The 60833-nt window shown below is 33.4% G+C and overlaps 7 protein-coding genes across 11 annotated transcripts; 3 read left to right on the top strand and 4 right to left on the bottom strand.

Moving 5' to 3' along the window:
* Window positions 1-7568: 7568 nt before the first annotated feature.
* LOC116120608 lies at window positions 7569-11228 on the top strand. 2 transcript variants are annotated; one of them, XM_031406574.1, is made up of 11 exons: window positions 7569-7617; window positions 7766-7962; window positions 8365-8706; window positions 8962-9045; window positions 9126-9410; window positions 9509-9644; window positions 9752-9914; window positions 10053-10181; window positions 10371-10565; window positions 10800-10922; window positions 11007-11228. In XM_031406574.1, the coding sequence occupies exons 3-11, from the start codon at window positions 8430-8432 to the stop codon at window positions 11112-11114; spliced, it is 1500 nt and encodes a 499-aa protein (XP_031262434.1). In that variant the 5' UTR covers window positions 7569-7617; window positions 7766-7962; window positions 8365-8429; the 3' UTR covers window positions 11115-11228. The 2 variants fall into 2 exon arrangements, with proteins under 2 accessions (XP_031262434.1, XP_031262435.1); XM_031406575.1 differs by lacking the exons at window positions 7569-7617; window positions 7766-7962 and having other exon boundaries at window positions 8216-8706; window positions 9141-9410.
* A 191-nt stretch (window positions 11229-11419) lies between these two features.
* Window positions 11420-16601, bottom strand: LOC116120573 (probable WRKY transcription factor 4). The gene is made up of 4 exons (XM_031406519.1): window positions 15919-16601; window positions 13531-14213; window positions 13201-13359; window positions 11420-12224 (listed from the first exon to the last, which is right to left on the bottom strand). The coding sequence occupies exons 1-4, from the start codon at window positions 16393-16395 to the stop codon at window positions 11969-11971; spliced, it is 1575 nt and encodes a 524-aa protein (XP_031262379.1). The 5' UTR covers window positions 16396-16601; the 3' UTR covers window positions 11420-11968.
* Window positions 16602-27635: 11034 nt separating this feature from the next.
* On the top strand, window positions 27636-31844 carry LOC116120596 (isopentenyl phosphate kinase-like). 2 transcript variants are annotated; one of them, XM_031406562.1, is made up of 12 exons: window positions 27636-27878; window positions 27980-28201; window positions 28313-28410; window positions 28573-28615; window positions 28932-28993; window positions 29128-29184; window positions 29749-29784; window positions 29867-29944; window positions 30325-30391; window positions 30481-30543; window positions 31283-31386; window positions 31485-31844. In XM_031406562.1, the coding sequence occupies exons 1-12, from the start codon at window positions 27809-27811 to the stop codon at window positions 31578-31580; spliced, it is 996 nt and encodes a 331-aa protein (XP_031262422.1). In that variant the 5' UTR covers window positions 27636-27808; the 3' UTR covers window positions 31581-31844. The 2 variants fall into 2 exon arrangements, with proteins under 2 accessions (XP_031262422.1, XP_031262421.1); XM_031406561.1 differs by having other exon boundaries at window positions 28929-28993.
* Window positions 31845-33614: 1770 nt separating this feature from the next.
* Window positions 33615-35560, bottom strand: LOC116120594 (eukaryotic translation initiation factor 5A-like). Its single transcript, XM_031406559.1, has 5 exons — window positions 35338-35560; window positions 34773-34895; window positions 34623-34679; window positions 34461-34535; window positions 33615-34096 (listed from the first exon to the last, which is right to left on the bottom strand). Exons 1-5 carry the CDS (start codon window positions 35458-35460, stop codon window positions 33992-33994), a joined length of 483 nt encoding a protein of 160 aa, XP_031262419.1. The 5' UTR covers window positions 35461-35560; the 3' UTR covers window positions 33615-33991.
* A 2285-nt stretch (window positions 35561-37845) lies between these two features.
* LOC116120595 (mitotic checkpoint protein BUB3.3-like) lies at window positions 37846-42624 on the bottom strand. Its single transcript, XM_031406560.1, has 9 exons — window positions 42520-42624; window positions 42292-42422; window positions 41537-41619; window positions 40523-40771; window positions 40080-40152; window positions 39463-39543; window positions 39306-39387; window positions 38599-38699; window positions 37846-37980 (listed from the first exon to the last, which is right to left on the bottom strand). The coding sequence occupies exons 1-9, from the start codon at window positions 42622-42624 to the stop codon at window positions 37875-37877; spliced, it is 1011 nt and encodes a 336-aa protein (XP_031262420.1). The 3' UTR covers window positions 37846-37874.
* A 913-nt stretch (window positions 42625-43537) lies between these two features.
* Window positions 43538-45846, bottom strand: LOC116120604 (cell division topological specificity factor homolog, chloroplastic). Its single transcript, XM_031406569.1, has 2 exons — window positions 45713-45846; window positions 43538-44277 (listed from the first exon to the last, which is right to left on the bottom strand). Exons 1-2 carry the CDS (start codon window positions 45797-45799, stop codon window positions 43684-43686), a joined length of 681 nt encoding a protein of 226 aa, XP_031262429.1. The 5' UTR covers window positions 45800-45846; the 3' UTR covers window positions 43538-43683.
* Window positions 45847-48717: 2871 nt separating this feature from the next.
* LOC116120508 lies at window positions 48718-53128 on the top strand. Of its 3 annotated transcripts, XM_031406452.1 has the most exons (8): window positions 49038-49174; window positions 49609-49689; window positions 49862-49990; window positions 50487-50646; window positions 50915-51063; window positions 51354-51505; window positions 52212-52326; window positions 52822-53128. In XM_031406452.1, the coding sequence occupies exons 2-8, from the start codon at window positions 49633-49635 to the stop codon at window positions 52960-52962; spliced, it is 903 nt and encodes a 300-aa protein (XP_031262312.1). In that variant the 5' UTR covers window positions 49038-49174; window positions 49609-49632; the 3' UTR covers window positions 52963-53128. The 3 variants fall into 3 exon arrangements, with proteins under 3 accessions (XP_031262311.1, XP_031262312.1, XP_031262313.1); XM_031406451.1 differs by lacking the exon at window positions 49609-49689 and having other exon boundaries at window positions 48718-49174; window positions 49879-49990; window positions 52822-53127; XM_031406453.1 differs by lacking the exon at window positions 49609-49689 and having other exon boundaries at window positions 49056-49174; window positions 52822-53126.
* The last annotated feature ends 7705 nt before the right edge of the window (window positions 53129-60833 follow it).

The following is a 60833-nucleotide window of genomic DNA, read 5'->3' as shown; positions in this document are numbered from 1 at the left end:
GAAATGAAATCAAAATCCCCCACCTTGATACTACTATTGGACAAATACCTACTGATATTAAATGTTTTTTGTTTTCAAGTAAAAGAGGAGTAGTTGATGGCTAGTAGAAATTGAAATTGGAGCTAGAAACCAAGCCATGTGATGAGGATCTATATATGCCTAACTGCCCTTTAACATTCCGCTGTCTATATCAGTTTTATTTCAAATAAATGTTAGAATCATTAGGAATTGTTTATTGATAAAGATTGAATATTTTGCATGAGAAGTTGGCAGAAAGCCATTGTTTTGGTGGTGAAAGTGAATGTTAGCTCTAACTAATTGGACTTTACTGCACTTGAAAATGTATAAAACTACAAGGGAGTTTCAAAATCATGGTGAGTACAAGTCAAAAAGGCTATATATATAATGACAGAATAAAGAAAAAAGTAATGCAAATTTATGTCAGTCTGAACCACTTGGTCCAAAATAAAACCAGCAAGGTGAGAAATAAAAATAGAGATGGTCAAACAATGCATGCTTTTATAAATTGAAATTAGTTAGTGGGGTGTATAAAACTAAGTTGATAGTGTAAATGAAGGGGAATGGCAAAGGGGAAGGAAGGTGACACTACATTACAGAGAAGAGTGAAGGGTATATATCAAATCAAATGGAGGAGGGATGGTTTTGCTTGGGGAAGAGGTATTGGCATTTTGTTGTCAGATATTCGTCCAGACGACTGACGAGATGACCTATCAGAAGTAGTACAAAGCAAACACCTCTTTAAAAGAGAGATAATTGTCATTTTATGTAGGCGTAGAGCTAGCTTTTGTTTTTACAATTGCCGATGCATGCACATGCACCTATATAAGTTACAACCACATACAGTATTTTACTGCTCCACTGTTTACATTTTCACACTTAAATTAAACATGATTATTAAATTGAAAAATCCATATTTTTTTTTTTTTATAATCGAATATTCGAATTAAGTTATATACATCTTAACTAATTTTTAAAATCTATTAAACATTTCAATAAATTCAAAATAACAAATAAGTCTCAATATTATTATGATAATGATCTTAAAGTTTTAAACCCAATAACTTAAAGGAATGAACAAATATTTTAACCGTCAAACTAACCCTTTGAGATTTTAATATTGATATATAAAAGTGTTTAAATCAGTTTGTATTTTAATTATTCTCTCAAAACTATAATTTAATAATTAGAATAAATCTTTAGTAACTACTCCTTACTAATAATGAATTAAATTGAGAAACTCTTAAATAACACGTAAAAAATCTTAAACAAACGCTGCACACTATCCCGGTTAGTTGAAACCCCGTATGTTTTTGTTATCTCAAAATTAAAACAAAATAAGGGGGGCGTGTAGGGTAAAGCGAAGAAATGAGAGTGAGAGAGTTAGTTAGAATATAATAAATTAAAAAAAAAAAAAAAAAACTGACAAACATGACTGCACTGCATTAATTCCTTGCATCTGTTTCTCTCTTTTATTAAAACCCTCCTTCTCTCTTCACGTTTTCAAATACCCCACCACCTCTCACGTTCCCCGCCGGCCCCCACCTATATTTACTGCTTCTCCTCCTACAATTACAAACCCTTTCTCTCCCTCTTGTTAACGCCCCCTCACTGTCTCACCTCCAAATTTACTGCATTTCCCATTTCACTTTCTTCTTTACAAAAAACTCTGACATATAGCTTTTGTTAATTATCTTCATATCATATTCATGACATGTCTATTTCTTCTAAGTTATTGATTAATAAAGCAAGATAGTTTTTTCACTTTCTCTGCTAAAAGGGACCATCCCACTTCTGCATTTGGAACATTTGGACAATTTTTTTTTTTTTTTATGCAAAGCAAATAATACAACTCATAAGTTGCTGACGAGTAAACAGGAAGCATTTTTATTCTTTGAATTAGATTTTTGTCTAAATAAATTTATTATTGATGGACCGACTTTGTGTTCTTGTTCATATTCAATATTGATATGCAAATTATCAACTGTTCTTTGAGTATGTTTTAAGTTGCCAGTGTTAGTGGTTAGTGGAGTTAGGTTTCATAAATTTTTGTTTTAAATGAATTGAATTCGAAAAATACGTCAATATAAAATCACGAAAATTTTATTATTATTATAACATTTAAGTAATAAATAAATAAGCAACAGAATCTGAAGTTATCACAGCTTAAAAAATAATGTTTACTCTTCTCAAGAGATAAAAGAGAATATGTTTGATGCCGATATGGAAACAAACAGAAGAAACGAACAAACAATAAATAATTATGCAAGTATTGCATTGATTACTGAGTTCATTGCCTGCTTCACTAATCCTTAAATATTTTTTTTTTATTTTTTTTTTAATGACAGAGGTGTTTGGATCATCAAGTTGGTATCTTAATTTATTTTTAGAGTCTATTAAATATTCTACAAGTCCAATATTTCCATGTAAATCACAAATATGAAAGGTTACTCTAAAGTGGTTTAAACTTAAGAAGTCAACGAAAGAAACAAATCTTTTAACTGTAACTTCAAGGGATTAGTCTGACGGTCAAGAAGATTTGCTTCTTTTCTTAAATTTCTGGGTTCAAACTTTAGGGTCATCTATCACAATAATATTATGGTTTACTTAATTTTTTGGGCTTATACGGTGTTTAATAGATCCTAGATATTAGTTTAGGTGCACGCAAATTGACCTGAACACCTTAATCACAAAAAAAAAATAAAAAAATTCTTGACCGTCGGGCAACCCTTAGGGTTCTAATCCTTAAATTTTATCAACTCTCTACTACTTAAAAAATCAATCTGTTTAAACAACCACATTATGCTCCAATTTAACGTTGTGCCTACCATCAATTCTATTTCAAAATTAATTCCTTGCTGTGGATTTGACCCCGTGAATATCATCATCTCTTTTTTCTTCTGATTTCTGCTTCTTTTCGAGCATGTGATTGATGGTTGTTACCTGTTTCTTTTATCTTTCCAATTTACACGTCGACCTTAAGAAAAATGGAAGAAAAAATGTTCTGGTAATTGACACTTCAATTTACAAGAGTGGACCCAAAAATTGTACAATTAAAGGGGGAGGCATTAAGGCAAAAGTGATGGGATAAAAAGTATCATATAATTAACCAAAGCTACTTTGCTTCATTTGACAGCAAAGGAATTTAAATTAAATACACCAAGAACTTCTGGCTGACAAATATATTTTTCTGCTTTTGATTTGTTGTTTTCCACAACATATATACTTCCAAACTTATCTTCAAAAATGGGCAAAAAATATTTCCAATTTCTCCATTACTTTGATGTGAAATTAAAAGTAAGATACCAACTTTTATGTTAATTTCCCTTAATTTTCCTATTTTATTAGATGGATTGGCCAAAAGAAGAAGACAGGATGAAGTCAGAAAAGAAGTCTTTTTTTTTCTTCTTGTTGCCCAACCATTAATTGATAAGAGAAATCGACAAAACCTACACTGTAACTTTAAAGTCTAATTAACAACTGTATGACAAAGAAGTGAGATGATTTCATTAAGAAAATGTAGTGGGCTAATCATTCAGTGTGTGGCCAATGGCAAGACTGTAGGGTAAGTTATTCAGAATCTTGTGTTCGAATTCTATAAAGTGATCACCTATCATATTTGTGACTTATTTGACCCATTGAGTTTGGAAGGTGTTCAATAGACCACTTAGCTCATTAGGCTTGTAACAAGCTAGTTCGGACACTTCGATTGTTAAAAAAAAAGCTTACGTTGTATTGGTTTTTGTTGTTATTGTACATGTAAAATACGTGAGTAGTGTTGTTTAAAAATTGATGATTAAATTCAACACTTGATGTTGATGAAAAGTGGGCGTGTTGTTGATGATGGGTGTTGTTAATAATGTAACTTTGGACAAAAATGTTTTGCATTTTAATTATGTTGAGTCTCCAAGTGCTTTGCTTCATCATCATGTTCATGCCCACCTCTTTTTACTCTTAAAATTATTCTCTTCATTTCGGAAATGTATAGTCTCTTAACAGAAAGAGTAATGCTAGCTTTACTCACTTCTCTTACTCACCTTTGTTAAACACGATGGAGAAGTGAATAAGGTTACCACCGTATTTAATAAAAGTGAGTAAGAGAAGTGAGTAGGAGGAGTGAGTAAGGCTAGCATTACTCTAACATAAATCTCATGATTCAATACACTGTTATCTTATGCCCATTCTAACTTGCCATTACCTTCTTGGTACCAACACTTTTGGGTATTCCCCATATCCAATAGTTCATTGTCTCTGCATGGGCTAGATTGGGCTTGTCTTCAAGATGACTTGTTTTGGAATTGAGATAGTTGGGTTTCATCCAACTATCCTAGTAATTCACAGTCCACAGTCAAGGGAAGACCTCTGAAATTCAGGTACAGATCCCAATAAATCTCACCATAAATTTTAAGAACATGGGGATTTAAATGCATGCCATCGATGAGGGTGTCAATGCCTCTTTAAAAAATTTAGTCTTTTCAACTAGTTTCCCTCCAACCATTCGCCAATGGTTGACCATACACATCCTCCAACTCAGTGTACTCTCCGGGTTATTAATCATCTGGGATCTTGTGTTGTGGTTTCGGATTTCCATTATTGACTTAACTTGTTAATTATTCATCTTTATCCGATTCCGATTCCGATGTTGCTAATGGCATTTAATGCTCAAATTCATTAACTCTCTGTATCATAAATAAAAATCCACTTGGGTTGTAGAAGGAGTTGAGTTTTGGAGAGCTTGGAAAAAGGTCAAGGAGTTGAAGTGTCGATGTTGATGAATTAATTCAAACCACAATGATTTGGGTTTTTTTTTTATTTTATTTCTGGGGGGTCATAATTTGGTTGGTGATTGTGAATATTATATGTCATTAAAGAATTAATGGGCTCTTAAATATGCTTCCACTTGCCCCAAACAACACTTACAAAGAATTGGTCTCTACCTCTAAGCTTTTGCATGATAAAGCATATATTGCTATTTTTAATTTGTTTGGATGATTTTTGTTGTAGTAGTTTGATATTCTTTGTTCCCTTTGAGCTATAACCTGGACAAAAATTATCAAATTTTAATCACCGAAAGTGTCTGAATCATTTTTCTCTTATCTCAATTAATCCTTCTTATCACTGTAATTATCTATTGGATAGTCTTTTTGTCCACTTCTATTAGTATCTGAAGGGACTCGAACTCAAGAAATTATGAAACTTTCTTTTACTCTTTTACTATAGTGCACCTGATGGTAGTTCCATTTTTCTCATAGCCTTGACCTATCTATTTAACCACTAATTATGAATTCTCAAAATCTAAAGTGAAAATTTGAACTTGAATTAATTAGTTTTAAAGGAAAGTCGTTACCTCATTTTCTAAACCTTCAAGTCTTTGAATCCAATTAAGTCTTTGATTTGAAAATTTCCAAAATAAGTTGGTGGGCCTTTTGAGATAACATGCGACCATTGACTAATATTTTAGTTAATTAATTATCTTTACGGCCAATTAGGCAACTACTTCAACACGGTGAAGGTGAAGGTGAAGGTGGAGGCTCCGCCACCCCACTTGGGGTCCAAAGTCCAATCCATTAGTTTAATAATTTTATGCTTAATCAACAATCATGGACAAAATCTCGTAATCATTGTGTTTTAATATGATTGCCTCCTTCATCATCCCAATTATCTCTCTTCTCCATTTCTTATTTATAAGAGTAAACGACTTTTTCCCACCAAGCTTTGCTTTAATAACACTTTTTCATCTAAAAAATCTTAAAATACCATTTTTTTTATCTCACATTTATATTTCGTTAATACCTAAAATATATTTTACTTTTTCAGTTGACATTCGGTGAATTATTGAGAGCCAGATAAGAGGATTTTTATAGATTATAGGACTGTGAATCGAATGATGATAACCGATAGAATATTTGCCATCAGAATCAATCAAAAAAATCAGTTAGGAATATGAAACTCTAGCTTTATAGTGGTTAGCAGTCGGCAAAAAATCAAGTGTCGGAATAAGATGTGTTTAGTAGAGAGGAAACCGGAGGTTCAAATGGTGGTGATGAATATAACTTTTGTTGTCGTAATAGATCGGAATCGGCTTTAGACAGTAATGAAATATTAACTTCGGGCGAGAAAGTAGTATTTTAGAATTTTTTGGGTGAGAAAGTGTGATTAAGGCAAACCTTGGCTGGGAAAAAGTCGTTTACTCTTATTTATAAATAATAAACCATGCTTATCTAGCTTTCTTTCTTTTTTTATTAAGCATTAAATGTGGTATTTAATGGCGCCCAGTATATTGTAAGAAGCTAATTAATCCCTGTCTTCTATAGCTTGAATTTTTAATTTAAAAAAAAAAAAAAAGTGGAATTCATATAATTCTTATGGAGAATCAACAACCAAATACTGTATAATTAAACCAAACCAAACATGAATGTCTGAGTTCGAGGAGCATCCATCAGAACCAAATATATTTATGTTCTTAATAATAATTTCAAATTGATTTGAGAAACAGGAAGCACAAATTCAATGTCTCAATCATGTTAGACTGGCAAGTATATACAAAATTTCAGTAGCTACAGGCGTCCCCGCCCGTGCGTAGCTGGTGTATCACATTAACTCCAGGGGAGACGAGACATAATGAGACTGACTGGATATTAAATAATGTCATTAAGTTTAATCCATCATTATTGTTATTGTTAATATGGTATTTTTTGGGTACACGTGGGAGGGAGGGACGACAAAGCGAAGTAGGCGGAGGAGGGTCTGTGATAAAGTGATGCCCGCGAAATATAGGGCGATAAAACATGAAAAACAAGGCAACGAAATCAAATATTGATGGTTGTATTTGTATACTATAAACCAAAACTGTTGAGATTCTCTTGCTGATTTCTCTTCCTTTATATCTTTTCTCTACTGTTTTTTTAGTTTTCGTTTCGAAATAAAAAAAAATCCGACTCACAGAGCCACTACTCCCGTCAGAGGAATCAGAGTTCCTTTATAGGAACAAAGATTCCTCTTTCATGTTCAAGTTCTTTTCTTTTCACCTTAAGGTTCGTTTCCATTGCATTTAATCTTCTCTTTCTCTTGTATGCATTTCATTATTGTTTTGGATTACAAGGTGGGACAACTGTAAAAGTTTGGATACAGGACTTATATAAGTCAAAGTAAAGTTTTTGTTTTGTTTTTTCTTGTATACAAAGTTTTACTTCTTTTCCATTTTATGTAATATTCCAATATAATGTTGCTCTAGTTGATGGATAGTTATGTATATTTTGTCTCTCACATGTCTTGCGTGTAGTCTTTTTTTAATGTATATTATTTACATTGCTGCAACTACTTTCTGTGTGCTTTCAGCTGATAGAGACAATTTTCTGCATATTTCGTTAATGTCCACAATGTTTTCAAATTCGTGGATCTGTTTGTCTTTATCATCTTATATGATAAGGACTTATGCTATTCTTTTCTTTTATTTGACAATGAGGTATTTGTTAATCTCTTTTCTCTCTTTCTGTAACATTACTTTATTTGCTCTTAATTGGCTAATAACGTTATTCAGAGAAAAGGGGATCTTTTCTTTAAGCATAAGTACTTCATTTTCTTCCTGATTTTGGTTAGGTGGGTAGTTTGATTAAGGCTTTCATGGCAATTTTCTGAAATAGTCGTGTTGTCCAAGTCTTCTGTTTTCTATGATTAAAACTTGTGGAATTCTTCAAGTACCTAATAATTGATGTTTGATCTTTTTATTTTTATTTTTTTATTTCAGATTTCTTCAGAGATAGAGTTTGATTGTATAACTGCGGGTGACATCTCAATGTAATATACCATCTTAGAGACTTTGGATTTTGTATTTAGACAGAGCCTTTATTTGCATCCAGAAGCAAGGAGCAATCACACAAAAGCATTGATGATATGGAGGCCGCTAAAGGCAAGTATTCTGTTTTAGTATTCAATGATATATCAGTGAGTTATTCAACATAACTTTTTTATCTTATTCCATATATGTAAATTTCCCATTACTTAAAGTGACTTTGGGCTTTGTTATTGATTTGGGCATCATTCTCCTTTGCTTCGTGATTAATCAAATATACCCTTTTAAAGACTAATATCTTTATAACTATATTTTTGTTAGCTTTACATGCATATTTCTATAATTGATTTTGGTTCTATTCTGCTCCTGCTTCCAGTTTTTACTACATTATTTTCTTTTGTCAAAACAATTATCTGTTAAAAGTATTTGGCATGAAGAAATTTACTTGAATTGGAATGTGGAAATCCCTTCGTTTCTTTTATTTAATTTAACAGAAAATGTATGTGATACATGGCAGGCTCTTTCTCTTCCTTTCTGTTTGTATACTCTTTCAGTGAGGTTGGTATTTTATGAAGTTGCCCATTACACTGAGGGGGCTTTGTAAAAGTTTGCTGTCATAATGGGCGGTTGTGTATCAAGACATGGCGGCAAACATAGAGTAAACAGGAAATACTTTCGCAAATATGGGAAACGCCTTGGAAAGATTTCCGCTTCGATTCACAGTATGCCCGTTAAACGGATTAGTGATGCTGGAATAAAAGGTTTTTCTATTAGCAAATTTGTTCACCTCAACTTTGAGAAGAGTGGTGCAAACAGCCACAAGATAGCTGAGATGACTAATAAGTCATTTCATGTCACCCAGATGCAATGGAACCACAGCCAAATTGATGCAACTGGTACATTAATTCTTTCTCCTGTTATTGCTACAGAAATCTTTAGTAAATCACCTGAAACTTGAAAGAGAGAAAAAGAAATGTAAACTATACTTAGATTCTGTCCATCTAAAGAAGTTCTTATGGTGTCAAACTTGTTAGATATGTCATTTATCTTTATGGTGTCAAACTTGTTAGATATGTCATTTATCTTCCTGCTGGGGTGGAATGAGGACATTTGAAACAATTTTCTCAGCATGAAAATTCAATAATTTGCAGGAATATGCCAAGAAGAAGCATGGTTTGACTCTGTTAGTATTATAGACTCTGATTCAGATGATGACTTCAGTAGTGTTCTTGGAGGTAATTACTTGCATCTCATCATAGAAAAGTGTGAATTTTTGCTTGGTAGCCTATGCAAATACTTCTTTTCTCCCTGCCAGATACATTTCCTTCAGTGGGTAACACAATTGGGCATATTTCAAATGCTCAACTGCTTCAATATGAAACTGCATCGCGTTTTGTAGATTCGGGATCTAAGTTTGAGGAGTTTTATGAAAGTTACCTTAAAACAGATGGAAGTAAACCAGATAAATGCTTAAACAAAGATGAAAGCAAAGGCATGCATGACTCTGGAGAGAAAAATCATGAAAATATAATGAAATCAACTGTTATCATGCTTTCTGTAAAGAGGAAATCCTATGATAGAGAAGAACCAACTCAATTTTGTAAGTAGAAATTGTGGTTGCCTTTGTTTAGTTCTTATCTGTATATAATTTTGAAATATGTTCACTTGTTTTCACTGAAAGTACAAGCATATGATCAGGTCAAGCTGAAAGATATCTATATCGTCCCAGAGCAGGATTTCTGATTCCATGTACAACAGTAGAGAAGTCAGATTCAGGATGCTGGTCTGAGGTTTCACCTTGTGTTTTTAAACTCCGTGGTGAGAATTATTTGAGGTATGAATTTGATTTCTCTTTTCCACCACATACCATATTGTGAATGCGTAACTTTAATTCTTTTCTTTCATTTTGGCTAACTTAACATAAAAAAAATCATTATACAGAGATAAACAGAAGCATCCTGCTCCAAACTACAATGCATACATACCAATTGGTGTTGATTTGTTTTCCTGCCCACGGAAGATTGATCACATTGCGCAACACCTCGAACTTCCTCTTGTAAAAACACATGAGAAAGTACCCTCACTCCTTATTGTTAACATACAGGTTTGATCTCTTACTGTTCTCATGGTTTTGATTCTCGGATACTGTTGGAGGTTGAACAATTAGGACATGGTTCAAGTCACTGTTTTACCCTCCATTCATATAATGCTTGGAATTAATTTGCCGTTGTTCTTGTGGCAGCTTCCTACTTATCCTGTCACTATGTTCCTTGGTGAAAGTGATGGGGAAGGCATGAGCCTTGTGTTATACTTCAAACTATCAGAGAATTTTGACCGAGAGATATCTGTTTATTTTCAGGACTCCATCAAGGTATTTTGTTGATAATTCTTTCTTCTCTCGGAATCAAAGTTTTAAGCATGAAAACTGTTTTAAGTTAAGAGTGAAAAATTCTGTAGTGCCCGGTAAGTGGGATTAGCTTGCTCATTTCAGGGGAAAAGGTTTTATGAGACATTCTTAAGGGAAGACATTAATTTTTTCCTATGTTGGTTTCTTGAGTAGAGATTGGTTGAGGATGAGATGGAAAAGGTTAAAGGATTCGCAAAGGAGTCCATAGTTCCATACAGAGAAAGGTTAAAAATTTTGGTCGGTCTGGTCAATCCAGAGGACCTTCCGTTGTCTTCCACAGAAAAAAAGCTTATACAAGCTTACAATAATAAGCCGGTACTTGCACGCCCTCAACACAATTTCTTTAAGGTAAAAAGAAGATCTTGATTCAAGTTTTCATGTATTATTAAAGATAAATAGATTTTGATTCTTAGAGATTGAACAAGTTTGGCCATTTATAAGCGTTCAACCATGTTCATGAAGAAGGGTGGTGCTATCACCAGTGACTATAGTGTCTCAAGCAGGACTAATTATTACCAGTCTAAAAGTATACTATAATTTTAGCACCAATGGAGTAACATCAGAATTCTTTTTGTTTTCCAGGGAACCAATTACTTTGAGATTGACCTGGATATACACCGATTCAGCTACATATCTAGGAAAGGTTTTGAATCATTCCGAGATCGTTTGAATCAAGGGAAACTTGATTTGGGTTTAACTATTCAGGTGTGGATACTTTGTTTACACTACAGAATTTCCTGAAAGTTGACTGCTAAAGTAACTTTGGTTTTTGTTGGATGTTGTTTACAGGCACAAAAGCCAGAGGAACTGCCAGAACAAGTGTTGTGCTGTGTGCAATTAAACAACATTGATTTTATAAATCATGGCCAAATACCAACGCTTGTAACTCAAGGTTGATTGATTTAACGATGCACAGCTGGAGAGATGTAATTTAGAGACAAAAATCACCATGTTCATCAGATGTATACAATTGAAATATCAATGAAAAGGAAATTCTTTTTTTTCTTTTAATCCCAGCTTGAATTGTTCCAAACTCTTGTTCCTTTTAATCTTATACACATCATTAATCATTTTTCATTAGAAGCAAGATTTGAAGATTAGTTATGAGAACAATGACTGGTTCAGCCCAGAGATTCTAGAGATAGATCAATTTTGGTTCAATGTCAGATTGCATTCTCTGTATGAGGAGCTAAACCATCCAATTTCAGTTTGCAAATATTTGAATTTCATCAACTCAGTTTGAGGGGCACAACACAGGAGTAAAGTATAATTTAGCACAATACTTTCTACAGTTTCTCCAATGAACAACCACAACACTTATAAATCAAATACAGCCACATAAAGAGGCAACTTTATACAGAAAGTTATAATTTAAGAATAAAAAATCTCTGGTCAATCAAAGATTGAGCCCCAAGTACAACATTTGTAAACATATGAAACAACAATACTTATGCAATTTCATGTACAAAAGAATGCACAGAACCAAATTTCAATACAATATACCGACTAAACTAGTCTACATATTTTATAGTATTGCCTTCTAACTCGTACGATTGATTTCTTATGGAGTTGATATCTGTCTTTCATTTTAGACCTCTTTCTTTTCTATATTAGCTTTGAGAAGATGACCATGAAGAAAACAACGGCCATGAGTTTGAGAAACAGATAACTTACAGTTTTGGCCTAATCCATTGCAGCTTTCATTTTCAACTTATCCTCTGGCATCTTTGCACGATTGCAACTCTGAGAAACTATGTCAAATGCTCTTCTTTTAACCGTAAACGTGCTATAGGCTGTTGACTATTGTTTGCAAAATCCGTCTTCGCATTTTGTGGTTTTATCTGTGATGCATTACTGTTGGCTGTGTTGTGGCTACTAGTTTTAGCAGCTGGTACATCATGATTATGTTTGCCCTCGTACGTGGTTATGACAGCTTTAGGGTCTGTTGAAGCCCTCTCAACATGCTTACGGACATTGCAACCATTGAATGTGCATTTATAATAACTCCTGTGCATCACAAAAGAAGACATAAAGAATATCTGACAATAGTACATAAAATAAGTAAAGACTCCAAATTTCATAGAGTTATCAGGCATCACAAAATTTATATGTTCGGTAGCCAATAACCCAAAAACTTAATTTCAAAGGAAATGACGAAACAATAATTTTTAAACTACAAGTATGCTGTATGGCTTAATTTAATTAATGGACTAGTCATTGTTCCAAACGCACACACAAACATACACATGTCCAGACAGAGCTTTATTCTCTTCTGAGCCAAAACCTAAAATTAATAGAATGAAGGAATTCAAATATAACAACTCTTGGTAAGCCTCACCAAGATCCCATATTGAGAAACCTTAATCTCATAAGTTTTTAACTTATAGAAAACGGCCCAACCATGGTATTTAAACTTAACATTATAGAAACACATTTTGTGTCAACTGTACACACTACTATTCAAGAGTTCGACTATAGAAAAATAAGAAACATTGGTTTTCTCCAAGGGCGAATGAGAACCTATAAAGACAGGAATGTTAAAATCAACATCCATAGTAAAGTTTAAACCCTTTTTCCTTCTTTGTGGATGAGTTATAGATTGTTTTTATAGCTGATACAATTATGATGACTACTTTTCACTTTCTGTAATGTCAAATATCTTAATTGCAAACATAATGAGTATTAAAGGACTCGATTTGAGAGACTTTCTACGGTAAATAGCAAACAGAAGTGATGATCAAGACAACAAATATAACAATCAAAGGATCATAAATAATGGACATAAATAGTTAAGAGCATAAACTAGAGGTTGCCTAAAGTGAGCAATGGGTTCATTGTTTTACATTCAATTATGTTGAAACAACGGAAGCAATTTGGATCCACTAAATTCACTGTCACTAGAAAAATGCCCAATAAGTAGAGGTTCATTAGACAAGCACAATCATAGTAAACTTAGCACATAAAGAGGTTAGAGATATCTGACCTAGGATAAGGATTGCCTTTGACAACTTTTTGGCCATATTTGCGCCATCTGTAGCCATCATCCAAAAGATCAACTTCACTGGTTGTCTGCACAATAATTCTAGGTTCTGTAACAGTTCTATGTGAGGAAGCTGGCTCTGAAACCCTGATCTCAGTATTTCTGCACCCAAGAAACCGGTGTTATAAGTAAAACAAAACAAACAATTGAACAAAGGGCTCTCATGTATGAGCAGGCACATCTTTTTTTTTTTTTTTTTGATAAGAAGACAAAGAAATTGCATTAATAATTATTTAGTGGAGAGCAGGTATATCTTCCCATAAAAAGCATTACCGTCTCTTTGGGTCAGGCTCATCTTCATCTTTCTCATCTACACCAGTTTCGGCATCACCCACTTCCTCGCTGTCACTTGTCCCAGATATATTTTCTGGTGTAGCCTGGCTAGATTCGTGATGCTTCAGTCTGTTTACATTTCCACTCTGATATTGAGAAGCTAATTCAGAACTCCCCTGATTATATGAATTTCCGTTTAAGTTTCCAGGATCCTTAGAACGTTTATTAGATTGAGGCGGTTGATGGTTGTGTTGCCCCTTGTAGATAATTTCAGTTATTTGGCCATCAAGAGATCGTTCAACCTTCTTCTTGACAGGGCAATTAGGACGTGTGCATTTGTAATAACTTCGAGGAAATTCACTGCCTTTCACCTGCTTCTGCCCATATTTGCGCCAGTTATAGAGGTCATCAGCTGGCTTATCAACAACATACAAAGAAGATTGTGGTCTCTGATCAGAATGAGAGAAGTCTGAGGAATCCTTAGTTTTTACTCTAGAGTCCGGCACTGCAGGTGGAATCTGCTGGTGTGTAGTTTTATTTACAGTAAATGATGAAATTTGTGGCATAGATGTTACAGGGGCTGAAGATGAATATTCAGCTGGGATATGCACATGGGATTGGGCTTGTGCAGCCCGGGCAGTGACCTGAGCAAGGGCCTGCTGGTGTGTCATTCCAAAGGCTCCCTGCATCCATCCATAATCAAGAAAATTAGTAATAGATACATGTCTGGGCTTTGGCTTACACAAGTAATATAACACTGATGAGGACTGAAATACAAATTGGGACGTAGCTTCAACAAGCTATGAGTAAGACAAGTTGCACTCACCCATTGCAAGCTCAGTCCTCAAATTAATTGACTGAAAGCTAATCCTCTTTCATTCTTGGTAGCAAATAAAGCCATGGCCAGATGGTAGGATTTCACATCTATTTGGCCTAAAGCTACCCAATGTTGTTTAAATTTTGGACATAGGAGTTAAATAGTGCACACAAAGACAACTGGATCTCCAAGAGCAGTAGCCAACTGCTTTTCAGTTGTGTGTGCTTTACATTATGCACATGGACATACAAATACATGTGAACATATGCTTCAGGTACAAATTTCAGTTCAGGGGTAATCTTTGTTCATGATAAACTCTTTTAACTGTAAAATAACATCTATAGTGCTTTACATAGCCTTCACATACAAAAGTAATGTCTACCTACAAAATTTTGGTCAATAACAAAAATGGAGGCCGTCTCACGATAAAGTTGCAGGATAAGCTGTTAATTACTAATCTGCCCATGTCATGGAGATCTTTCAGTACTTCAAAAGCAACTTTGTATAGCATGTGTCCAAATGATAAACAAAAATGATATACATGGCATTTAATTGGTATGCAAGGTGACAATAAGCTATTTGTACAGGGTAAGCTATTGAAAAAGTGAAGGTCTATAAAAAAATGATACAGCAAGAGAAAAGGGAGAGGCCAAGCAACTTCTGATAAACAAGATTGCTTCCACAGTACAAGGCATGCATCCCAAATAAGAATTTTGGCCATGAAGACAAATCCATGTTGGAACATTAACAATAAAATATCTCTGTCATTAACATACTGTTTGCTCAAACGTGGTCTGTATCATATGCAGTTGGCCAAACCAGCTAAAAACAGCTATAATTACCAACTTCCATTGTTAAGACCCAATGAAAAGGAATTTTCCTCAACTTTATCATATGATTATGCTGTTGGCTACTCTATTTTTCCCTACTTTGTGTATGGGTTACTTAGAGGGTTTTATTTTGTTTCCCCCTTCTTTCTGCCTTAAGAGGCAAACACAGTTGAACAAATTGGTAGGAAAGTTGCACAATGACCAACATAAATGAGCCAAAAAAATAATAATAATAAAAAAAAAAAAAATTAAATAAGCAAATCTTGGGTTTGATATGAAAAAGGCAACAATCTGAGTATCAGACAGTTGCAATCTTCTTAAGTAAGACCTATTTGGAAATATCAGATATGCTCCATTTAATTAGCCCTTTAAAGTTCTTATTTCTTAATTTAAGAAATTAAAACGATTGCCTCATATTAAGTTATTTTAACTTGCTACAAGTTCAAATTCCCACTTTACAATCCTTATGTTCAAAATCTGTTTAAAACAGTTGTTCATGAACTATTTTTTCTCTATGCCAAAAATTAATATAAATGACAGAGATAAATTATGACTAAACAAGAAAATTAAATGTCATTTTGACATTTATTCATTTATTACTCTAACCTTAATTCAACACAATCCTCATAACTAAAAAAAAAATTTAATGAAAACAAAAAACCATTTTCCTAAACAAACTTAAAGTTATTAATAATAAATAACTAAAACTTAAGCCAAACAATTGATGTTGAATTTAATCACCTGTCCAGGAGAGAACAATCCCAAATTCGGTGAGTCAAGCAGAGTCGCAGGGCTCAAGCCGGGCGGCACGGAGAAAATCGGCGACGGTTGCGTGATCACCAAACCAGACGGTCTATTATGCTTGAACCGAAAATCCATCTCACCACCTCCGCTGACGCCATCCCCCAAACTTCTCTCGACGTGCTCCTGTAAATTCGGTCTGAATTGGCCAGCAGGGGCGGGAGACGCCATGGCTCCGGCGAGCAGCTGAGAGAATGACTTGCACTCCTCGGAGTCGGAGAACAAGTTCGAAACCAAAGTCATGGGCCCGGGACTGAAACCCAGGCCCAGCCCCGAGCCAGTTCCCGGGCCGTTATTGAATAACGCTTCTGTGAATGAACCACGCGGTGGTAGCGTGATAGTCGGACGTGATGAAGGCATCGATGATTTTGTCGGCTGTGATGATGTCGTTGACGCTCGCTCTTCTTTCTGAGCCATTCGATTAAAAAACTAAATTAAAGTAAAGAAAGCAAAAGTAACTGTGTGTATAGTTATGGAGCTTGGAAGTCGGTTGTTTTAAGCTTTTGGATTAACGGATCTGAAATTCAGCAAAAAGTCCACGCCCCCACATATCGAAAAGCTCTCTGTGTTTTAAGTTTCTTTCTGGTTTTTGTCTGTTTCCTGTGGGTTAGACGAAGTACAACGAAACTTGCTGATTGGTTGGCCGCTTCTTTTATTCACGAAGTTTACTGTTTTCTCCTTGTCGACTGCTCAATTCTTGAGAAGGATAGAGCAGGCTTTTTGATATTTTATCCACGTTTCAATTTGGTATATCTTGTGACGACTCTCAGAGAGACTTAACCATTTTTTTTTATATATTTATTTATATATATAGAACTATGTTTTTGGTTATAAGGTTTCACTCTGATTGGGGCGATCGATGACGTGTTACGCGCCTGCTTGTGCTCGAGATTGTGTGACATCTGGGTTTTATGTATAATTTATTTATTTATTAAATTGGAAATTCCTTTAAGTGGCACCGAGAGATTTGATTAAAGTGGAGTAGTGGACCCATCTATGAAAATATTTTAATCGATGATTTCGATGTCTTTTTAAGTTTTTAAAAAAAAAATGATAAATAAGCTAAAATGGGTTGTAAAGAAAGTTACATCTATAATTTGAAATATACAATACCAAATGTTCAGATATATGTTGAATTAAAAAAATAATAAAAAAATTCAAAATTAATATATATATATATATATTATTAACCTTAGAAACTAAGTTTTGAAAAAGATAATTGATGAGATCAGAATTAGACAAAAAAAAGGTGTTTCACTTTCACATCAATATGTAAGACTTTATATTAACCAGAGGTAGAGTCAAGACGAAGAAGAAGACGTGCACACATGTTTGTTTAACAAGTTGATAGTCCGTTAGCGAATGGCAAAACTTATGGTATTAAACAATGCCAACAATTATTACTATATTTTTTTGTCATCTTCTCATCACATTATAGGTAGAGTTTGTCAAATTACCCTCTTTAGCTTCATGGCCATGCTTAATGAAGCACGCATTGTCGATTTGGGTAACAAAATATGTGTTTAAACCAGAAATTGAAACAGTATTAATTTGAAATTTGGAAGAGGGTATGTGAAGGTGTGTTTTGGATTTTGATGGATCGTGGGAGACTTACTGGTGGTGTTGATTGATGCATGCAAATGCAAGTTGGCAAAGCCATTATTAAGTTAAGTTTTGTCAATTGATGGATAGCTGCAATATATGTGTGTGCAGAGCACGTAGCCCCCACTTTGAAAGCATCATGCATGCTTATATCATGCATGTTTATATCACACGTTTTCTTCGTGCGCCTGCGCTGCTCCTTGCTGCTTAATTGGGTCCACTGTATTATTATTATTATTATTATTATTATTATTATTATTATTATTATTATTTCTAACCGAGGATGTCTAGACCAGTTTACATACATCTATATTAGAGTCTTACATTGACTAAGTATACTCAAGTTTATTGGTTTATAAGAGGGAATAATCTTCATATTCAACAAGACTTTATTGGGTGAGGAGTCAGACCCACCTCAAATTCTATCATAGTATCAGAACTCAGGTTCAGTTGAGTTGAGTGTTTGACCAGCGAGTTAGGAGTTAGAGCTGACAATTATCTCCAATAACAGGCATGATCCAACATATCAACTTGATCATAAGGAGGAGTGTTAGAGTCTCACACTAACCAGACACGTTCAAGCATACTGATTTATAAGAGGGGGTCTTATTGGGTGAGGAGTCAGACCCACCTCAAACCAATATATGGGCTTGACCGTGAGGAGGAGTGTTAGAGTCTCACACCAACTAGACACGTTTAAGCATACTGGTTTATAAGAGGGAGTAATTCTCCCATTCAACAAGATCTTATTGGGTGAGGAGTCTGACCCACTTTAAATTCTATCAATCTCAGCTAATTCTCTGAAGTTTTGAAGTTAACGGTCGGATAATCCTCTAGTGTAGCCACCCCTATTAACAATAGAGAAGAATCGAACTCAAGACCTCTCGAATAATACACCCAAAAGTCCTAGTTGAGCACGTGAGTCATGATTGGTCCACTGTACTTGTGTCCTCATCTATTATATTTTAACTCATTAATGATTCTCAAATCTTCAATCATCTTCCACAATTAGAGATGGAAGTATATTCATCTTCCACAATCAATTTTATGGTTTTTTTTTTTTTTTTTTACTTAATAAAAAATTCAAACATCGAAATTTATATTAGTCATAAAGTATTTATTTATAGGATTATAAAAAATAGTCAATAAAAGTTTAATTCTTTTGAATTTAAAATGTTTGGATATGTATTTATATGGAAGGTGGAGAGTATTTATGCTTGCAATAAATATAATTCCACCTTTTAATTGGTTCCAACCCAGATGAGATGATTGAGGTTGCGTTTGTTTATTGTCTGAAAGCTGAATGCATATGTTTCCTGAATATATCTGAATATATAAGTTTGATTGATATATTTATTTTTTAATTATTCAATATCTAATTATAAGTATAGAATGGTTTGTTTTTATATAGTATAAACATCTTAAAACCAATGTTTTGACACATATATCCTTATTACGTATAATATAGTTTTATATTTTATATTTTTTTCAACCATTTTAAATTATTAAATTTTGAAAATTATAACAAAACAAATGTATATTAATTAAATGTTATTATATTTTGAGATAATATTTAAATTTTTATTATAAAAAAATTAAAATAATACTACAAATATATATTCATAAAAGTCTTGTCAAAATTGGAATTATATAAAATTAATAGAGGTATTATTGACAAAATAAAATTATAATTGATTAAGATGTATTAGTAACAAGATAAAAGCTAAATATTTAGTTTTTTTACTTATATCTAATAATTAATATAAGTAAACAAAAACTTAAAACATTTTAATCTATTAAAATTAATTATATTAACTATTAAGACTTGAAAAAAAAAATCATAGTTTAATTCTTTAGATTTTTTATTTTATTAATTATATTTTGGGTGGATTCAGATTTGGAACGTGGTAGATTCAAGTGATGGGACTAAGCGGTGTTACTAAAGTAAATCTATTATCTATGATGATGATTTATGAATAGTGGAATACTTAATTAATTAATTGATGTAATCGCTTACGTTCATTGGCTCACTGTACCATTAAACCATTAACCATTAATGTCGCCTCATTTAACGGTTAGTGGATTGGGAACTACTATTTGCATGCTTTTCCATCGATTTTTATTTAACAAGGTGTTTGGGTAAGTCGTAAATATCTTAATTAATCTTTTAAAATCTTGAAGTTAGTAATAAAATAAATCTCCTCAATAAACATCTTTATTAACAACTCAAATAAATCAAACCTAAAACTTTTTGAGTAATACAGTTATGAGTTATAATTAACCAATCAATTAACAGTGGTTCTTTTCTATTAATTTTACTATTTAGTATTTAATTAAAAGGTTACCGATCTTTTTAACTAAAATATTCGAAAAAAGTAACTTTTTTTTTTTTTTTTTTTAATGAATATCAATTTGCAAATGTTCTTGGAGTTTTTTTTGCGGCTGATGGGTGCTTGGCAGGTGGTTGTCTGGTTCCTTTTTCTGTGGAAAGCTGGTGTTAGTGGTCTGGTGTGTGACTTCCTGCTGGCTGGTCTGCTGATGGTTTTCGGTTTTCGTTGAGCTGGTGTGTGGCTGTGACAGTGTTTCATGTGGTTTTGAGATGCTGGTGGTTGGGTTCTTCGGCTGCTGCTCTTGGGTGTTTTGTGGCTGGTTTCTGGCCTGTCTCAAGGCTTGTGTGTTTTGATGCCCTGGCTGTTTGTTGTTGCTTTTGGGGTCTGTTTGTGTGTGTAAAAGTTTGTACATCCTGGTTTTCTCTTGTTTTTCTGTGCTTTCTCGTCCCTCTCTTGTGAGTTGGTCATGCGGCTTCGGGTTTTTTTCCCCGGTAGAACATTCATTATTCTTTATAAAATTATAAAGAATAGTATTTTTAAAATATTATTAGTAGGTAAAATTGGGTGATTATTACGAGATAGAATTTAAAAATTATAAAAAAACCTCATAGGTTTGCTAATTTAACTTAATACCCAAATATATAATTTTTTTTGTAAAATGACAAAAACACCCCCATCACTCACAGTTGCCAGATTTCGGACACCACTATCGGAATCTGGCGTTACGGCCCACGATCGATTGGATCTGGTCGATCGTGTGTTGAGATGATCTTTTCCAGCCAGATACATCATGGATTTGGCCAGAAAATGCCAGATCTACGGTCAGATCTGGCCGTGTTTGGTCATCAACGACGGCCATGTCTTGGTCGTCGTTGAAGACTAGCTACGGCCAAAGATCTGGCCTTTTCTGACTAGATCTACGGTGGATCTAGCAGGTAAATGATAGATCGGTGTACTACCGACCAGATCTAGCCAGTAGTGTACCATTATACCAGATTCTGACCATATTCTGACGGTGGTGGCCGGAATCTGACAAATGTGGGTAGGTGAGGGTTTTTTTTGTGAATTTTTAAACTTTTTTTTGGGAGATATTTAGTTAAATTAATAAACTTAGAAGATTTAAAAATAGTTAAATAAAATATAATAATATTTTCAGAATAAGGAAACAGATAGAGTATTTTGAAAATAGTATTAATAAGAAAGGAAAAAATAATTCAACAAACGGATTAAGTACGGAGCCTTTGGGCCTAACTTGCGTTATGTATTTCGTCAGTCGATGCAATAGTATACGTGCAATGGACCAGCAATGCTTTCCACCTCCACATAATCAATTATTAAATATTAACTAACTTTAAAACTGATAAAACATATTTAACCGACAAGCTTAAATCAGTAAGCTCCAGGTTGTAGCATTAATTTATGAAATTAAACTGTTATGTCTAAAAAGTCACACTTATATCAACTCAATAAATGTCTTTTTATATTAGCTGTCAAACCTATATCTCCTCAAAGATATTCATACCAACCCTATCTTATTTCAAGAGATGAATGGACGAGTGTCTTCTATGTGTCACTGCAACTTGCAAAACACTCATTACATTAGCCTCAAAGGTGTATAAGTTGACATTTCTCTTCTTGAAAAGGGGGGCTGGGCATATAAGAGTTAGACATAGGTTTGAGATCAATCATTTCTCTCTGTAAATACTGTATTTCTTCATCTGTGTATGTCTTATGGGCAAAATCATAGAAATAGTCAGAGATCAATAAAATAACAATAGGATTTGCTTTAAGCATCCGAACCACTATAAAAACTTCTCTCATCAGTCTATTATTTATGTTTTCTGCAACATATATAATCTCAGCTCCACATTCAAATCTCATGGATCCATCACGTGTAATTTCTAAGACTCTCTTAGCACTTTGCATGTGCGAGTCGTTGATGTCCAAAATCAAGCGTCAACAGTTTGGTGGCCCATGTAGGTCTCAAACATGCGTCAAAGTTCTCCGATCGTGTGGCCAGATCATTGATCGCACGCTCAGATCACTGATCTTCAGCTTTAGATCGCTAATTTTTAGCTTCAAATCGTGCGTTCAAGATTGTTGAAATCACGCGTTCAGATCACCCAGATCGCGTATCGCATGCTCAGATTGTTCTGATCCTCGGCTTTTGATCGCTAATCTTTAGCTTCAAATCGCGTGGCCAGATCGTTGATCTCTTGATCTCAAGTCGAGCTCGTTATGCCCTCAGGTCGAGCTCGTTATGCTCTCAGGTCGAGCTCGTTATGCTCTCAGGTCGAGCTAGTTATGCTCTCAGGTAGAGCTCGTTATGCTCCCAGGTCGATCTCTCAGATTGAGCTCGTTATGCTCTCAGGTCAAGCTCCTATCAAATCGTGATCAATTTCTAGCTCCCAGATCGCGATCAGCTCCTAGCTCTCAACACTCGATCGTGCCAGGAATAGTTCGACAGTTCAAGAATGCATAGCCATTCAGATCAAAGACCTTAGTTTCTGAAGCGCGATTACGCACTCCAAAAACTGGGGGGCTTCTGTTATGCCTAAAAAGTCACGCTTATGTCAGCTCAATAAATGTCTTTTTGTACTAGCTGCCAAGCTCATACCTCTTCAAAGATATTCATACCAACCTTATCTCATTTCAAGAGATGAATGGACGAGAGTCTTCCATGTCTCAAGACAACTTGCAAAACACTTATTACATTGACCTCAAAGGTGTATAAATTGGCACTTCTCTTCCCGAAAAGGGGGGCCTGAGCATATGAGAGCTAGGTATAGATTTGAGTTGAATCATTTCTCTCTGTAAACACTGTATTTCTTCATCTTTATATGTCTTATAGGTAAAATCATAAAAATAGTCAGAGATCAATAAAATAACAGTGAATGTAGGATTTACTTTAAGCATCCGAACCACTATAAAAACCCCTCTTGTCAGTCTATTATTTATGTTTTCTGCAACATATATAATCTCAGCTCCATATTCAAATCTCATGGATCTATTACGTATAATTTATAAAATTCTCTTAACACTTTATACATACAAATTATTGATATCCAAAATCAAACATCAACATAAACCAACGTTTGAAAATAACTTGTCAAATGACAAAGGCAGGCTTCGCAACAACCCAACTACCTCTCCATTTGCATTTCATATTGTTGTTCAATTTCGTTGGAACGACGAGGACTGCATCAATTCACTTTAGAAAAATACTTGTTATTAATTTTGAAAGTGATTTTTAAAAGGGAAATGATTTTTAGCCGGCCCCACCAATTTGATCATAGTCTCTTTTATTTTAAAGAAATGCTAATCTTACAAGATTGTTATAAAAATATTTATGCAAAGTGACTGACATGGCAAGCTACATCACTTGCCACATCATTACTTTTCACATCAGTATTTTATTAAATGTTTAATAATTATTAATTATATTAATTAAAATACTTCAGTTAACCTAAGTTAGAAAAAAAAAAAAAAATGATTATATTGAATCAAAAATCCTTTCTCATCCTTAGTCTTCTTCCTCTTTCCTTCTTCTCTTCTCATCCTCTTCCTTTTTTATTTGTTTTTTTCCCAATATCAACCGCACCACTGCCGTTTATCCTCTTTCACCACCACTCGCAACCGCATTGCCACTATTTATAAGGCGTTGCCACTATTTTAGACATCAACGACTTGCATGTACAAAGTGTTAAGATAGTCTTAGAAATTACACGTGATATATCCATGAGATTTGAATATGGAGCTGAGATTATATATGTTGCAGAAAACATAAATACTAGACTGACAAGAGAGGTTTTTATAGTGGTTCCGATGCTTAAAGTAAATTCTATATTCACTGTTATTTTATTGATCTCTGACTATTTCTATGATTTTGCCTATAAGACATACAACAATGAAGAAATACAGTGTTTATAGAGAGAAATGATTGAACTCAAATCTATGTCTAGCTCTCATATGCCGAGACCTCCCTTTTCGGGAAGAGAAGTGTCAATTTATACACTTTTGAGGTCAATGTAATGAGTGTTTTGCAAGTTGTCTTGACATATGAAAGACTCTCGTCCATTCATCTCTTGAAATGAGATAAGGTTGGTATGAATATTTTTTAAGAGATATGAGCTTGACAACTAGTACAAAAATACATTTATTGAGCTGACATCAGCGTGATTTTTTAAGCATAACATGATATAAGTCAAAATGTCATCTACCAAAAGAAAGATTTAATTCAATTGAAGGTAATATATATGGGAGGTAATCATCATTAATAAATTGAAGTAGGAAACAAAAATAGTTAATATTTGCTAAGTACACCGACCCTTTAACCAAGTACTATTTGTCAATATGTTTTATTACATATTTACCCTTTAAGTAAGGATAACTGAACTGATCAAATAAGTGGGTTCAAAATCACTACTCATTTAAAATTATTGTTCCCGTTGAACTAAAGACGGGGTGGTTAGTAAATTTGGTGTGGGTGCTTAGGACAAACCTATTCCATTATCCTTATGGGTGAAGAAGACATTGTTAGTTGTTGGGAAGCCATAACTATAAGGCCCAATACTGTAGAAACTAAAAATTTCATAGAAGAAACGTCAAATTTCACTTCATAGGAATAACACTTTCCAATTTCCATAATGACGAGATAATTTGCACGTTTAATTCCAGCCGGGTTGACTCAGAGATTCGAGTTATTGTCACTCATACTCGCACAGTTGAGTAATTTTGCTATGCATCCGCTCACTCCAAGCAAAATCTCAAAATTTGGACAAACAGAGAGAAGAGATTAATCAACGTATCCAGAAGCTAGAAGCTGAATGGAAGCAAGCAACCAAACGAAGCACCAACACAATCCAACCAAACCAATACGTTGCATCGTCAAACTCGGTCTGTTTGTCTCCGTCTTCTTTACACACTTTAATTTCTATTTATAATTTTATATTTTGTTTCTTTTTTAATGAGTAAATGTTATTCAATTCATACAATAGGAGGAGCAGCAATCACTTGCAAAAATGAATTCATGTGCGAGTCGTTGATGTCCAAAACAAGCGTCAACAGTTTGGTGGCCCATGTAGGTCTCAAACATGCTCAAAGTTCTCCGATCGTGTGGCCAGATCATTGATCGCACGCTCAGATCACTGATCTTCAGCTTTAGATCGCTAATTTTTAGCTTCAAATCGTGCGTTCAAGATTGTTGAAATCACGCGTTCAGATCACCCCAGATCGTATCGCATGCTCAGATTGTTCTGATCCTCGGCTTTTGATCGCTAATCTTTACTTCAAATCGCGTGGCCAGATCGTTGATCTCTTGATCTCAAGTCGAGCTCGTTATGCCCTCAGGTCGAGCTCGTTATGCTCCAGGTCGAGCTCGTTTGCTCTCAGGTCGAGCTATTATGCTCTCAGTAGAGCTCGTTATGCTCCCAGGTCGATCTCTCAGATTGAGCTCGTTATGCTCTCAGGTCAAGCTCCTATCAAATCGTGATCAATTTCTAGCTCCCAGATCGCGATCAGCTCCTAGCTCTCAACACTCGATCGTGGCCAGGAATAGTTCGACAGTTCAAGAATGCTAGCCTTCAGATCAAAGACCTTAGTTTCTGAAGCGCGATTCGCACGTCTCCTAAAAAGTCACGCTTATGTCAGCTCAATAAATGTCTTTTTGTACTAGCTGCCAAGCTCATACCTCTTCAAAGATATTCATACCAACCTTATCTCATTTCAAGAGATGAATGGACGAGAGTCTTCCATGTCTCAAGACAACTTGCAAAACACTTATTACATTGACCTCAAAGGTGTATAAATTGGCACTTCTCTTCCCGAAAAGGGGGGCCTGAGCATATGAGAGCTAGGTATAGATTTGAGTTGAATCATTTCTCTCTGTAAACACTGTATTTCTTCATCTTTATATGTCTTATAGGTAAAATCATAAAAATAGTCAGAGATCAATAAAATAACAGTGAATGTAGGATTTACTTTAAGCATCCGAACCACTATAAAAACCCCTCTTGTCAGTCTATTATTTATGTTTTCTGCAACATATATAATCTCAGCTCCATATTCAAATCTCATGGATCTATTACGTATAATTTATAAAATTCTCTTAACACTTTATACATACAAATTATTGATATCCAAAATCAAACATCAACATAAACCAACGTTTGAAAATAACTTGTCAAATGACAAAGGCAGGCTTCGCAACAACCCAACTACCTCTCCATTTGCATTTCATATTGTTGTTCAATTTCGTTGGAACGACGAGGACTGCATCAATTCACTTTAGAAAAATACTTGTTATTAATTTTGAAAGTGATTTTTAAAAGGGAAATGATTTTTAGCCGGCCCCACCAATTTGATCATAGTCTCTTTTATTTTAAAGAAATGCTAATCTTACAAGATTGTTATAAAAATATTTATGCAAAGTGACTGACATGGCAAGCTACATCACTTGCCACATCATTACTTTTCACATCAGTATTTTATTAAATGTTTAATAATTATTAATTATATTAATTAAAATACTTCAGTTAACCTAAGTTAGAAAAAAAAAAAAAAATGATTATATTGAATCAAAAATCCTTTCTCATCCTTAGTCTTCTTCCTCTTTCCTTCTTCTCTTCTCATCCTCTTCCTTTTTTATTTGTTTTTTTCCCAATATCAACCGCACCACTGCCGTTTATCCTCTTTCACCACCACTCGCAACCGCATTGCCACTATTTATAAGGCGTTGCCACTATTTTAGACATCAACGACTTGCATGTACAAAGTGTTAAGATAGTCTTAGAAATTACACGTGATATATCCATGAGATTTGAATATGGAGCTGAGATTATATATGTTGCAGAAAACATAAATACTAGACTGACAAGAGAGGTTTTTATAGTGGTTCCGATGCTTAAAGTAAATTCTATATTCACTGTTATTTTATTGATCTCTGACTATTTCTATGATTTTGCCTATAAGACATACAACAATGAAGAAATACAGTGTTTATAGAGAGAAATGATTGAACTCAAATCTATGTCTAGCTCTCATATGCCGAGACCTCCCTTTTCGGGAAGAGAAGTGTCAATTTATACACTTTTGAGGTCAATGTAATGAGTGTTTTGCAAGTTGTCTTGACATATGAAAGACTCTCGTCCATTCATCTCTTGAAATGAGATAAGGTTGGTATGAATATTTTTTAAGAGATATGAGCTTGACAACTAGTACAAAAATACATTTATTGAGCTGACATCAGCGTGATTTTTTAAGCATAACATGATATAAGTCAAAATGTCATCTACCAAAAGAAAGATTTAATTCAATTGAAGGTAATATATATGGGAGGTAATCATCATTAATAAATTGAAGTAGGAAACAAAAATAGTTAATATTTGCTAAGTACACCGACCCTTTAACCAAGTACTATTTGTCAATATGTTTTATTACATATTTACCCTTTAAGTAAGGATAACTGAACTGATCAAATAAGTGGGTTCAAAATCACTACTCATTTAAAATTATTGTTCCCGTTGAACTAAAGACGGGGTGGTTAGTAAATTTGGTGTGGGTGCTTAGGACAAACCTATTCCATTATCCTTATGGGTGAAGAAGACATTGTTAGTTGTTGGGAAGCCATAACTATAAGGCCCAATACTGTAGAAACTAAAAATTTCATAGAAGAAACGTCAAATTTCACTTCATAGGAATAACACTTTCCAATTTCCATAATGACGAGATAATTTGCACGTTTAATTCCAGCCGGGTTGACTCAGAGATTCGAGTTATTGTCACTCATACTCGCACAGTTGAGTAATTTTGCTATGCATCCGCTCACTCCAAGCAAAATCTCAAAATTTGGACAAACAGAGAGAAGAGATTAATCAACGTATCCAGAAGCTAGAAGCTGAATGGAAGCAAGCAACCAAACGAAGCACCAACACAATCCAACCAAACCAATACGTTGCATCGTCAAACTCGGTCTGTTTGTCTCCGTCTTCTTTACACACTTTAATTTCTATTTATAATTTTATATTTTGTTTCTTTTTTAATGAGTAAATGTTATTCAATTCATACAATAGGAGGAGCAGCAATCACTTGCAAAAATGAATTAGAGCAAATTAATGGACAGAATCTTGAGGTAGTTTGTTCACAGTTGAGGCAATCTATGATCCCTTCTGGAAAGGTTGTTGGAATGGATTGGAGCAAGAGGCCTGGAATTTCAGATGTTTCTTGCAATGTACATGAGTTTGAAGATCAGCTTAGTGTGGATTCTCACAAGTTTGTTGTTGTTCATGGAGCAGGTTTCTTAAATTACATTTCAATTCTTTACTTGATATTGTTAGATTTTTAAAGGCAATAAAATTTTGATTCAAAATTTTATGTGATTATATTTTTGATGATGTTTGTTTTAGGTTCTTTTGGGCACTTTCAGGCTAGCAAGTCTGGGGTTCACAAAGGAGGATTGGACCAACCCCTTGTGAAGGCTGGTTTTGTTGCCACTCGCATTTCCGTATGTTTATATTTGCCTAAATTTGTTCATCGATCATTTAGAATTTTTTTTTTTTTTTTTTTTTGTTCTCTTCTGAGCTTGTGTGAAACAGTGATCCTTTATTTATATATTTTTTTCTCTTCAAGTGATTGTATCATTTTGTTTTGGTTTGTTGTGTTTCAGGTTACAACTCTGAATCTTGAGATTGTTAGAGCACTAGCCAGAGGTAGTAATCTATACATTATGATGTCAATGGTATTAAAATATCCAGTGTTCTCTTTATTTTGTGGTGCTCCTTTGAGTTCGTTAAGTCTATGCAACAGTCTATTTGTGTTGCGGACAAAAATTCACATCATGCTTGATGTTTTCCATAGTGTAATTTATATTCTGCACTAATACATATCAAAGCTTTTATTGCCTGGAAATACAGATATGTCTAAGAAAATTTCATACAATCTTTGAAGCTTTGGTAGAACTGGTGTTAGCAATGTGCATTGTCCGGCTACAATAGTCTAATGAAGTCTTTTTCTTTTCTTGAACAGAGGGTATTCCGTCTGTTGGGATGTCTCCATTTTCATGTGGATGGTCAACCTCTGGGAGAAATGTTAGAAGCATCCATCAGGACTTTATTTGTTAGATTTTTTGCTTCAATTATGGGAACTTATTCTATTTTCCTCTTCTATTCCTTTCTTATGGAGCATTGATCCTTTCTAAGGTTAGATTCTTGTATTTTCCCAGATAGCCTCAACTGATTTGTCAGTGGTGGACAATGCAATTAAATCTGGATTTGTACCTGTAAGTTTAAATTTTATTGTTTTATATGTTATCTTATTTTTGTTATCTTTATTTTCTTTCCAAATATACCTGTTTATTATTTGAACCTTGAAATTATTTTGTGGATATATACATATTCAACCACCAATGAGATCTGTTAGTTTGTTTACTTCTGTGCTGGCAACTTAAACCATTTGAAGTTGGATAACATCTTTCCAATACATCTTTTATCAAGAAACTAGATTCGCAAGTACTCATGTTTGAAGCAGATTAGTGACATCACATTCTCATTTTTAACAGTAGAACTTGTGGGTATCCCTCATACTATTTCTCTATTTGCATACAATCACTTGAAGAGGGAAAAAAAAAAAAAAAAAGATAACTGTTCCACACAAGCTGAAAAAAATTCTCTTAAGTATGTTAATGGCATGCTATAGTGGTGTTGGGAAAGTATGCAATTTTTCTTTTATCGGTTCTGTATGGAGAGATATTTTGACCTGGATGATAAGGGAGCAAATAATAGATTCAGAACATAAATTTCCTTGGAAATGGTAGAGTTAATGTTGATTGTGATCTGCCTTGTAGGTTCTACATGGGGATGCAGTACATGACAACTTACAGGTTTGATCCCTCTGAAAGTTAGTTAGCATCTTGGTTTTTTCCATTGCATTGACATTTTTATTTCTTTTGTTATTTATATCAGGGATGCACCATATTGAGTGGAGATGTTATTATACGACAACTTGCAGCAGATTTGAAGCCTGAATATGTTGTTTTTCTTGTATCCTTTATTGACGAAGTAATTACTTTTATGCATTTTGTATCTTGGATAGTCTTGTGATTGATACAAATATTATGTACAATCAGATTTATATATTACTCATGGATGGTTAAATTCATTTATTTAATTTATTGTCAAACCTTGATAGTTTGAAGGAAATTTATAAAATGAAGAAAAGAGAAAAACACTCCTAGTCATTGGAAACATAATGAGCCTTACCCCTCAATGAAATCTGTACAGATAGGAGAATCAAATGCAAATGCATGAGAAACAAAATATGGATGGTCAAATTCTTCGAGTGTATATTTGATATTTCTTTGTAATTATGAGAGATCTGAAACTTCTTTCAATTAATGTTGTCCGCTCAATTAGTTTTGAAGACAGATGTTTCGGGCGTATATGACCGCCCACCGACAGAACTTAATGCAGTCCTTTTGAGAGAAATTGGTAAGCAGTCATTAAAGGCCCTAGATGTTTGTATATGTATGGCCGTATTAATTTATTTAGATGGAAATGACACTTTTCATGTTTCACAGCTGTGGCTGAAGATGGAAGCTGGTCTGTCATGAAACCAGTGCTTCAAGACATTAATAAGCAAGGTTAGTGACGGGCCTTTTGTGGTATAATGTGATTATGGCATCTACTTTATCTATAAATTTTATAAAGCTACATAGACTCCTGGTGGGTCAACCATTTTGCAATATTTTCAGTTTATTTTCATTTTCTTAACTTGATGAAAAAATAATTAAAGATAAAAAATAACCCATGTGGTTAGGGTGCTCCATTTACTGTAATGGCTTCAAAGGATGCATTCATTTTTTCTGTAAATTGCAACAGAAAAGAGAACAAAACCGATTGCCTTGAAATGGCCATAGTTCTATTGAGTTTTGGTTTCCTGTAGTATCTGATTTTAGTGGCATTCCACTTGGATATGCCCTGTTTCTTCCCTACCACTTCTTCAGCTCTATTCCTAAACACAGCTAACGACAAGGGGGTTAACTGTAACTATTTTATGATATCTCGAGCATAAAATGTCCAAAGAGTTTAAAAGATCCGTGTTCAGATCAGACTAGCAGCTTACTTGTCCGTCATGATCATAAATGTGATTCTATATCTATTGTCACTTCAATCGAGACCATATACACTCATAATTCCAGTTTGTTAACCATGTTTATGTCGATGTCTTAGTGGTTCCAACATATTTTATTGAACATAGATGTGAACACTATTCATCTTGTTTTCTTGGGAAGATATATGCTTTTCTTAATAGGCAGTAGACTTTGTTTCTGGTTTTCAGACCAGACAGCCAGCTGATAAAAGTTTTCACCTGTCAAACAGTCGATTTTACGGTGGCAGCCCATGATACAACTGGGGGGATGGAGGCCAAGATATCTGAAGCTGCAATGATCGCAAAACTTGGAATCGATGTCTACATTGTACAGGTAGTAGTAACTTCCAGGGCCATGTTCCTATTTAACTCAGGTTCTGCTATCGTATTAAATTTAGATTTTGCAGTACTGAGATATTTAAGTCTTTACAGGCAGCTACAAGCCACTCTTTGAGGGCTCTTAGAGGAGAATTAAGGGGCAATATACCCGATGACTGGCTTGGGACAGTTATCCGTTTTTTGAAATAGAAGGGGCAATAGACGAATGGTTGGGATTTTATTTCTGAACATTGGAAGTAATTGAGTTTTATCCCAAGATAAATAACATAATGGACATTATGTCTTACTGGATGTCAAGATTTAATTACCAAAAACACAAAATTGACTCTTTCATACATAGGTTTGGAACACAAAGCGGCTGACCATTGATGCGACAACGGATGAGTATTTTTGGGAAACTTGTTATGGTTGTAAGTTATCACTTTTCCTAATGCAATGATTTTTAATGTCTCATGAAACTGATTAAGCAAGTTATGTTACGTTTCTGATATTCTTAAACGTTGAAATGCCTGATGCTACAACTGCTACTATCGGGCAGTTTGCCCAAGATTTGGATCCTCTTTTGAAGAGTAAACTACTTTTTCCCACCTAAGGTTTGCTTTAACGACACTCTCCTACTAAAAAAAGTTTCAAAATACCTTTTTTCCATTTAAAGTTTATATTCTGTTACTATTTAAATTCGATTCCAGTTGCGAAAATTCTCTCTCACCACCATTTGAACTTCTGGTCTTCTCTATAAAAAAACTTCTCTCACTTCGATATCGGATTTTTTTGCTGATTATCAGTCCCAGTAAAGTTAAGGTTTTATGTTTTTAATCGATTTTTGGTTGATAAGTTTAAAAATTTTAGTAATAATTATTTCTTGGAGTGGGGTTAATAATATGGGTGGTTTGTTTTGTTATTTTGGATATGATTTTGAAAATAATATTGGGTAGTTGAATAGGGTGAGTATTACGAGGTAAAATTTAAAAATTTATAAAAAAAATCTCTTAGGTTTGCTAATTTAACTAAACACCTCAATATATAAAATTTTTGTAAAATGACAAAAATACCCTCACCCACCACAATGCCAAATTCTGGTCACCGCCGTTGGAATCTGTCCGAAAAATAGCTTACGATGCAGACCGGTCGAATCTAGTCGGTTATGCGTTGATATGACTTTTTTCGGTTAGATCCATTGTATATTTGACCGGAAAATGCTAGATCGGTGAATTACCAACTAATTTCAGTCGTTTCTACGCCGTTGTGACGGATTTTGGCAATTACCAATGCTGGTTATCGAAATCTGACAACTATAGGTGGGTAGGAATATTTTTGTTAATTTTTAAACTTTTTTTCAGAAGTGTTTAATTAAATTAATAAACTTAAAATATTTAAAAATAATTAAAAAAATATAATAATATTTCTCAAATAATTAAATAAATATGTACTTTAAAAATAAGATAAAGAATAATAAAACAAACGCAACCATTATTATTTTAATGCAAGTCTTTCGTGGTCATAAATGAGTTTTCCTCCTATTTCATCCCTCTCACAGCGACAGCTTTAGCAGTAGCACTAATCTCTGCCACCTTTTTCCTCAGATTCCATGCCAAAAAATCGCCTCATAAGAGTTAAGACTGAAAAATATCACGCCACCTCTCCCCTGAACAAGTACTTAATTATAACAGGCTCTTTGACTTAATGATGGACCTTTCACGCAAATATAAAACCTACATATTGTCCTCCTCTCATATGATTTTGTTTTTTGTGGGTGACCCACGGGTCGAACCGCACGAACGGATACAGCTCATGCATTTTCAAACCCGTAAAATTTTTTTATCCGTAATTACCCCGCCTGTAACCACGCGGCCCGCCCGTTTGCCAGGTCTATTTAAAACTACCATAATCTATTATAAAATTATCTTATTTTATAATTTAAATTTTAAAACAATTTATTTATCACGACCTTATCCTTGTTGAATAAAGAAAAGATAACATACATAAAAGCAGATAGAATAGAATGTCGAATCATCAGTACAAGTCAGAAAAAGTTAAAGGTGTGTTTAATAGAATATCACTTCGAAATTTTAGGAACAAGTTGCTAAACCAAACCAGATGAGTAAATACGAAGACTTAAACTTTTATAATAAATCCAAATATGAACCTCAGGAGTCTTGACCTTGCCCAGAAGCGAGACATCAAATTGTTGCCTCACAGATAAGACTAGTGATGAAAATTAGATAAACTAGAAATGGAATATGCTTATAACGAAATCAGAAAATGGGAATAAGTGTAAATTGCAAATCCAAACTTAAAAAGGTGCTTAGAAGTGTATATACAGTCTTGCATGCTGGCGGATATTACTTCTCCACACCAAGAACCACAGTTCAACTTTCAAGCAGTGCAGCAATCAAACACAACAAAAATATATAGTCTATAAATGCCAATTAACAAATGGCAAGAGTCATCTTATAAGAGGCCACAACTAGTCAAGCATGATCTTTTAGCAGATGATCCCTTCATCTCAAAACCATAAACCCCAACCCCAATAAGCTACACTATCTTATCCTCCATCTTTTGTTCTACGGTCTTCAGCATTTCACGTCAAACAACCAAGGTCAGTTTTTGGGACCAATGTCCTTCAGGGCACAAATCTGCTCCTCTCCCATAGCAGACATCACACTCACAACAAGATCTTTCCCTTCTTCAAATCCAGCCTTGATCTGCAAACGAATCCAACAACACAACATAATTAATGAAAATCTCTATAGCAAATGGGAACACCTAGAAAATTGCAGAATAATGATAGCTACCGCTATCATTCTTCAAAATCCAAGTAACTAACCCACTTGACAATTCAAGTTTGCCCATGGAATCAAAGTCAAGGTTTACTTTTTTTTTTTTTTTTTTAATTATCTCTTGGGTTTATTTAAAGCTATTAAACAGCACCGATCCAGTAAATAACCAAAAGATACTAGAGGACATTTTGCATAACTCAGAAACTGCTTCGAAATACCATGCATAACAATTCAAAATTCTCAAACCCATAGCAATAACAAATGTTTATAAGAAACTAAGTTAGCTAACCTGTGTGAGCAGACTGTCATCAGTTGGAAGCCTCAGGTCATCCTTAGTATTACCATTTTCAGTCAGAAGACTCACCTGTAATTAGAAAAGCATCAGATTAATCCTTAATCCTAAACCACAAAGACAATCAACTAAACATTATAAAATAAAATAAAATCATACAAAGCCATCCTCAGAGATATCAATCAGCTGGTAGTCAGTACGATTAACATGTGGAACCTGTAAAATACGAAAAACACATTACTCTCATTCGGCTTTAAAAAAAAAAAGAATGAAATTGCATAAAACTAAGAACAAAAGCGAAGTGAATACATCACAGTTGTGGGAGGAGGGAACAATATCTTCAAGCTTCTTCCCATTGAAGATATCAATTCCAACAAAGTGACACTTAGCATGACCGTGCTTTCCAGTTTTGGAAGTAGAAACCTCCACAACCTGCAAAGAACAATCACATATTTGAGCAATCCCATTTTTTCCAGAAACAAAACTTAAACCGAATTTTCACTTGAGGTTTCAGTCTTTGCTTTTACAAGATTATACGATCACTATCAAATTAACTTTTTTTCCCGTTATAGATCTTCAAAACTTGCTAGATTTCACTACCGAGTGGTAATATGCCGTGGAATATATTTTCAGATCTTAGTTCGACCTTTCTAAACTAATTAAATAATTTACCAAGATGTAACGTCACATCGAAATCTAAACAAATAACCAAAATAAGTGAAACCTAAGAAACAAACACAGATCTCCAGCACACACAAAAATAGCAAATCCAACCGAATTTACAAAAATTACAAATAAAATAAACTACACACAAGTAACGTCCAACAACAGATCTAAAATAAACGACATAACTCCAGATCAGAAAGAAAAGGACCTTGCAGGGACGGTTTTTTATGACGATGTATCCGTTCTTGCGGATGGTGCCAGCCTGCTGCGGGTAGGTCTTGGAAGCGCCGGCGTCAGCCTTAGACTCGAAGTGGTGCTCCTCGTCCGACATGATTCAGCGAGTTGTCAAGTTAAAATTAAATTAACAATTTCAAAGAAGAGAGGAGAGGGGGAATGGTGATTGATTGGGTTTTGGATATTTATAGTCAGCTTTAAAGACTGGAGAGTTGTGTACTATGTAGGGTACTAGGGTTTGCTAAAAAAGTCAGCTTTATTAAAGCTGTCTCTTTAGGCCGTTGGATTAGGTATTTGTAGGGTGAGGATTTGGATATATATAAATATCTGAGTTTGCGTTAAGTTGACGCAGGGACTGGCACGTGCGTGTTATGGTTCTTGCATCTAATATTAATTAATTGATTCTTTTGTCGTACTCATAACAATTTCAAATTGAAATTATTTTTATTTGAAAGAAACCGTATAAATGAAATGACATTATAATCTTTTAGACCATCACCCATCACAAACATCAAATCGTGCAAGTTTTACACTAAATTATTGTGCTTTTTCTGTAATAACTCTAATAATTGTATCAAATATTACACAGGAATATTTCTTAAAATATATTTTTTCTTTTTATTAATAATCAACCATTAATCTATTTTATTAATTATTTATATATATATTAATTAAATATTAAAAATAATATTTTTATTAAATAATAATTACTTTAAAAATTATATTTATTTAATATAGAAAAACATTACATTTAATATAAAATACTACAAAAAAAAAAAGACAACAACAAAACAAAAGTAAAATTTCATATTACTAGTAATTTAATTTTTCGATTTAATACATTTTTCCCATAAATGATCAATTAATGCATTTTAAAGAGCATAGTGAACCTTTATATCCTTGATTTGTTTATGACGAGCAAGAAAATTTTGAAATCGGACATTTTCATCTACGATAATTTCAACTTCGGGAGTTGACACTTCCATCTAATTCTCAATCAGTGCATCAACATTACTATCATTTTTTAAATTCTATAATTATTATGAATTTATTATTATAAATATTAATATAAATAATAATCAAATTAACATAAATACAAATAATAAAAATAAGAAAATAAAATATATTTTATAGTATATAAACAGTGCCACACCAAATTGGTGTAAGTAAACAGTTCACGCCAAATTTGGCGTGATATTGTTCACTTAGATCAATTTAATGTGAAACTTGACGTAAAACTATTTACTTACATCAATTTAATGTGATGTTTGACATTGAATTAGAGCACATTTTTCACACTATTTTGATGTTTTGGCATTGGGTTGGAGATGTCCTTATACGATATCTGATTTCATATGCTTCATACTTGTATAACCCAAATCATGGATCCATTCAAACAGCTGTAATTCATCGATCATGTAATATGCTCTGCATAATTTACAATTATCAATTGAACCCGCATTACAAAACCTCTTCATTCAAGTGGTATATGTCAAACTTACTTTACAAGGAATTACACTACAAACAACTACTTTCAGTAGGCATTTCACCAATAATCCTGTCAGCTTCATGCTGGATTTTCAATGAATGATCGTAGAGATGGCTCATAAGTATATAATTCAAAGCTTCGAATTATATTAGAAGTAGAGCACGATCAACTAAGGGGATGTTTAACTAAACTTATAAGTTGGTTAAATTTTTAAAATTAAAATTAATCGTTTGTTTATAATCATTTTAAGCTTATAAACAGTCGATTTATAAACTATTTTAACCGAATATATTATCACATTACTTTTATTTAATTTTAAAATTTCATCATATAACCTTATTTTTATATTTTAAACAATTCAAGCTTCTATAACTATTCACAGCAAAAATTATTCATATAAATTTTTAATAAAATATTTGTTTATTTGATTCTAAAATTAAATTCTATTGTAATATAATCGAAAGATATTTTGATAATATTATAATAAAAAATTGAGTTAATATAATTTGTTAGATAAAATAATACAGTATCATTTTTAGTCATTTTAATAATAAAATATATTTATAAGTCATATTTTATCAAACATATCAATCATTTATCAGTTACTTCTACATACTTTAATCAAACACATAATTGCATAAATTTTAAATGCTTATAAGCTCAAATTACCTTATAAGCACTAACCGCTTATAAGTTAATTTTCATAAATTCGACAAACAGGCTTTAAGTTAGTTCATCAGAGATTCAAACAAGGAGGTAGCATTGCAGGAATTGTTGCTCTTTAATCACTTGGAACTTGAACAAATCTGAACGCTCTAATTCTTCAAATCCTAGGATAATCTGAATCTTATTGAAACAAGGGACAGACTCCAGGAGCCAGTGTTGCCTTCACCAGACAGTTTGGATATTATAATCAGCAAATTCGTACTGAATGTCTTTAGAATAAGCAACTAAGAACTTGTATAGATGTCATCTTCCATAGATACGAGTCATTACCTCATTTTGAAAACCCTCTCATACGGTCATTTCCTACTTCTACTTCTAACAGAAACTGATCTCAGGTGGTCAACATCCATTTTGTGAATGAATATCTGAGGAGGCTCTTCTCTGTCACAAGCCGACTGCACACTGAAAAGATTAAAAACCTTCAGTTGAGTCACAACCACCCTTTTGCTATATTGACTGCTCTTTGCTAACATGCTATGTGACCATTGACACTACAAAAAGCTTTAAGGAGCACGTTATTAGGCCACCTAAGGATCTACTGAGTGCCGTAGATCTGGAGAAGTTGGAATAAATAAGTCAAAGGAAAGTGCAGAAATAAAAAAAATATTTGCAAATTACTAACACGAGACAGAAGAAAGCCTATTAGATGGGTCAATAAATCAGAGGGCACAAGTTTCATATGGTTTATGGTTGTTAATAAAATGCAGCGAACAGAGGTGCAATTAAAGTGGAAGTTTAAGCGCTTGGAAAGACAAAAACAGACCAATACCACTTTAGAAAAATAAATACTTGAATCCATGCTATCTCAATAACATTGTATTTAACAGGCAAGAAAATTGAGAACTCTTTGGTGAACCATCAATAATGGAGGCATAGGCAAGACAAGATAAAACTCAAATTGTGATGCTGATTGACGCCCAGCTAAAATATGCAAGATATAATAGTAATGCGTTGTTAACACATCAAACTTAACAATTAAAAACTGAATAGAAGGAAAAAAAGTCAAAGGTAATAGCTAACCTTTCAATAGCTTCTTGGTAAGTATAGCTTGATGCAACAGCAAGAAGTTCTCCCCCATGGTTGTATGATAATGATGCCACACTATTTGGGAATTCCAGCAACTGAAAGCAAGAGAAGGTTAGAGTGATACAAGAAAGATAGATATCTATTATTCACAATTTATCAATGTACCATGAGATACAATTAGAACAAGAACCCTACTTGTTGATCCAGATTTTAGCATCAAGAAGTATGATTCTTATTTGGTTAAGGTTTGATTCCCCAATTTCAAGAAAATTGAAGTACTTGTGGTCACTATAAAATAGGCCTTCATGTAGTTTCTTAAGCAATGAATAGTGAATACTTAAATCTTGTCTTGTTATCTCTCTCCTCTTATGTTGTCTTCTCTCTTTACTTTTTATCTTCTCTGTTTGTTATCTCCCTAATCCAAATCCTAACTTTTTAAAACTCTTTTCCCAACCAATTCTTTATTTAAAATTATGTTCTTTCTTCTCGTTTCTCACCCTATTCTTCCCTTCTATCTCTCTCAACCTTTATTCTTTTTCTTTCCTTCTTTCTGTTTACTGTCCTATATTAAGCTGCTGATACAAGTTGGATTAAAGTCCAAAAGTGGATTTTTTTAGTTTTATTTTCCAACTATACCAAAAAAATTGCATTCATTGCTAAAGCATCATGTGCAAGTCTCATAAAGAATCACATGAATATACCTCAAATAGTCTTCTTTTGTGTTTGGCATCCCATGCAATAACAGAACCCTCATTATCGCCAGTAACAAAAGGACCATCCATGCTACATCAAAAATACCAAACTGTCAATGAAACTTTTAACAATCTATGGGAATCATGCAGATTAATATATACTTACAGTGGACTGAATACAATATCATTCACTGAGACTACATGATATCTTCCATTCTTTGACTTTGGATGACACCGAAAAGTATATCTGGAAGAATGTAAGAGATGCATAAGATAACATGTCCTACGAGCATTTTTGCATTCACACTTATACACAAACCTGAAATGGCTTTTAGGTACAGCATACAAAACTCAAAATTAAATTCTAAACAGCTAGATTCTAAAACCTGAAAGGAGAACCCTAATGCAACAATCAGATAAAAAATATAGGTTTCCTGTAGCATAGATGGAGCTCTGAGTTTGGTCAAATGTTATAATGCTACCTTCAACTGTTAATCATGCATTAGAAATTCAAATCAGGAAACCTTAAACCATTCGGGAGCTTTAACAACTTTGTATGGAAATTCTATTATTGAAAATTAAATGGAACACAAACAAAATTGATTTCAATAACAAGCCCAATGAGAACACACAGTTAAATGAATCAACAAAGAATAGTACTACACATACAAAAAACTCTTATAAAGATTCACATACCATTAACAAAGGGAAGCCTACCATGTTCTAAGTTTCAAACTATAAGAAGTAAAAGAATTACTGAAACAGAAAATATAAACAACCTACCCCCCATTATTTGAATCAGATGGATCAGAGATGCTCACTGCTACTCGTCCATCTGTTGATCCAACTACATATCCTGCACAAACATGAATTCTTCTTCAAACAGCTATGTAACAGATTTAGAAAAATTGGTCTAATTACAACATCAAATCATAAATCACAAAAATCTGTTCTAATATAGTATCTATGTTTCCTAGAAAAAGAATCACAAAGCTGATTTAAAAAATTGATAATCTTCAATACTTAGAATCCATGACTCAGAACAACACTTAAATCTTGAATTGTGGAGGCAAAGCAAATATAAGTTAGTATCCAAGAATTAAATTAATTCCACGACATACAGAATTTCCAACTAACAGTCGGTGCCTTAAAATGAGGGTGTCCACATCCAATATAGCTACAATGTTTACAAAAAGCATAACAGAAAAATCTATAATTTGCAATACCTCTAGCATAAGGAATTGAACTGACACATTTTATTTGGTCCATAAGTGATTCACTTGATAGTACTGAGCTGTCTAAGTTACGTAAGTCATACATATGTACTGATGCTCCAATGGCTACTATCAAATCAAAGCCAGACAGTGACATGGAATCCACCTCTTCACCTAATTTTTTCTGATAAGCCAGAGCCATTCCCATGCGCATGTCCCAGGACATTATCTTCTTGTCCAAACCAGCAGTAAGTAGCTGCTCTACAGCAATCCAATATAAGGAGTTATATACAACTTGTTAATAAGAAGATAACTGAGAAGTCAGAGAAAGGGCTTTCATATGTTCCACAATTATATGTAGGAGCTTGAAGTGCAAGTCATTAAGCATGAAGTAACAAGAACAGACACCATTCAGTTACATGATAACCTTAAAAATGATCCCAACATTGTCCTCAGGTTTTAGTGCAAACAACCACAGGTCCACAGTACCTCTCATGCAGAACTTCTTTTTTCATGCCATTTAAAAACCCCATTATCTGTAATTAATGGGAGATGACCAAACCCTCACTAATTACTACTTGTGGACCAGTATGGCACTAAGTGTTTGAGATATTTGGAAAAATCTTCAGATGATTGGAGCCGATCATGAGCACTAGAATGTTAATCTGTTAAAGGGCCTAAGCAGCAATTTATATTAGCATTTTAAGAGAGGGTAAAAAGCTAACATTTTTTACAAGTTAAGAAACTTTGCTACATTGACTCCAATGATTATCGTTTCTTGTTATTGAGAGCTCAGAATAACTGACATGCAATCTACATAAAACTTGGAATCTTTTATACAAGATCATTGCATGCCTAGTTAATTTCTATATCCAGTGTAAAAATTCAGAATTTCAATATTCTTCAAAATAGTCAATGGGTACTTCACATTTTACATTCCAAGTGAGGGAATCATATAAACCAATCTATCCCAAATAAATGCTCCTCATTTTATAAGCATTATTGAAGTATTATCAGTAAACTTACCAGTTTCATCTGAATACTGAAGACATGTTGCAATATCATCATGATTTCCGATTGTGTCATGCATTCCCGAATGCAAGTCATACCTATAAAAATAGGCTCGAAAGGAGTCAACATATATCTTGATATTTTAACTTGCACTCTGACATAAAAAGAAAAACATTTCATAATTTGGTAAAAGAAAAAATTAAAGGTTGAACGTTTCATGCATCTTATCATGCAATAGACAAAAGCAACAAGCCGAAAGAATGAGATCTTCAGGCAACCTCATAAACTTAAAAGAGTAAACTGAAAGAAAAGACAGAATCACGTTAACTACAAGCATATATGGTAAATAGATAGAATTTATTAAGCACAACCTGAAAGGCATTTAAGGAAGGCTGTATAATTTTTCTTGAAATAGTAAAATAAAAAGAAATCTTCTGTGATTAAGGCATGGTAATCCTCTTTCTGTTTAGTTTACTTTCATAAGGAAGTTTAAGAATTGAGACTATCCCTTTCCAACAAAACCCATTGTCATTATAAACCCTAAAATTGATACTTATTCTACAATAAAAAGAATTTAAAGTGTCGTATTGTGGCTAACATTGGAGCCTTGTGAGTTTTAAAATATCTAATCTTGAGCGTCATTTTAATTTTTATAGTTGCAGTTTTCATGTAACAGAACTACATTCTAATTCAAATTCTTTTTACAATAAGTTACGCGACAAGTGAAAAATTAAGATGGGTTTGAGTTTCAGTGATGCAAAAAAACAAACCTTCTAATGGAACCGTCAGAGCCAACGCTAAACGTGACGTCGTCGTTTTGGAAACAACAATCAAGAAGTGCAGCTTCCGTGGGAGTCACTAATCTAACCAGAGAACTATCCACATCATACAATCGAAGACACTACAAATAAACAGAAATCACTAGTTATAATAATTCAAAGTCAAAACGCATCACAAATTTAATTAAAAAAATCATAATTGAAAAAAAAAAAACTCACAGAATCCCACGAAGAAATTAGGAGATTATTTGAATTTGGAGCAAATCGGATTCTGGAAATCGCGTCACCAATCGGGTCCTCGAAATCCAAACAAACTCTGTTCATTTCTGAAATTTAAGGACTGTGAACCGAAGTTTAATTCTTCCCCTCCGTGCTAATTCTCATGCACCCTTTGATTAATTAGTTGAACGTATAGTGTGTGAAGCGAGCTGACCTTTGTAAAGGTTTCAGACTTAATATTCAGAGACTTGTGATATTTATTTCAGGCGCTGAATGCTTCGCTGGTTAAGAAAAAACAAAACCCTAATTCCTTTTCCTCTTTCAATGTGGTTGTCCTCTAGACTGGAGTGGACTTGTGAACCGAAAAATTAAAAGTTCCCGCTCCGTGTTGAGTTTAAGATGAATTAATGATCAGCTTTCTGCCTAATTACTGAATTACCCCTGTGGTCCAATTTGGTCAAATTTCACTACTAAATATATAATAAATTATCTCTTAAAGTTAACTATGTTAAGATTGTTTTTACATTCATTAAAGTTATCTATAAACTGAATATTTGATTACATCAATTTCTTTATTCAATAGACAGAAATATGAAATTAGATTTCTTAAAGTTAAAACCATATCTTAAAGGATAAATGATTAAATATTTAGATAAGTTTTCAGAACATAATTTAAGCATTAAATTTTGTTCTTATTTTTGTAAATTTACCAATCTTATAAAACCTTATGGTTAATACTAGTAAAAAAGAGCACAAGGGAACTCATAACCCTACTTCAACTTGATCTATTTATTTCCCAGTTTGTCACCTACAAGATGTATTGAATACTTAACCTGCCAAGGAAGCCATCTTTCAATCTTTCATAGCCCACAACCTCAAATATATCTAGTCAAACACCAAATTCCAGTCTTTATAAAAACACACACAAACACCATTTAATATAATTGATGAGAAGATACACCTTTCTGCCAAAAGAACAAAAACATTCAATCATATTAGAAATTAAAACAGAGCAAAATTTCCAATTACCTTACATGAAATTTCATTTATATACAGAATTGTGCAGTCACTGCACCAGCTGAACATTCAAACATCTAACAAAACAAACTTCTAAAACTAGGCAAACACATTGCTTTTGTCCTTAAGAGTTCAAAAACCAAATGATCATTCATCTGGGACGAAGAAATCAAACTTGACATCTACAGAACCAGAAATTTCTCCGGTATCCTTATACTCAACGTTTGCTATTGTTCCATTATCATAAACATCTAGATATTCTGGCTTCACACGCCGCACGGGCACAGTAACAGAGTAAATGGTACCAAGATCTGTATCGGTAGACACACTCAGCTGAACTTTATCCTGTGATTCTATCACCACAAAGTCTGACAGAGCATGCACAATGTTGCTCACAATCTTCCTTTTCGCCTCATCACTAACTGCACATCGGTCAGAGAAGAGAATCATCTTCAAGCGCTGCTTGGCAATCCTTGCGTTAGAGCTCCTTCTCGTCATTGGAGATGGGAAGACTATCTTCCAAGCCAAGTTTAGACGTTCAAAGAAGCTCATATTGATGGCATCCAGGAGGAAGCTCTCAATTTCTTGGTTAATGGAACCTGAAGACAGTTTGTAGTCTCCCGATGTACCAGAAAATCGTTTAGATTGGCACATGCTACGATTACGAAGAACTATGCCATTCCATTTGGGTGAAATTTCAGAAACACTTGATCCTCCATTCAGGAAACCAGTAAAATCTACCTACAAAACAGTAAAAGGTTTAAGAAATTTAAATGTTGCCAGAAATTTATTTATTTACCAAAACATTTATATAGCGCACAATTAAGATCCACCAACCTAATGCTTCAATTTAAACTTTTAATCCCCTTAAGTATACGAATGAAGGGATTTTGGCGTATTTCAGATTATCGACAGAACATAATAGATGGGTTGTCCATGTTTGACAATCATAGCCGTTGCCATTAGTGTAGCAGAATCCTTTTCAGGATCTTATTTGTAATGAAATAGACCAAACGGTAATAATTTGTACTCAGGAAGTACTCAAGCTCAGTTAATTCATTAACAGAGATGCTTCCAGCTGTGACATGTATGCACTAGTAACTATTGTAATCCTCTCAATAAATCACAATATACCACTATCATCTCGTCACCATTCTTAACACCATCCTAGCTGTTAAATAAAATCTTGTATTTCATTTTAATTTTTTTTATCTACTGTTTGTTAACTTATAGTCTATTTGACAACTGCTTTCAAATAGCACTGCCAATTCACTTTTTCCATCATTGCAGTCAACCCCTGGCTGGGACTCTAGCCAAATGCCATCGCCACAAACTCTTATATGGCAACAAGCAGCATATGCACTTTGCAATATCAGACCTTGACTGATATTGATGCAACTTTATGACTCATGAGCAATAGTCAGCTGCTATAGCTAAGTGAGCAAGTAGCAATTGTTACCTGCACATAACATACTGGTCCGAAGCACCAAAAGTCCTAAGGATCAGATGATCCACCTAAAATCAGCATTCTATGTAAACTATTTACATACGCAAGAAAGAGGAGAACCAAAACAACAACCACAACACCAAAAGAACAGTAACTATTTCATTCATTTCTGAATAATTTAGAACTTGAAAAAGCACATTTTTTTTTTTTTTTTTGGTTTAAATGATTACTCTTTTGAATCCACACCTCTTATAAGCTTTGATTGCACTATATTAAAAACAAAATGAAAAAATGGAAATTTAAAACTGTTACCCTAATCTCTACATACCGGAAAATACATAAGCCAGATGACCAAATCACAATTACCAAGCAGGTTGATAAGTGGCCAAGACTGATGTTATCTCCATCACAAAAATTGTGGAGGTTTACTAAGAAAATGAAAACTGTAACCAAGCTATTCAAGCGTTAGATCTTGGTCACTTTCATAAATTTAGTTCATTGGACGAACAATTGTAACTATTTTACACAAAATGACAAAACTCAGAAAACATGAACTAGAAGTCTAGAACAAACAATTTCCACTGTAGCCCCAAACCTTTCATCAAAAACCAATTACCCATTTCATTTATTCGGCAAAGAAGCCAAGAAATAAGCTTATAATGGACAAATTTGAGAAAGCCTATAACATTGATAATAAAAAGAAAGAAGGAAGAATAAGATATTAAGGACCTTTGAAGAAGGTAATGAGCTTCGAAGAGGATGTTGATGATAAGAGGCCAGAGTGGCAGCGACCCTCAAATCCCCTGATATCGCCATTCTCGATTTTGTCGATTGCTTCAACGGTCACTCTTTTCTTCACTTGGGCTTCATCGGGTTTCATCACACTAGTAATATGAAAAACAGCCTTGAACTGAAACGACAGCGTTCAGGTCTTGACTTTTAACAATTTTTCTTTATATATATGTAATGTATAATAGATAATAATTATTTATGTTATATTATCATTGAAATTCATATATGAATATATGATTATGAGTTATTGTCATAAGATGAAGTTAAAAATTTGAGCTTTACGTCTCCTAACCTTTTAAAAAAAAATTATATGTTATGGATTCAATATAAATATAATGCAATGCATGGCAAATTTTGTATAATAGATCTTGTGAATTTAATATTTTACGTGAATTATAAGATCATGATTTATGTGTATTTTTTAAATACAAAGATATATCAATAAGCATTACTCATGTTTTTAATAAAAATGACAAATTTATAATAAATTATCGAGTAAACGACTTTTTTACACCCAAATAATGGTTTAACGACATTTTCCTATCTACGGACTTTTAAAATACCACTTCACTACTCAAATTTATATTTCGTTTCCGATTCTGATATTGTTGTGACCCCAAACCATCACAATTCTCTTCCTCGATCATTACTCACCAAAACCCCTCAAACCTTACTCCTACTGACCCCACAAATCGCCATTAATCGAGCAATTAAAGTTTGGACAGCCGCCCCTCCCAAATCAAATTCTGATCAATCTCAACCCCTAAAATCTAACATTCTACCACCAAAAGACTCATTGGCCTCTTCTCTTCAAAAGCCCTAACAGTCTGGACCGAGTTTGTTCTCTGTTTGCCACCGAAATATAAATTTGGGTAATAAAGTGATATTTTAGAAGTCTATGGGTGGAAAAGTGTCATTAAACCATTATTTGGGTGGAAAAAAGTCATTAACTCTAAATTATCGGATTAATCTTAACTAACCCCTTGAGAGATTGGAAAGTATCAAGCAACACATCTATTATTGAAAAGAGTAAACGTCACTTTCTCACCTTTAGACTTTTAAAATACCACTTTAATACCCAAACGTCACATTCTGTTAACAGTTTTTGTAAAAAACAATGGGTGCATTTGGTTTATTATTTTGGATAAGATTTTGGAGATAGTATTGGATAATTGAATATGTGAGTATTACAAGGCAAAATTTAAAAATTTATAAAAAAACCCCCTAAGTTTGCTAATTTAATAAATACCCCAATATATAAAAATATGTAAAATGACAAAAAGACCCCCACCACCCGTATTGCTAGATTCCAGCCACCACCGCCGGAATCTGGCCGAAAAATTGCATAACGACACATATCGGCCGGATCTGGTCGGTATGGCGTCGCTATGACCTTTTCTGGCCAGATCCACCACGGATCTGGCCGGAAAAGGCAAGATCTACGGCCATATGTGACCGTCGACGGCCGGAAAAGGCCAAAGAAGGCCATCTTTAATGACGGCTATTTCTTTGGCCGTCACTAACGGCCAAATCGGTGAATTACTAGCCAGTTCCGATCGGTAATTCATCGTGTGACAGATTCCGGCTACCATCGACGGTGGTTGTCGGAATCTGGCAAGTATGGATCATGGGGGTGTTTTGTTACTTTTTAAATTTTTTTTCAAAGGGTATTTAATGAAATTAATAACCTTATGGGGTCTAAAAGTAATTAAAAAAATAGGCTAATATTTCTGGAATAATGTGCAAAACATTATTTGGAGAATAGGATTGAGAATATGGGCAGAAATAATAAGCCAAACGCACCCAATGATAGTCACTGTGAAGATAAAAAACCCTTTACTCTTCCTTCTCACCTCTTTCCGATGGCCTCTGTTGGGGCGTGTATTGGGATGGTTGGGGCAATTTCACTAACAGTTGGTGTGCACCAAGCTGAAAAAGTTGGAATAAACCCCAGGAGAAGGTGAAACAGTTGGGAAAACTCTTAGCAAAGCACAAAACACCTCTAACACTCCAAAAGGATCTCCAATTTCACAAAAACTGCTAAAAAAAAAAACCTCCAATTGCAACCCAAACATAAAAAGAACCATAAAAAACCCTAGGGTTGGCGACGACAAACAATGAGTGAGCATGGTCAACTTTTGTAGTAGAGAGACTAGTGAGTCTTTTGGCGGTGATAGATTAAATTTTGGTAGTAGGAATTGGGTTTGGAATTGGTGATTGAGGGAAGAAAAAAAGTGCAAAAACTGATGAAAAAAGGGAGATATGAAGGGAAAAGGAGGTGTGGGTTTTGTAGGGAATGTTGTGAGGAGTCTGTAGGTGGTCTTGGAAGTGATTTTAGATGCCAGAATCAACAAAAAAAAAAAAAAAAAGGCAAAAACCGCCAGCTACAATGTTGGTAATGCGTGCTGCCCCTTTTTAACATGCACATTTCGGCCGATTTTGACGGCCAAAATCACTCCTATGACCATCTTGCCCTTATTTATAATAGACTTTTGACCATTCTATCATTTATCACAAAGAAGTTTACTAACATAATTGTGCTTTGGATATTAAAATTGTATTTTAAAAGTCTAAGGATGAGAAAATATTATTACGCCATTTTTTAGGTGCAAAAAAGTCGTTTACTCTATTGAAAAATGAAAACTATCAAATACCACCATGCCGTAAATAAAATTTTTTGAAAACCAGAAGGGATTAATCGGATATCTACTAATAAAATTTTAATTTGATTAAATTTCTGGAAGACTACAACAGGTGAAAAAGGTCATTTAGTTAAATTTATAGAACAGGTTCAGTAGCACTGTCCTTAGAACGAGGCATTATTCTTGCATTTGTATTGACGTATCATTGGAAAAACCCTAGTCTTTTGTAAGTAGTATTATTCGTAAATAAATAGATGTAATTAGCTCAATCGACGTAATAATTAGAACAAATTACTCGATAGAGGAAGAAGAGTATATGGGAAACGCATCTCACGGTCCAAGAAGAAGTGGACATTAACCAAAACCAAACCAATCCAAGTCCATGAACAGAGAAGTAATATAACGGCCTTTCCATGTACAACCGAAACTGATTCATTGAAGTTGATTGAATCCATTTGTAGTGAATGGGTAGATGGCGATCTGCTTCTTTTCTCCTCAACCGTACAGCCTCAATTTTTAAATCTCGCCCTTCTCTTCATCCTAAACTTCTTCTTCTTCCTCCTCCTCCACCCCCTCAAACCTTTGGCCCTAGTTTCTTTACTCTAAGACGCTTTACTGCAATCCCATCTCGTGTATCTGTTTATTCTGCCGAATTAGATTCTGGGTCACATGATTTTGACCTTGACTATGAACTGGAAGCTAACGAAGATGAAGAGACGGCCAAAATACCCGTCAAAGCTTACTTTCTTTCTACTAGGTTAGCCCTCTGTCTGTAAATTGTCGGGACAAATTAATGGTTTTTTTTGTCATTTATTTCTCTCTTTAATCTAATAGGCCAATATATAAGCATGTTTGTATTCTATGGAATGGGTTGGTTTGCATTCATATATAAGCATGTTAGTATTTCCTGGGAATGGGTTGGTTTGCATTTTACTTTCTCTTGAGTTGATACTGGAGTAGGAGTAGTAATTTAAGACCCGCTAATTCTATTTGGCTTTCACTCTTTAGCCAATAATTTTCCCGTGGAGACCTAAGTACACCTTAAATTTTTGTAAACTGCAGCAAGTTTCACAATTGGTTCTGAATTTGATGTAACAGTGATATGACAAATGAGATAAATAGAGTTGATGTCTAGCTGAAGTTCTTATTAGGCTATTGTCTCTCTTCCCTTGTATGCATAATTGATTTTAGTGCTTTACTCAACTTGACACCGTCATGAATGATATCTTGGATTTGACACTGTATTTCAATTGCGGATTTTTTCCTTGGAAGGTGACAATGCTATTCCTTTTATACTTTTGTCTTGTTTGGATTGAATTCTTTGATTTTAAGGTTTTATCTCAGGTATTTTTACAAGATATATATGCTCCTCTCTGTCCTTTCAATTTAGGGACTGCCTCACCTTTCTCTATTGTTCTGTTTTTATGATGATTTGGCTTCTCAGATTCATGGTTTTGGCAGTATCAATTTGAAGAGCATGCAAGCCGAGAATTTGAGTGATGTTATTCCCCCTTCATCTCGTTCATCAAATTATATTGCCCTCAGATATTGCGATTTTCCTTCAGAAATTTCTGTAAGACAATTAAGAAATCATTTTTCCTTCAAATTGGTCAAAATTCTCAACTTGTTGGCACTGTTTAATTATTTTGTTCCATCAATTGTTCCGCCTTTATTATATATATAAAGTATCTACCAAAGATTCTTCAGCTCATTTGGTGCTGTATAGTTTATGTTGTCAATTGTCAGTGATCTCTTTTTCATGATTTTGAATAGCCATAGGGCAGTAGAAGCTTTTATGTGTTTGGTCTTCTTGTTTGGTTATTGAGGCTCTTATACCTAGATGGAATGCTGGAATCACCTTTTAAATATCCGCCACCAATGGCAACCTATGCAGCATATCTATGTTCAGAGCCAGCAGTTTAAAATGTTTTCCCTTACAAGGGCACCAAGTTGAATTATGCAATGTTTTTGGATTTGTACAAGTCTTTGTATGATGATTTTAGTTGGAAAATCTTCCTAGATTCTTAATGTGGTCTCATTTTCTGGATAACATGTAATTTCTGATTTAGGCACTCAGAGGCAAAGAGAATGTGAGCCACTGCCGTTACATGGTTGTGTTCCAATATGGATCTGCTGTTCTGTTTAATATCGAGGATCATGAAGTTGAAAATTACCTGCATATAATCCGTAGACATGCTTCTGGGTTGCTCCCTGAGATGAGGAGAGATGGTTAGTTTTCTTATGAAGGTTACTTTTTATTGAATGCTATATTTATACAGAAGGTGTATATCTTTTTAACTCTTATTCTTATTTGATATTTCTTTATCCATGGATAATATATCCAATAGTTTTAAGATCATTGCACTCACGTAATTTGTGGTGTACATCGACAATGATGTTCCTTATTTCATGTCACATATTTGCTTACCTCTTAAAAAATATTTTCTTGGTGAATCTGAAGCTAATTTTCTCTTTGGTCCTTGACCCACTGTATTAGATTATGCCATAAAAGAGAAGCCGCTATTGGATGAGGACATGCGAGGAGGCCCAGACTATCTCATTCTTAAGACATTGGATACAGATAGCATTCGTATTATTGGAAGTGTGCTTGGCCAAAGCATTGCTTTGGATTATTTTGTTTCTCAGGTAATTCCTTTGTCGACCTCTTGTTGATCCTTTCATAATGCTATGCAGCCTATTCTGTGGTTGTGTTGTAAAGGCAGTATCATTGGGTTGTTTGTAAGATATTACTCTTTTTTTCCCTTCAAAATTTTAATGCTCGAGTTGTTCTAAATTAAGCTTTGACATTGTTTAATGCTTGTCAATTTGCATTGAAACAAAGCCAATCTTGCTTAAAACTGCTCGTTTTCTATAAGTTAGTTTACAAGGGAATTTAATTACGGATTTACTTTAATCTCTCTTGCCCTTTCTCTAAGGTTGATGGTATGGTTCAAGAGTTTGCGGGTATAAATCGTGCACTGGAGAAAACAGGAACTTTCACAATGGATAGAACAAAGCTCCTTAAACTTGTTGGGAAGGCTAATTCTAATCTAGCTGATGTTATTCTCAAAGTTGGACTTTTCGAAAGGTGACTGCTAACCCTTTTATGTGGTTTGATTAGTTTCAAAGTCACCTGTAGTCACTAGATTGTAAGATTCAAACTTATATTCTTTAAGATAACCTGTGTACAAGAATAGAAAATAAGCACTGCAGTGTGTTTTCATGCACAGTCATTTAATGAATCATTGTCCTTGTATCTCTCTTCACACAGTTCTGACAAAAAAGAAGGCAAAGAAATGTTTTATTAGATCCATTATTAGTGTCAAAGTATACAAACTTATTGAATTGATGAAATGTTCTGGAATTATGTTGTATGGTGTCTAATTTGAAGAAGGATGTGACTTCAAGACGTGATATAACTATACCCAGATTGTTTTAGGTACAATAAGAATTGTGTATGAAAAGAAGTTAGACCTCAGAGTCAAGCCTGCTGTAACTTCATTATGTGCATATTTACTGGATGAGTTGCCTTTAAGCTTGTGCTTGGTTCACTGAGGTTGATAAAGTTGTTTCTTTCAGGCATAGTTTGTGAACATGGTTATTTGCTTTTCTTATTTGAGAAAAAATAAAAAAAAGGTAGAGTCATCTGGTTTTCTTCCCTATATCTCCTATGATTGGTTGAACCCAGATCAGAATAACCCAAAATTTGAGCTATTGGATTCAGAATACTGAAGTTAGATTCATAAGAATGCTTCTGGCTGCCCTTACATCTGTTCTGGTCTTCTACTATTCAGATCTGAAATTGCTTGGAGAGATGCAAAATATGCTCAAATATATGAGTACCTTCGTGAGGAGTATGAGGTTGCACAGCGGTTTGGAAATCTAGATTTCAAACTGAAATTCGTGGAGGTATATCTACTTTCATATCACTTAAGGAATGCATATTTCTTTTTTGCTTTCTTGAATTTTAAAGAGCCATGTATATTATCTTCAAATTGTTGCATGTGGTTGAGATGAAAAAGTGTATAGTTTTGTGTATTTACTAGAGGGATGTGATGCAGGGACGGAAACTTGAACTTCTTAAAAGCATATAATGAGTTCACATCCTTTAAAAGAATAAAACGCTTCCTTAGAAAAGAGTAAATATATAAGTTGGATATCTATGATATACCAATCACGTCTAGTCAAAGTGATTTGAAGTTCGGTATATGTCATACGGGGAATTATGTCTACTTTCCGTCAAAATTTGTATGTTTATGTTGAGTGTAATATTAGATTAAGTAGAAGTGATGACGACAATTATTTGCAATGGCATCTTTGTATGCTTTTGTTAATTATTATTTAGAACTCTTCATATTGACTTGCACCTTCTTGTCTACATTGACTTGCACCTTCATATTGCAGCACAATATTCATTTCCTCCAAGAAGCTATCCAAAACAGAAGATCAGATCTTTTAGAATGGTGCATTATTTTCCTTTTGACTCTTGAGAATGTGATCTCAGTATATGAGATTGTTCGCGATTCAGCTGGTGCTTCATTGTAATTCAACAAGGGAATTAGAAAATTTTGGATGACTTAATGAAGTGATTATAGCAAATTCAATTAATTTATAGAGCAAATCAATTTCTCATTATGTATTTGTAATGAGACAGTGACTATATCAGAATGAATTTTTTATAGAGCAAACGGATTATTCATTATGATTGTAATAATTCACCCATAGCTGGATATTACTCTTAATGGATTTTGGTTTTGTTTTGATGAACTTGGTTTTATGAACAGAAGAATCATTTTATATAAACTTAAGAAAACCATTAGTTGTTTAAGGGATTGCACATTGAGAGAAGAAGACTTATCTTCATCAACTTGAAGGTTGAAGCAACCCTTCTTTTTCCTGACGATTCAACGTTTCTCTCAGAATGCGGTAGTCATTTGGTCTCCATAACCAAAGATTTCATTTTAATTTTGATAGTAATTTGGACATCTCTCGATCGTCTTTATTGATTATACAAAGCTGAGAGCTGCTCGTATTTCTCCATTTCGTTCATAACTATTGCTTGCATTATCGAACAGCTTGATACACAGAGGGTTTTGAGGTGAACCAGGCTTTTGACACTGCTGGGGAGAAGGGATTTTTCAATTTAAATAGCAATCGTATATACCTCTATACTTGAGATTTAGAATCTTAGATGATAGTAATTTTCAAAGTAGTTATTTTGAAAACTACTAACTATTTATCCACGTCGCTTGATAACACTCCGTATTTCACGATGAAAAAGTTTCTCCTTTATATCAAGCCTTTTTTTTTTTTTTTNACCGATGGATTAGTCGAATGTATAGTGTTCACAAACATAATCGAACGAACAACTCCTGTTCGAACTCGATCGAACATATTATCGAACGAATATCGAACTGTTCGCGAACATTATCGAACAGTAATCGAACGTACAGTGTTCGCGAACATAATCGAACGAATAATCCTTGTTCGAACTCGATCGAACATATTATCGAACGAATATCGAACTGTTCGGGAACATTATCGAACAGTAATCGAACGAACAACGAACGTTCGCGAACTGTTCAGTTCGTTTGCAGCCCTAGGCATATCTAAAGGTGTTATGTTATGATGAATTGGATTCTTCGATATTCTTCTTCTCTCATTCTCTTGCCATTTTCTTTATTCTCTCTTCTTCCCTTCTCTCATTCTTTTTCCATATCCTAAATTCGAGAAATTAAAACACAACAAAGAAGCAGGTGAGGAGCGACTTCTCTCAGTTATATGTGGGCTTAAATCAGCAGTGGATTGTGGGTGGTGGCTTCAATACCCACTGTTCAAATCAAGGGTGGGTGGCTTCGATACCAATTGAATTAGTAGTGGTATTGTAGGTGGTGGCTTCAACATACACAAATTCAAGTTCAAATCATCAACTTTCTTTAAAACAATGTGCTATAGATATTAATTTTATGGTGGAAGTTTTATTGAAGAATTTGATTTTGTGTTTTATTGTGTTGAATTTGTGTAATGAAGAAATTGATTTTTTTTTTTTTATATTGTATTGAATTTGTGTCTGAATTTATTGATTTTGTGCTTGTACTGTGTTGATTATGTCAATAAGAGATTTGTGTTAATTCAGATTGTTTTCATGTCTGAAGATTAGATTTGGGAATTGTTTTGATATTTGAGATTGTGTTTGGGAATTAATTAGCTGGAGATAATTTTTTTTTTTTTTTTTTTTGGTGCTCCACTTTGTACAATTGATTTTGTCAATCTGTTTTTATTTAATTTGAATTGATTTGTTGTTAGATTGGCCAGATTGTGGTTTTCTAGTGCTGTATAGGGCTAAGTTTGTGGCTTGAAGCCTTCCCCACATTAAAGAAAGATCACATAGGCCTATTTGTAGGTTTTCAAACCTATAACCTTTTTCTAGAGGTCTATTTGCGCGTTTGAAAACTTGTAGGGATTTTCATGTCTGAAGTTTCTTTTTGTCCTTCTATTTTTATTGAGCAGGTTTAATAAGGGAAGACCATTTGCAAGATGCTTCTTTTATTTAAATAAAGAGCATTTCATTGATTTCTAAATATAAAAGAATAATTTTTATTTAAATCCAATACGCTTTAAATTTAAAAGAAAAATATGTTTTTTAAAGAAAAAACTTAATAGGAGAGATAAATCATAAATAAATGTATAGAACTGGAATTTATTATTTAAATTAGGATAGAGAGTGAAATTTGACTTTCTAAATGTGAAGAGATACTCACTCTTTATTTTATTTAAAAAATAAAAAGCTGTTGGACTCTTATTTCTATAGATAAACTCTTTATAATAAGATTTTGGTTCATATAAAGAGCATTTTTCATATAATAAGAGCATCTTCATTAATTTTTAAATATAAGGAATATAATTTTTTATTCAAATCCAATAGACTTTTTAAATTTTATGAGAGAGAATATGTTTTTTCAAAAGAAAACTTAATAGGAAAGATAATCATAAATAAAATGTATAGAAACTTGTAATTTATTATTTAAATTAGGATAGAGTGAAATTTAACCCTTAAAATGTGGAAACAACTCGCTCTTTAATATATTTTAAAGAATAAAGAGTCTGTTGAACTCTTGTTTCTATGGATCCACTCTTTATAATAAAGAGTTTAAGTCATATAAGATCATTTTGAGATGCTCTAATAAAGCTATTTAATACTTTTCATTTGTCTGAGTCAATGGCATCTTAACAATAGGGGCTATTTAAGACTTTCTGAAAATAGTAGGGGCTTATAAGACTTTCTGAAATTATGTGTCGCTTAAATATAAATTTACACGGGTGCGAAGAAATTAACCCGTTGAAGATAATGATTAAATTTCATTCAATTTTCTTATATGAGTGTTGTTGATGGAAGAGTGATGGTTGGTTATTTGATATTTATTTTAATATTTTAATAATGATAACTACGGTAAAATTGACATTTGATGGTCAACTCAGCCAAGGCAAATTTGGATGGAAGGAAACTAATGTAGGTATAAAGTTTATAGATTTTTTTAAACTTGGGGTGGCGATATTTGTTTTTTTTTGTCATACCTACTTAAAAATATAATCGACCTCTTTATTATTCATTAAAGGTATAATTGATAAACAAAACCTTCAAATTTTGAGATTAGTCACGAGATTTTACACTTAGATTGTTTTTTAGACAAAATCTTCACATTTGAGAAATTACTATTATTGGGTTGATTATTATTATTATTATTATTATTATTGTCATTATTATTATCATTATTATCATTATCATTATATTCATTATTATTGAATTCATCTAAAAATTTACATATTGCATCTCTAGTTTTCTAAGACCTCAATATCTGTCTATGCATTATTTCGTGTGGGTGAACAAGATGGTCAGATTCTCGTAGAAGATGCCAAATTAAGTACCACAAAAAAAAAAAAAATAATAATTTAAAATATAATAAAAATTCAGCATTTAATTATTTTTTGCTAGCAAAGTGTGCCATGATCTTATCAGAAACATATTTATTTATAAAAAATTACACACTTGCAATCGTGGATGCATCCACACAGTACATCTGTCATGTTTCTTTACACTTGGATTTCTGTTCTATTATTCGGTAAAAAACTGTAATTCTTTTTTTTAATTCGAAAATGAACTATATATATACCCGCACAGTCATTGCCTTTTGTAAGCTGAATAAGAATATGCCCCTGCAATATTTGTATATAGGGTTCTTCATCCTCAACGCCTCTAAGGCTTAATAAAATATCCTTCCTTTTCAGTAATAACATAATCTGTCTTTGTGAATCATTAATGTATATAGAATTTATAATAGAGTTTGTGTTATTTAATTATACCTAGGAGGATTATTGTTGTTGATCTTTTGTGTAATACAATTTTGATTTGATTTGTTTACTGATTTATTAATATTACTCTTCACGCTTATATATTTAACAATAATATTATATACAAACACAATGTTACAAACTGATGTGACATAAAATAAATGAATGAGTGAATATAAAAATCAACTCATCATATTCACTCTTTCATTTTTTTGTGTCACATCAGTTTGTACACAAATCTTTATAAGACTTGTCTGTACATGTAGCATTACTCATAATTTAATCCACTTAGCAGTATCCAAAAGAGCTTATTTAAGACATAAACACTCTTAAAAAAATTTATGTTATTTGATTCATTTCAAAGCATTTATATGTTTTGAAATAGTTTATTTATGATTTATAGGAAGAGTTCAAAATTTGAATTTCTTCCACTCTTCATGAGCTTATTTAAAGCGTTGAAATTTGAAAGTATCTTTATTACATTTAATAATTTGACTTCATTATTTGTATAACAAACTCTTTTGGTATTATACTAAAAAACTCTTATATTTTTCTAACTAAACTACTAACTACTTTCTCAATAAACCATATTTTCATAAGCTCTCACTCCTAAACTCTTCTTCTTTAACTCATTCAAATGGAACCTTATTTTTCTCATATTATTATTTTCCTTAAAAAAAAATAATAAAAAGAGGATTTACAGGAAATTAATGTTTTGCATGCTGCTGAAAACGGCACTCGTTTCGATTCTTCTAAATATTACCTGCTATGCATTTAGTAATCTGAATAGACCTACAATTTTTGCTCTTCCAATGCACAACCATCAAGATTCAAGAGCTTTCCAGTTTCTACCAGAGATGAGATTTTTCTTCTTCATTCAAGCAACCATTCGGTGTTTCTCTCTCTCGATCTCTATATAAACTCCCCAAGAGAATTCTCTTCTTCAAAATAAACTGCAGCCATGGCTTCTCAACCTCACCACCTCAACCTCATCATCATCTTGTTCACCTTGATTTTGTATTTAAATTTGCATATTCTCGCCCACTTAAATCAACCTTACAGAAGAAAATGAATCGGAAAAGATGGTGAATAATAACTTCAATTTGAATAACAACAGCAAAACACAAGAAGCAAGGCGAAGAAGAGGACCTTAAAGATATAAAGACTTGCCGTCGTTTCCTCTTCCTACACAATCCCATTTTTACCTCCGTTGCCAACTTGCCTTTGCCGCCTCCATTGCCAAATTTCCATTTCCACCGCCACTGCCTCAGTTTCCATTTCCTCCCAACCCATTTAACATGCCATTGCCACCGTTTCCTTTTACTTTTCCATTGCCTCCCTTCCCTCAATTCACCTCCTGCTCCATAAGTGCTGTCCAAAGAATAAAAAATTTAAACAGCTCCCAGTGATTCAGTCATGAGCTTAATTGACTTCAATTACTACTGCTTTTCTAGCTAGCCTGCCTGGCCTTCTCTTTTCTTTCATGCGTATGTACCATATTGTAATTTCCACGTTCTTAATTTTCCTTTTTTTTTTTCGTAAAAAAAAAAAAAAAAAAAAAAAAAAAAAAAAAAAAAAAAAAAAAAACTTGTTTGAGAATGTTCGTGTTTTAATTTCTTTGTTATTTAATTTGTTTTGTTAAATGTTTTAGATGGATATGTATAATATTATTTGTATATATTGATATGAAAATTCGCACCAACTTGAGAAAATTGATTGACCTCGATGGAATCAAAACAAATGAGTGTGTGATTTAAGATAAACTAGCAATTTGAATATAAAATATGGTAAAATAAAGATCACAAAAAGAATTTTAAAATGATTTGGCAAGTTAAAACTTGAGTCTACATCTATTGTTATCTTATTGTTTTTAAGGGTTTACAATAACCAAGTATAATATGCCTAAACAAATTTACTGTCGCCTCTCTCATCGTTTGAGGGGGTTTTTATACAAGTTGTGATTCATGGAAAGAGAGATAAGTTTGGATTGCAATCAGAGTTGATTTACAATCATGAAATCTTCGTGATTAAGTGTTGAGATTGCGTTACCAGTGGTGTTGATCTCATCCATTCTGAAATATTCGAGATTAAAGCTTATCTTTGATTTCGTTGAACAACTGTTTAAATTGGTCGTTGTGATGAGTTTCACTTGGATCGGGCTTACTCTGAATCACACACAACAGTATATTAAACAAATGATTAATGTAAATGTACAAATATAATACTATTATCAAATAAACTATATCTTATAGAATAATATTAGCATCAACCAATTAAGTAAAGAAATCATTTAATTAAATCTATATCATGTGTGATGTGACTTGATGATTTTAAAATTTAAATCTAACCGTGTGAAAACTTAAAACTTTTTGGGGTTGTTGTAACTTTTTTTATAATACTTATGAGTTAACTCTAGAAAAATTCAAAGTTCCTGCTACTGCACCACCGCTACTGCCACCTTCACTGTCATAGCCATAGGTGCCGTCACTGCCTCCGCCGTCAGCTCTCTCTCTTCTGAACTACTCCTTTCCAAAAACTCTTTCGCATAATTTTGTTTGGTTTTGGAAATTGGTATTTTGCATCTGCTTGTTTTCGGAGACATAATTAGAAAGCCGTCAAGCAGGGGCGGACCCATATTGGGCTTAGTGGGGGCGGCTAAACCCACTGAGCCCAACTGCATATTCAAATCTGCATGTATATTTTACATTTTAAAAAAATAATGTGAGTTAATTTAAGTTACTTTGACCCCACAAATCATTGGAAATATTTCTCTATAAAATAATTGTAGTCAAAGCAAAATTTATTAATAGATGTTATTTAAAAAAATTAAATGTCATGTCTCATTTTGTTTTCTTATTTTATACATTTGTGCTTTAAAATGGACCAAAAACATTAAAAGATAAAAATTTAATCTTAGTGTATATACATTAGTAATTTATAATAATAATATTATCAATTTAAATTATTATTAAATCGTAATAAAGAATCTAAAATTTATATCATAATGAAATTATTAAATATTACTTTAAGTAAAATTAGAAAAAAAAAAAAGCATTAAGGATGTTTGTAAATATATTTAAAAAATATATAATGAATAATGAATATTTATTATTTATTATTTTTATACACGTGTGGTACCGATTCACACGGTTGTATTATAGTTTTTCTCTAACTTTAAAACTACTTATGATCTTAGGAAATAAGATATTACCAATACAAAAAGACCAAAAAAAGTATTTTTAAATAAGTTTTTCTATTATGATTAAAATACATTAAATTTAATCTCTTCAATAAAATGTTAAAATTTTAAAAATCCAAAAATTGCCATCAGTGGTGGTTGGCCATCGTCCCTTGAAAATATTTTTCCAACATATGAGGTTATACCATTGACATCATTTAAATCATTGGCTGGTAATCTACTCGATAATGTTAAGGGTTTGCTCAAATCAAGTAGCAATGCTCCATAACAAATTGGAGAATTTCGATGAAAATTTCTCAAATCATTGCGGCAAACCACCTAGTTACTTATATGAATTGTCGACACTATTGTGTAAATCATCAACCAACAATCCGAATGGTGTTGGCAATACAATCTTACTTGTCAGAAAATATATTCCAACACGGTGGCCGGCAACTTTATTGGCTAGTCTTTTGGTTATGTGTTTGTAATATTTTATTATTATTTTATAATCTAATTTTAAAATTTATTTATACAAAAATTAGAACTTATGATTAATCTTGGGACAATTTGGTAATTGACTTTTATAAAAGCTGATTGTGGATTATAAAATCTAGAAATATCTTCTTTTGAAATCTTTTGATAAAATAGATTATGGAAGAAGTAGATTATTCAATAATCACTTTTGAAACATGTTTACTTAACACATTTTGGATAATTGCTTAAGAAATAAATGATTATAGGAGAAACTATAGCAACACCAATCTCACCTTGAGAGAGTTTTGCTTATTGACTTGTGCTATGTGTATTTCATTATGTATTCTCTTGTTGAATTATTAATATGTACCAATGGAGGTAGCCAAAAATTAAATGTAGGAGCAAGATAAAA

Source organism: Pistacia vera, unplaced genomic scaffold (assembly GCF_008641045.1).
Source record: "Pistacia vera cultivar Batoury unplaced genomic scaffold, PisVer_v2 Contig94, whole genome shotgun sequence".
Taxonomy (NCBI): Eukaryota; Viridiplantae; Streptophyta; class Magnoliopsida; order Sapindales; family Anacardiaceae; genus Pistacia; species Pistacia vera.
The sequence above is the reverse complement of the archived record's forward strand: the minus strand, read 5'-3'. Positions and strand labels throughout refer to the sequence as shown.

Excerpts from the sequence above, each read along its gene's own strand:
- LOC116120595 (XM_031406560.1), bottom strand. The coding sequence starts at position 42,624 with ATGAACAGAGTTTGTTTGGATTTCGAGGACCCGATTGGTGACGCGATT. Across the intron at positions 40,772-41,536 it reads TCAGTATTCAGATGAAACTG|AGCAGCTACTTACTGCTGGT; the intron begins GTAAGTTTACTG and ends GGATTGCTGTAG. Across the intron at positions 37,981-38,598 it reads TACCAAGAAGCTATTGAAAG|TGTGCAGTCGGCTTGTGACA; the intron begins GTTAGCTATTAC and ends TAATCTTTTCAG.
- LOC116120604 (XM_031406569.1), bottom strand. The coding sequence starts at position 45,799 with ATGGCGATATCAGGGGATTTGAGGGTCGCTGCCACTCTGGCCTCTTAT. Across the intron at positions 44,278-45,712 it reads GCTCATTACCTTCTTCAAAG|GTAGATTTTACTGGTTTCCT; the intron begins GTCCTTAATATC and ends ACTGTTTTGTAG.
- LOC116120573 (XM_031406519.1), bottom strand. The coding sequence starts at position 16,395 with ATGGCTCAGAAAGAAGAGCGAGCGTCAACGACATCATCACAGCCGACA. Across the intron at positions 14,214-15,918 it reads GATTGTTCTCTCCTGGACAG|GGAGCCTTTGGAATGACACA; the intron begins GTGATTAAATTC and ends GGATGGATGCAG. Across the intron at positions 13,360-13,530 it reads GAGCCTGACCCAAAGAGACG|AAATACTGAGATCAGGGTTT; the intron begins GTAATGCTTTTT and ends TCTTGGGTGCAG.
- LOC116120594 (XM_031406559.1), bottom strand. The coding sequence starts at position 35,460 with ATGTCGGACGAGGAGCACCACTTCGAGTCTAAGGCTGACGCCGGCGCT. Across the intron at positions 34,896-35,337 it reads TAAAAAACCGTCCCTGCAAG|GTTGTGGAGGTTTCTACTTC; the intron begins GTCCTTTTCTTT and ends TGTTCTTTGCAG. Across the intron at positions 34,097-34,460 it reads ATGACAGTCTGCTCACACAG|ATCAAGGCTGGATTTGAAGA; the intron begins GTTAGCTAACTT and ends ATTCGTTTGCAG.
- LOC116120608 (XM_031406574.1), top strand. The coding sequence starts at position 8,430 with ATGGGCGGTTGTGTATCAAGACATGGCGGCAAACATAGAGTAAACAGG. Across the intron at positions 9,915-10,052 it reads TCCTTATTGTTAACATACAG|CTTCCTACTTATCCTGTCAC; the intron begins GTTTGATCTCTT and ends TTCTTGTGGCAG. Across the intron at positions 10,182-10,370 it reads ATTTTCAGGACTCCATCAAG|AGATTGGTTGAGGATGAGAT; the intron begins GTATTTTGTTGA and ends TTTCTTGAGTAG.
- LOC116120508 (XM_031406451.1), top strand. The coding sequence starts at position 48,882 with ATGGGTAGATGGCGATCTGCTTCTTTTCTCCTCAACCGTACAGCCTCA. Across the intron at positions 50,647-50,914 it reads CCCTGAGATGAGGAGAGATG|ATTATGCCATAAAAGAGAAG; the intron begins GTTAGTTTTCTT and ends CCACTGTATTAG. Across the intron at positions 51,506-52,211 it reads AAAGTTGGACTTTTCGAAAG|ATCTGAAATTGCTTGGAGAG; the intron begins GTGACTGCTAAC and ends TCTACTATTCAG.
- LOC116120596 (XM_031406561.1), top strand. The coding sequence starts at position 27,809 with ATGGAAGCAAGCAACCAAACGAAGCACCAACACAATCCAACCAAACCA. Across the intron at positions 27,879-27,979 it reads ACGTTGCATCGTCAAACTCG|GAGGAGCAGCAATCACTTGC; the intron begins GTCTGTTTGTCT and ends TTCATACAATAG. Across the intron at positions 28,616-28,928 it reads TGTTAGAGCACTAGCCAGAG|CAGAGGGTATTCCGTCTGTT; the intron begins GTAGTAATCTAT and ends TCTTTTCTTGAA.